Source organism: Onychomys torridus, chromosome 11 (assembly GCF_903995425.1).
Source record: "Onychomys torridus chromosome 11, mOncTor1.1, whole genome shotgun sequence".
In the NCBI taxonomy this organism is placed as follows: domain Eukaryota; kingdom Metazoa; phylum Chordata; class Mammalia; order Rodentia; family Cricetidae; genus Onychomys; species Onychomys torridus.
Window position 1 is genome coordinate 22,301,356 of NC_050453.1, and position 69,688 is coordinate 22,371,043.

The window sequence follows — 69,688 nt, forward strand, 5'->3', positions numbered from 1 at the left end:
CATCAGGACCAAAGCATCTTGGTGAGAAAAGAATTTATTTGTTTCACATGTCTATAGTCACAGTCCATTGCAGGGAGTCAAGACAGGAACTCAAGGCAGGGACCTGGAGGCAGGAACTGAAGCAGAGGCCATAGGGGAACACTGCTTACTGGCTTGCTGTCCATGGTTTGGTCAGTCTGCTTTCTGTTATCACCCAGGACCACTTTCCCACTGTGGGCTGCATCCCCACCCCCACATCAATCACTAATCAAGAAAATGCCTCCACAGACTCGCCTGCAGGCCAGTCTGATGGAGGAAACTCCTCACCAGAATTTCTCTTTCCAGATAACTCGTTTGTGTCAAGTTCACACACACACACACACACACACACACACACACACAACCCAACCAGGACAGAATTGAATGTCTACTGAGATGAAGAGATATTGAGATTCTTCTCCCAAGCTTGGCAATTAGAGCCAGAAGGGAAATGAGCATCTCTTGGACCCCACTGGTGTCTGCCTTAGAAATGTTACTCTAGAGAGTGAGATAGGGCCAGCTGAAGCTTTTTTGATCATATTCAGCAGTACTGTGGTGACGGGCTGTAGCACCAATGGGCATCAGCAACCTCCCAGTCCACTGTGCACACAAAGCCTACCTTTGATCCCATATTCCTTCATTTCTTAGGCCTTTACAAGCATTCACCATGCAAGTCCTTTCCATTCTGGGCTTGCACAATCTTCACAGGAGCCTCAGGAAAAATCGTCCTCTCTGGTTTACAGAATGAGGAACAGGATCCTATTACCCCATTTTACATTCATTCCCCAGGCCCTCTACACCCCCATTTGTGGCTGAGCTCGTAACAGCACAGGCTGAACTACATCTTCAGCCAGGTTGACGTAGGACTCAAATACTTGCTCCTTCATGTGTCTGCTAGGTGACCTTGGCTAAGCTTCTTGCCCTTTGTGAGACCCAGGGGGTAGAATGGGGGCAATAACAAGGTAATATCCACTTCCTGGACTTCTATAAAAATCTTCTGGGACCAGACAGTGTTAGTGCTGAGGCATATCACATCCCAGAAAACTGCAGTGTGTTGACAACAGTTTGTAGCTCTAAATAGTTAAATCAAGGAAGGATGTTTAAAAAAAAAAAAAAGAAAGAAAGAAAGAAAGAAAGAAAATCAGTGAATTCAGTATTTTCTCTGCAATGACATCACTCTCACAGGCTGGTAGTCCATAAAGCCTCTCTGAAGGAGAGATAAAGGAGTGTGTCTAACCCCCTGGAGATTTACACAGAGGCTGCAGCCTGTCTTATCTGTGGCACCGTCCCTGGGAGTGCAGCAAGCAAGAAAATGCTATCTCTTCCATAGTGAGGTGTCAGGATAAGGCCGAAAGCAAGCCATGGGGCCGACGGCTATAAACTATGGCATGGTGTCTGGCACACGGTAGGTGTTTCTAGGAAGAGACAGCCACAGTGAGGCAGGGAAGGAGGGGGAGACAAAAGCTCTTTGGTTACAAACTGCTGCATTATCTGAGTCTCAGGCACAATGTTGTGGCTTTCTGCTCTGAAAGAGATGGGTAGTATCAAAGCAGAAAAAGGGCGAGGGACATTGGAGACCATGGCCCTGAGACTGGCTAGTGAGGGTGGGTGAGGGTCAGGCATTAGCTGACCTAGAGTCCCTCAGGTTCTCCAAGGGAAGACCCGAAGTCAGCATAGGAAGCCTTGAAATGATGGGAGGCCTACAGGCTGCCAGCATTCATTCTTGGGTTGGGCTGGGGACAGAGTGACCCCAAGTTGATTCTTTTCCAAGGCCAAAATCTAGAGGAAAGCTGCCTCGAGGCTGTCCCTGGAATGCAGCTCACAGGTGCTTGGGGTCAGTGGATAAGGCATCTCCACAGCCACTAACTCATTCCTGCTCATTTCCCAGCCACTGTGACCCCCACCTTCAGCCCCCCATGCTGGAATAGCCTACCCCAAAATGGGCCACCTTGCCCGCCCCTGTCTGCCTCAAGGGCCTCCTGTTTGGTTAGACCTGTACTTGTCAAGACTCAGCCAGGAGCAGCAGGTCACCTGCCCAATTCACTGAGGAATAAAGTTCTTCCATCCTACAAACGCATCTTACATAAACTGCATTAAGGCTCCTACCCCAAGTGAGGTCCTGTCCCTTCTTCATCTCAACCTATCCTCCCCTAAACCAAATGACAGAGAGGATGGGGACGAAAATGAAAACAGGGCCCATCCCTGTAACCTTTCAACTCTGCCCACCTCCCTGCCTGGTATGACTCCCTCCCCCAAGGTGGGCACAGTGGCCCCAGACACAGCCTGACTCCATCCAAAAAAGAATGAGATTCTTTATTGAAAATCAGCCAACTCAGTGTTCCTCAAGCCCCAGACCATGGTGGGCGGCTCTTCTACCTCTGCCTCGGCTGCCCCACCTCCCCCACCCCCGTAGCCACAGTGAGGAATGGAAAATAAGAAGCCAAAAGGGCCTCTGTGGCAGAAAGCTGCCCAGATGTGTGCTAAGTACAGCCCAGCTGTGGCTGGAGCAACAGCCGCAGGCTCCTCCCTATAAATTAAATCCCTGCAGCCACAGCTGTAGGAGAGGCATACTTGGAGAAGGAAGGTCAGTGCGGCACAGGGCAGCATCTCTGACTCCTGGCCAAGGAATGGACTGAAAATACAGAGGTCAGAGAGAGAGAGGCACTCTGGAGGAAGGAGGCTTTGGTCCCAGGGGAAACGTTGGTCCAGTTTTGACGGCTCTGGGGAAGGAATGTATTAGTAAGCCCAGAAAGAAAGAGGCAATCATTGGGCACTGCCAGAGGTGACAAGATAGGTTGGACTCCACCCTGGCAGAGGGGAGCTTAGAGACCCAGGGGCTCTCCGGGAATGTCACTGCTAAAACGTATATATACATATATATTAACCATTCATGGAGGGCAGGGGCAGGGGCAGGGGGGATGTCTGATCAGAGGATCTGGCGTGGCATCCCATAACCGGTCATGCCTGCCTGAGATGCTCCACGGTTGGTGCCCATCTGAAGCCCAATCACATTCTTGCCCTCTTGCAACTGGTTGTCTGAGAAGTTCCGAGGGTTCTCCTTGGACTTCCTGGGTAGAAAGGAAGTACTAGTTAGGAAGCAGTCAGAGGCCAGCTACCCCAGTAAGTTCTTCTCTGAACATGTAAGCTGATGTGCATTCTGCCTTTAAGACCTCTGGGCTGTCTAGAAGCATCTCTTTGTCTCTCCAAAAGGCCAGTCATTGCTGCCGCCTCCCATCTCCTCCCACCTTCCAGCTCTAAAGGTGCTTTGTAACGACTGGTCCTATGGCGACATCATTTATTTTCTGCACACAGGAATGGGCAAGAATACTGTACCAGCAGGGTCCTGTGGCTATCCCACAGATACTTACTTAGGAAACCAGTTGGGATCCCCAGAGAACAGCCCATCATCCCTGGCTACTGCCAGCCCACCCAGGTTCATTAGTGTCCGCTGCACACAAGCCATGTTCTTTCCTGGAAGAAAACGATTATGTTGCCTGAGTGGAAGTAGGGTACCGGATGTCAAGATTCTACCTGTCTATGAGCTTGGCATCCAAACTCTTTAATTCCTTGTTCCCACCCTAAGCTGCAGTATGGCCCATCCTCCAACACATGCGCGCACGCACACACACACACACACACACACACACACACACACACACACACTTGTCCTTAGGAAACCCACCACTTATCCTTTCTCTTTGGTAAAGATGGCCCATCCTAACCCCTAGTCTCCTGGGTAACAGGCCTGGGCCCTGGCCCACCTTCCCAGAGATCCACAGTTTGAAAGATGTCAGTGGTGTTAATGCCGTAGCGCTCAGCAGCCTGCAAGAACTGAGAGATTTGCTCCATCTGCTTAAAGGCCATAGTGGAGGCCTGAATCTTCTTTACTGGGGCCTGCCCCTCAGGGTATAGAGAATTAATGAGCTCACACAGCACCTGGAAGAGATGACATGCCAACTGAAGATCAGAGCACCTAAGACAGTGAACCAGAGAGGTGCCTTCCCGTGGTGCGCCTCAAAGTCCCTCCTGCCTCTGAACCCAGAGGAAGAGGAAGTGTTTTTAGTCTTTCCTTGCTACTCCAGCATCACTGCGCGGAGTTTACCCTCTCACCCTCTTTCCAAACAGCTCCTCTTCCGACACCTAGGAGCTTCTGTTGACCTTTACTCTGGAGAGGTAGGAAAGCATGGGGGCTCTACCAGCCTCCAGGAAGATATTCGGGATGACGGCACACTTGGGTCTGTGCACGCCCTTCCTTCCCTTCTTTGGTGTAAGCCGTCTCTGATGCCCCGGCACCAGCCCCGTTCTCCCTGCGTCTCCCATTTAGCTCTCACCGTGCCATCCTTGAGCCAGTTCTGAAAGTTCTCCCGCCCGGGCTGGGGCCGGCCCACATCCTTGCGGCACTGGGTGGTAATCCATTGGATCAGGATCTGCTCCAGATCCGCATCGTACTGCTTCTCAATCTTCTGCTGCACCTCTCGGCTCAGGCCGTATGAAGGTCCCCGGTTGGCCATTCTGACAGCTGTGGTGACGGTAAAGAGCTGTGGAGAGGATGTAACCAGGCTCACGGTCAACATTTACAATACATGGGGTGCCTGTGAGGGCCGGAGCGGGGGATTCCTGCCCAGGAGCTAGCACAGCTGGGCTCTAAAGTCTAGCCGGTGTGAAGGCCTCACAGACACTAAACTTCACTTGAAGGAACGGTTCTCGGTCTAGAATGAAGCCTAGGACCCGCTGGAATAGAAGAGAGGGTAAATGCTTCGGTTCAGCTCTTCATTGGGAGTATGAAACTTGACAAAGTTAAATGGGTCAGTCTAGCCTCCAGCCCTGCTCTTTAGAGCCTTAGGAAACGATTCAGGAAACTAGACTACAGAGCATATGGGAGAGCTATGTCAAGAGAGGGAGTGAGTGGAACGACCTTCCACTAACCGCTAGGTTTTTAACTGAGCATCTACTATCTGCAGTAGGGATTGCAGAAGAGAACGAAGCCCTTGGTCCTGTACTACTCATAGTGTGCCATCAAGGGGACACGGGGAGAGGCGAGGTGACGGCGTACACCATGTACACACCGAGTACTAAGCTGCACTGTTCAGATCACGTGACAGGAATTAATAAGCGCAGAGGGACAGACGAAGTCTGGGTGGGCTTGCTGAAAAAGGTAGGCCCATAGTTTAGCAGGCAAAGGGAATTTCCTGTGAGAAACCTAGCAGTAAAAAAAAGAAAAAAAGAAAAAGAAAAAAAAGAAACAAATTCTTTCCTTTCCCTCCTAGGCATCGTGGTAGACAGACTAACCCCTTCCTCTCACCACCGAAGGTGTCCATATACTAATTCCCAGAACTGGGAGATAGATCACCTTACATAGTTGGAAGAAAAAAAAGGTGTGAAGCGGGTGTGGGGGAGCGTTTGGAGACGGAGTGATTACCAAGAAATCAGCCAGGCGGGCCCAGTATCGCCGAAAGAGTTCTCATTCTCAGTCAGTGAAAAAGGCAGGAGAGGGATGAAGGAAGCGTGTCTACCACGCAGGGTCATGAACCAAGCAAAGCCCCTAGAAGCCAGAGAAGAAAAGGAAATGGACTCTCCCCTAGCTCCCCAGCCCCAGTGGACGCAGCCCCAGCAGCACCTGGACCTCTGACAGGGAGACTCCCCACCACGCACCCCCCTCTAGAACCATTAGAGCGGCCTGTGTGTCACTAAGTTTATTGTCTGTTCCAGGAGAAAGGGGAAACCTGGAGAGAGAAAACTGTATACACAGCTGGGTTTAACTTTCCTTGAGGACCTTGGTTAGGAAGAACCGGTAGCTTCTGACCACAGGCCTGAGTTGGCAGCCTTTCACTGTGGGCAGCCTGCCCCACCCACCACTTTACTGACAGGTTCCCCACCCAGGAACCTGGGGAGTAAGTACTGGAGATGCTGCTAATGCACGGGGGAGCCAGGAACAGAGGAGGGGCACTGTCCGTCACTCGCTACGCCAGCCCCTGCTTTAGGGGTCCTTCTCTCTAGTTGGAAATAGAGCTGGCTGTCTCTGACATTTCAAAAACTGGTATCCCCAGGACAAGAGCCTCCATTCAGAGAGAAGCAGGGAGCCCACATCTGGCTGCAAGCCAGGTCAGACTTAAGGGATGAAGTCATTCTGGTTCCTTCTCTCATGCACCCCAGGTTAAACACTCCCACCACCCCCACAATGGGCTCTGGTGCTCTGCCAAAATACAAGAAGCCAGGCTGTCTCCAATAATGTCCTAAGTCTGGGCAGAGGTTGTGTGCTGGGTCAGGCCCTTCCCCCACCCTTCAACATGGCTGGCCCTTCCTACACTGGGTTATCCAGCTGCCACATTTCCGGGAGGAACCCCCCCCCCCATAAGTCAGCTATTTTTAAACTTCATTAGGAGACCTCCCCCCAGCCAGACCAGATAAATGTCAGGCTGTGTCCCGACCCACGTCACATCGCAGGCCACACACACACACACACACACACACACACCCCACACACACACACACACACACACCCCCCCACACACACCGTCGGCTTGATGAAGGCAGGTAGAAAAGTGGAGTGGCTGAGGCCTGGGCAGAAAGGGGGCCAGCATCCTCACCCACCCTAGTACAGCTGCAGCTACTCAGCTCCCAGTCTACACAAGCATAGTGTTGTAACTAGAAGACAGGACGGGAAAAGGAGGGAGCAAAGGCTCCTATCACAAGCCAGCCTCCTTTCCCTGCCCAATTTCTGGACTTCTCTTCTGGAAACAGCTTTACGCTTGTCACTTGGGCTGTTCCCAAGGCGCTGACGGGCCTGAAGCCCGGGCACAAGTTAAGAAAGGGCAAGGGAGTGATTAACCCATATGCCAGGGTTAAGAAAGAGTCCAAAGACAGACCCTTCCAGTGTCCCCCTGCCCCAGATCCACCTCTGGACAGGTGAATACTGAGGGTTCCTCCCCTGGCTCTGAAGCTTGCACACAGCTGGCGAGGTTGTCAGCCTCCAGCTGCAGTGTCTCTGTACCACTCTGAGGCCATGACCCTGGAACCCCAAAGTGGCAGAGCCACATGGCGGAGTTCTCAGACGAGGCTATCCCAGCCAGGCCCGGCTGGCCGGCAGCTGTGTCTCTCCCTACCCCCTCAGGCAGGCAGCTGATGGGTTGTGGCTGCTGCAGCTGGAGAGACCCACCCTAGTTACACCCAGGAGACCTACCCCCGGCCCTCCCTCAGAGAAAGAGAAAATAGCAAGTCTCCTTCTGGGGTGGCCTAAAGACATCTGTCCAGCTGGAACACAGGTGAGGGAGATGCCCAGAACTGGGTATCCCAAGGGAAGACAACAGCTGGGCAGGCCTACAGGGTGGGCTGGGCTGGGCTGGGCTGGCAGTGGCGAACTCCAGAGCCCACTGCAGCCCTGGGAACAATCCTCACTCAGGCCTACAAGGTTACAATAACTGGGAAAAGAGGAGGGACCACGAAAGGCCTTCCAACCCTGAAGGCTCCACCCAAACCACGGCTGGCAGCTTACCTCATCCCATTCGGCGTCAATGCTGAAGGCAAGGGGAACACCGAGTTGGGAAGGGTCGGACTTTAGAATTCTGGGGACTCTCCTCTCATCGTGCAGATAGAAGAACATAGGGAACTTCCCAACTCACACGTGAGTTGAGACTGTTCAGAAACAGAAAGGCCACATGGGTAGGCAGAAGGCCAGTGGTAGCACTGTGGTTAAGGGGATGCCTTAGAGAAGACCCTCCCCCCACACACATACCAGGGGGCAGCCCCCTCACCACCTAGAGTGCGGAGCCGCAGAGAAAGCTCCACAAACAGGAAGCCCGCAAGGCCTGCTCAGGAGGAGAGGAGGGGGTGGAGGCCGTTGCCATGACTTCTGTGTACCAAACATAAGAACAGAGGCAGGGTGGGGCCCCCCCCAGGCAGGAACACCCACTCCACATTGACTCGGGTGGAAGCTCCAGGCAAAGGAGCATGATCCTAACAGTTCTCTGGGTAGAGCCAGACTCGAAGAAGCAGCTTTGGAGGACCTGGAAGGCATATGCAGTTTGTGAGTAGAGAAACAGAATCAAAGTCTAGAAGACATATATCCTGGGTAGGAAGACGTTTCTGAGCTAGAAAGCCCACACCTGGCAGTCTTGAAGGGCAAGGCGATGTGTGAAGACAGACTAGGGGCCGATCCCCTGGGGGCTGGCAGAGACAGTAAAGGCATGGGTGCGCAAGGGGATTGCAAGGACAAAGATTATTTGCTGGCTCTGGAACCACAGCACCCTGCTCACCCCTCCCAACCATGCCCCGCAGTCTGAGGTGTACCCAGAACTGCGGGAAGGAGAAAGTGGGAGGAGCTTGGAGATGAGGAGCTGTCCCTGACTTCTGCTCTGAATTGGAGGACAAGGGGAGCCGGTCCAGCCACAGGTCTCCCACACTGCACCTCCACTTCCCATCGGCCGCTGCTTTTGCGCCGCTGCTACCAAGTGTCCCAGTACCTCTCTGGTATGAACATAGGGAGGTCTGCAGAGCCCAGCAAGGAGGCAATCTACTTCCGGTCTGCAGGTCCAGCCCCTTCAGCCGCCGCCCCCACCCCCACGGCCACACCCTGGGCCGTTATTGCGGATGAGTCACCCACCGCCCTCCCGCCACTGGGGGTGACGCAGGTCTGGGCAGCCCGCCCGCCCGCCCGCGGCCACCACCAGCTTTCCCAGCAGCAGGGGGCACGGGAGGGGGCAGCGGGGCTCAGGCTAGGGTAGGAGAGCTTGGACAGCAGCCAACCCCTCCAGACAGGACACATCCGAGTGCAGTCAGGACTGCAGCCCGGAGATGTACGAGGTCAAAGGCACTCCAGGAGAGGGATAGGGTTTCACAGAAGGCCAGGCCACTGTGCAAGTAACGCACCGAGACCCGTGACCTCCCCAGGTAGTGAACCCGAGTACCCAGAAAAGCAAACTAGCAAGAGAGGGAGCAAAAGGGCGATCTCCAGGGCCCACAAGGCAGGTAGTGCCCACACGTGCTCCTGGACCAGGAAGTGAAAGGGTCGCATGGTAAATTCAGGGATAGCAGACGCGCACTAGGGCGCGCGCCAGAATCCCATTCTCGCCGCCACTCAACGCCAGCCTGAGAACGTCGGACTCCCTCCTTCCTTCTCCCCCAAGAACTCGACGCAGGCACGGGCTGCTGGGGCTTGGGACTGGACCCCTTGGGTCGGGACGGACGCCCCGTCTATGCACCCGCAAAGCTCGCCTTACTTAATTGCCCAGCAATGCAGAGTCAAAGCTTGAGAAGCGGACCTGACAGCACGGGGCGGAGCACCCAGTTAGGACCCTGGCGGCGGCCAGTCTACAACCCCCACGCTCCCTGGAGCTACACTCAAGTGTTGGCTTCTAGCTCTCTCCAGACCACACACATACCCCCACCTTACCCCCTCTCCTTCCCTGGTCCCTCAGTCCTGCTCACCGTCCAAGCGGGCCGGGTAAGTGCACACGCACGTCAGGGGCTGCAGTGGCGAGTGAAGCTCAAGACCCGGCCGGGCTAGGAGTTTTCTGGAGGGTCCCGCCTCAGACGGGGCGGACCAAGGGCGGGGCAAGGGCCGAGAAGGTTTAAAGGCGCAGCCTTGTGGAATGCTGGAGTGCTTAAGGTAGGTGGTCAGTGGGCAGGAATGGGGGTTAAAGGACCTAATGAGTCAGTCCTTGGTGCTGCCGCAAAGGTCTCCATCCATGAGAACTCAACAGCCATAGACTTGTAATCCAGTAGGAAACTTTCTACCTAGGTTAGCTCACGATTACAGGCTTAAAAACTGGTGAGGTTAAATGGAGGTATAGGTAGAGCCTTCCCCCAGGATTGAGCAGGACATGACAGTACCGGGCCTGCAGGCTGGGACAGCACCCCCACGTGGTTCTGCTCGCCATTTAACTTCAAGCCTGGGCAAAAACTAACAGTGAGGTCACTCCTTGCCCAGGGCCCAAGGGGTGTGGTCGGGCTTGGGACCTGGGGTTCAGACCTGGCTTCTCTCTCCCTGCTTTTCATCTCCTGTTTAGTAACCTGACATTTCTCCTTAAATCTTGGAGAGATCAGGACGGGGAGGGCTTCATGGAGGAAGCTGTCAGGCATTTTTTCTGCCTCTTAGGGTGTCCAGAACACCTACTACTGTTTTTCAGGCTTCAATTAATGGAATCCCCACTTAAAAACCCACCAGTGTTATTTTTCTTCACATTATGGGGGAGTCCCCTGTTGAGCCTGATATTTAAAAACAACAGCAGCCAGTTCCACACTGACCTTTGCATTTTCTGTTCCAGAGTCCCCACTCAGACCTATAGAATGTGGTTTCGGGACCCTGTGCCTTCGGGCTGCTCCTCCGCCTGGAAGCTTTTCCCGTTCTTTACTGGTACCTCACCTGCTCTGCCTGTTACCTGCTGTGAGGCTTTCCGCTCAGCTATAAAAGGCGCCTTATGCTTTAGTTGCCCAGTCTACAAAATAAACTCAAAGCTGTGGAGACTTAAACAGCACTCAGAGAGAGTGTAGAGCAGGGCTGGGCACACAGGGAATGATGTCAGTCAGCTTCGAGGGTCCCAGGAAGTCCCACCTACACGTTGTAAGTACTTACTAAATGTTGACACAAACTGAACTCTTTGTGCCAAGGTGATAACCAGCTTACAGCTTTATCACGGAACTTAGTATGCTGTAAATGTTTGTCTGCCTCACTGACCAGAGAGAACTCCCCAAGGACAAAGTATAATCTCAGTGAATTCTGTATTTTCTCATGGCTTCTAGCCTAACAGCAAATCTCTGCTAGCAGGCCCTATTAGGCACTCAACCACTATTTTTTCAAATGACTGTTGAATGTGTCTCATTCCCAATCTTCTCTGTACAGGTCCAGGGAATTCTTCACCTCTCTTAGACACAAAGATAGATAACAGAGAAATGTTTTTCAGACTTTTATTCACCAGTTTAAAAAAAAAAAAAAAACCTGCACCCACACTATAAACAACACACACACACACACACACACACACACACACACACACACACACACACGGTTCAACCCCTAGACTCAACTAAAGAGTCAGTCCATTCGTTCTACATCAAGCTCACTCAAGCCTACCATCAGGCCATCAGGGTCTATGCCCGCACAGAGTGGTAGAGGCAGTGCCCAAGCCCGGAGCCAAAGTCTTGGCCTCCTTTGCAGATCCATATGCTTTTCCTAGCCTCCCAATGAGTGTGTTCACAGCAGAGTAGCCTGTTCGGGGTAGGAGATGGACTGTTGATAGGCTGGTAGCCGGGCCCTGGTAGCATCCCGGCGGCGGCGGAAGGCTAGAAATTCCTCCCGAAGGGCAGCACAGCGGGCCTCAGGGCCAGGGGCATGGGCTGTGTTCAGGAGACAGCTCTCCTCTTGAGTCTTCACTCCTTCAAAGGAAATGCAGGACAATGAGAGGAGAGACGTGGTTGGTGACTCACTGGGTGAAGGGCTCAGGCCTGAGGCTCCAAAGGGCCTTTGCATGCAGTGAGCCTAGGGAGCGAGAGAGACACTCCAGGGCAGGGAGCCTGAGACTTAGGAATTTGACTGGGAAACAGATGGACTCACCTCAGAACGTGGGAGGGTGAGTGTGGGGCCGCGCAGCCGGCTGGGAAGTTCACATACCTAACTCTGGCTCAAGTTCGGGTCGGGACCGAGAGCTGGCCAAGCCCAGGTGCCATGTCTCCTGCAGCTCCATGTCCCCAGGGAATTCTGAGTCCCATTCATAGTTCTCATCCACAGAAGTGTTCCTCCTGTTAGAAAGGACAGGTAGAAAGGGTGAGCAGAGGAACAGAGGGCATCCAGCGAAGTATGAACCTGGGGTCCTCTAAACCAGAGTGAGCTTCCTGGACCTCAGCAGAGCTCCTAACAGAAGGAATCTTCTGGTCTCGGAGTGGGAGTAGAACATGGAAGGTGAAGGTGAAGAAGAGCATTGGGGCGCAGGGGAGGGGGGAGGCGGTAGAGGGCATCTGGAATGATCGGGCAGGATGGAGGGCCAGGGCAAGAATGGGTAGGTATTGCCTTTACCTTTTGCTGACAGTCACTACGTGCTCTCTTCGGGGCCACCTCTCAGGGCCACTGGCCCAGCTGCTGGTGTCTCCTGGAGCTGGGCTGAGGTAGCTTCCCCCTGCAGAGGGGGCTGTGGAGGGGGGGCGCAGGAAGGAAGCACTTCCTCTCCCACTGCTCTGGCTGGTGAGGCTGCCACGAGGGGCAGCGGGGAGAAGCCCCGGCAGCACCCGCTCCCTCAGTGTCCAGTCAGCCAAAGCCGTGTAAGGGGGCTCTGAGGAGGCCCCAACCCCCATCAGTGTCCTAGGAAGCACTGCCCTGAGGTTTGCAGGAGGAGAGTCTGGTGGAGGGAGGAAAGATGAGAGGCCACAGGGCTGAGTATCCATGAAATCTGGAGGTGGAGCAGGTGCGGGTTCCTCAAGAGGTGGCCAGTCCCCATCTACATTCATCTCCCGGAAGAAGGGTAGGCTCAGGTACTGGAGCAGGGGTCCTGGACCTGGTAGAGGGGCTGCAGGAGGCGGTCCTACGGGGCTGATGTCTGCAATGCAGAGGGGCCGCGGGACCCCACTGGGGCTGCTACTGCTACAGTCAAAGGACTGGACCAGGCGTTTGGCTGAGTTCTGAGGTTCTGCCCGCTCCAGACATAAGCTTTCTTGTGGAGGGTCCACGGTGGGTCCCATCACAAAGCGGCCATCTGGACCCCGGCAAATGGGCTCCAGTGGTAAGTGTCCCCGACCAATTGGAGAATCCGGGTGGGGGCTAGGTGGTCGGGCAGGCTCCCCCCAGAGCAGACTCTGGCGTAGGCTGGGAACAGGGGAGCCCTGGAGCTTCAATTTGGTCACGCTGTCAGGGCTGTCTGAACCAGGAACAGAGCTGGGGAAGGACAGAAGACCAGGGTCTGGCCTTGCAAGGTCTGTTAAACAACTGAGCAGAGCTAGGGAGAGCAAGCAAGGGCAGGGCCAGGTGGTGGGGGCAGAAGGAAGAGAAACAGCATGGGACTAGTCCCCAAGCCAGGGACAGCACACGCCTGGTCTCACTTCCCTCTAATTTCAACTCCTTCTGACGGTACAATGGGAAGCAATAGGAAGCCGGAGAGGTAAAGGACTTACTGTGGGCCTGACTTCCTAGGCGAGGAGAAGATCAGAGGCAGATCTGTAAGGACATGAGAGCAGGAGGTGATCCAGGTAAATTTCTGCCCAAGCTCCGGGGATACAACCCCCAACCACATTCCCATCCTACTGGGAAAAGGGTAGGTAAGGGCCAGGTACCAGATTGGAAGGATGCCGCACCAAGACGGTGGATGGGCAACCCCTTCAAGTGGGCAAGCAGTACTTAGGACCCCGGTGATGAGGGCAGAGGGGAGAGGGCAGCCTCGGGAAGAGAGCGATGGCACCTACCCTGGTGCAGGCGTTTTCTGTGGCGACGGGCAGCCCTGCGCCGATTCATGAGGCAGGCTGCCAGGATGCTCACAAGGACTGCCACGCCCAAGAAGCAGACGCCACCCACAACACCAGCCAGTACGGGCTGGGGCAGGAGACCTGGTAGTTGTGTTCGGGAGGGGTACACCTCCAGGCCTGGGCCAGAGGGACAGGAAAGGGGGTCAGTGGACTGCGAATCCCCGGTATAACCTCCAGCGACTTTCCCTCCCACTGGGTTCTCACCGGAAGTGGAGATATTGGCGGTGTTGCTGGGATCACTGACATAGTTATCAGCAAAGGCCACGAGGCGGAACTCATAGAGCACGTCCTGAGGATTAGAGGTGGAGGGCCATGGAGCATACAGGGCCAGCACTGCCCACCACAGTCCCTTTTGTGAAGACTGCAGTTGGGAGGTAGGAATGAGGTAGGATGGGGTGAAAATGGCCAAGTCAGGATGAGAAGATGGGGTTAGGAAAGACGAGGACACCGTCAAAGTCCCAAGGGGGACCGCCCCTCTCTCTACTTACTGCTGCCGGCACGCGCACACACCTTGATGAGGCCAGGCACCAGCAGCTGGATTTCTGTGCCGGCCACAGCTTGGTCCAATATCTCCCAGCCTTGGGAGCCTTGCCTTCCTTCCAGGACATAGCCATCCAGTCTCTTAGGGATGAGCTCTGGGGGTTCCCAATGCAGGAGTACCCCTCGGGGTGTCCGTACTGCCACCAAACCTCTAGGAGGGGACAGGGCAGGTGGCATCTCTGTTGGAGGAAGCCTAGGGGCAGCTGGTGTGGTAGGAAGCCCTGGATGGGACAGACAGACAAATGAAGGGGTAAGAGTCTCGGAGTCCTTCATGCTGCCCCTCCCCTGGCCTTCCCCAACTCTTAAGTACCCACACATTCTGCCAGAGCCTTTCTGGACCCTCTCTGGACCCCAAGCTGCCCAGCATCTCTGCCCTATCCCTACTCCAGGTCTGGGACCTCTTACCTTCTGGTACAGACAGGACAATCTCGCTGAAAGGCCCACTGCCCAGCTTATTCTGAGCAAGGACACTGAACTGGTACTGAGTATGGGGTTGCAGCCCTGGCACTAGAAGGTGTGTCGCCCCCATAGGCACAGCCAGAGACACCCAGTCATGGTGGGCTCGGTCAGGACGCTTGGCCCTGGGGAATACAGGGAAATCTTATCAGCAAGGATGAGAGGGATGGTGTAGGGGTCCAGAGAGCTGACCTCACCCCTCTGCTCAACCACCAAAGTCTCAGGACCTCGGCCCCGAAGGTTAAGAATCTACGACAATAAGGCGGCAGAGCTAGCACGTGGCTAGACACAGAGGGATGGAAGGAAGGGCAGAGGGCCGGGTAGATCCAGGGTGAAGTCAGGGACAGGTCACTCACAGTGGGGTATACCAGACACTGAATCTCTGCAGATAACCACCATCAAAGCCAGGCTCCCAAGAGACATTGGCACCCTTGGGTAAAGGTACCACAGACACATTGGTGACGACATGGGGGCTGGTGCCTGGGTAGGGGGAATGGAGGGAGGGATGATGATCAGGACCCTGAAGTAGGGTAAATAAAGAGTACATCACAGGTTCTATCCTCTGCCCATTATCCTGGGGGATCCCATACCCGCAGATCCCTACCTATACCTCCCAACAGCAATACCCCCATCTCCTGTTTCACATTGGCTCCCCCAGCTCCAGCCCACTCCCAGGCCACTAACCTAGCACATAGATATTGGTGGAAGTGACCACTTGGGCTACAGCGTTGCTGGCACTGCATTCCCATCGTCCATGGGCCTCCTTGGTCAGGGGTCGAAGGATGAGGCTGCTGTTGCTGTCCACCTGGGCCTGGCCCTGCAGCCCCCGGCCCACCTACAGAACCACTGGTCAGCCCTGAGGATACATGCAGCCACCCCTCACCAAGGGGGCCACTCATCTCTCCAGGTCACTTGTTCCCTCCCCACATTACCTCTGTCAGCCTGTACCTTCACACATCCCCCCCCCCCCACCAAAAAAAAAAAACAACCCGAGGAACAGTGAGCATGGACTGTAGAGCAGAGTCAGGATTCAGGAGCCTTACCTTGGCCCAAGAGACAACAGGAGGAGGGTCTCCTCGAGCAGAGCAGGGGATGAGTAACTCTCGCCCTACTTCTTGGAAATACTCTTGCTTGGGTTGGTCTATAAAAGCCGGGGGAGCCTGCAGGCCAGATCTGGATTTGGAGGGGGCCTCTTTCACAGCCCCTCTTTCAGCTCTAGGCTTGGACGTCCCCCGTTCCCAGACCCTTGTCACACTGTCACATCTCTAACTCATTCTTCCTCTCTCAGTCCTGTGTCTTTGCTCCCAGCGGGTAGGTCTGCAGGGCAGTGGTGGGCTGGGGCCAGACTCTCTGAGACAGAGGAGTCTCTACAGATCATCCTCCTTGCCTTCTCTCTTCTCTCCCTCCTCCCCCCCCTCCCCCTCTCCTCCATTCCCTGTGGAACTCCGGCAAGGGAAGCAGAAGGTTTGAGATCAGACAGATATGTCTCATTTTCTGAATGTGTACGTGACTGATGTCCCACAGCCCAGTTTCATCTTTGCGTGTTCTGCTGGCTGTTGCTATGACCACCACAAGAAATAGACTTAGGAGCCCCTCCCATACCTGTCTGCCTGACCCCACCCTCTTAACACGGTTTAGAATGCATATCCAGCCACCCAGCCACACCACAGCAGGTTTGCTGTAGGCCTCACCTTGAGCAGCACTCGGGTCACAGAGGAGGGTCCAGCAGTTCCAAGACTGTTGTAGGGAGTACAGGAGTATTCCCCCAAGGCATCCTCATTCCCAAGAGCAATGATGAGTGAGCCCTCTGGGCCCTGTGACCAGCCAGGGAACTAGAGGGCAGAGGAAGTGACAAGTAGAGAGAGAACTCAACAGAGGCAAAGCTGGGGTGAAGACAGGCAACCCACGTGAGGAGGCGATACAGGAAGTTCTCTTGTAGAAAGTCAACCCATCAACTCTGGGTCTTGGCCTAACCCTCTCTCCGGACTGTAGTAGACCTCCACCTCTCTCTCTCCTGTCAAGGGGCTATCATCAATGGCTGTGAGACTGTCAGCATAGCTTCACGGTACCACTCACAGAGAATGGCGTGAATGGCATCCCTAGAGTTGAGCCACGTGGGGGTCCCTGCCTGCTGTCCTCTCAGCACTGCGTTGCTAAATTCTGAGTCTCCTACCCCCAAATACTCTTCTATAAGAAAGTTCCCCACCCCCATTCTCCTGGATAAAGTGTGGCCCCTCACTCTCCGTATCTAAATACTTGTCCGTCATTCTGGTTAGTACGATGGCCTGTCTGTCTTCCGGTTCCTCTCTCGCTCAGACTTCATAACCCCTCACCTGGACTACCCCAGCTGCTCCACAGCCTTCCGGCTGCCCTCCAAACTCCGACTCAGAGTCCTGAAACCACAACACCACCGCCAAAACCCACCGCTGCTATTGCCTTAAGATTTTTGTACACTTTTAACAAAAATTTACCGAACGCTACAACTGGAAAAGCCCCGAGGACGCTATGATGAAAAGACGCAATGCCTCCAGGAATTTATAGTCTCCTCAGACAAACAAAAGATCTCAATCAGCTTGGAATGAGGTCATATTAAGTTGGCACGCAGTTTTGCCTTTAGGACCCAACCTGTCTTTCCAGCCTTTTCTACAACCACTCAAGTCCCTACAGGTGCTCACAGCAGCTCCCACCTCACCGCACCATTCATCATTCCCTCAACACGCTATACCATACCCTGCCTCTGTGAAGTGGTTTCTGCGTCGAATGATGGCCCACTCTGCAAGATCTATCCCCAAAGTCCCAGGATTTGTTACTGATCTCTCCTCAACCAGACCTAAAAGCAAAGCCTTGATCCTTCTCTGGCCTGCCAGCAGAGTCTCTGCTGCAGTTCCATCCTCCAGGCCGCGCTCTAAGGATGGATACTTCTTGGTTACACCCCCACATCCACCACCCAACACAGTATCTGGTAAGAAGCGTGTTTCCTAACCATAGCACTGAATTACACTCAGCCACCCACTGCAGCTGGCTGTCTGACTATAACGACACCTGGCGAGACCTTCCTTCTCCTGTACCTTGTCCAGCTGCAAGGCCTGCCCATCTTTGGTCCAGGTGACAAAGAGCAGCGGGGGGTTGGCACGAACTGGACACTGGATCACCCCCCGCATGCCAATGGGCAGAGGTGTCTCAGGAGGCATGAATGTCACCTGTGCTGGGTCTGGAAGAATGCAGAGACAAGTTGGAAGACAAGGTCTTGGGTCTGTCTCCGGGGGTGGCAGGCTGCAGGGGTGGGGTGGGGTGGGGTGGGGTGGAGGGGTGGAAGTGGGAGCTCAGACTTACAGAGCACAGTGAGATAGGCAGAAGCAGAGGGTGGATGCGGAAAACCATTACTGGGCACACAGGTATAGTGGCCAGCGTCATCAGGCTGGGTGGCCTGTAGCCACAGGCTTCCATCTACCAGGATCCGCACGCGAGACTGTAGGCGGCTGCAATGTGGCATGTGTGAGGAGGAACCCAGGCCTCGCCCAGACGAGGAGTCCCTCAGATACTACTCATCAATTCCCTGACTCCGCTACCCAAGAGGTAGGTTACCCTACCTAATGTGGAAGACATTAATGCCATCCTGGAACCAGCTGTAGGTGAGGTTAGCGGGGTATGCCTCCGCCTGGCAGGCCAAAGAAACATCGTGGGAGGCATTGACTGTACTGTTGGTGGGGGGTACCACGATGACAGGAGGTCCTGTGGGAAGTACAGAGGCAGAAAGATGTCCCCAGCCCAAGATCTTCCCAGAACCCTCGGGGCACTTCTGGCTCTGCCCTTTGTAACCTACAGAGCCTTGAGGGCCTGAGGCGGAAGATGTGATAAAAACCATCCTATACCAGAGGCTGCTTTCTTTTCCAAGACTTCTTTGTTTCACAAGAAGTGACAGTAACCCTATTTACTCTATTTCCTTCTGCTTAGAAACCGTATGTGAAGGACGGTCAGTTTTAACTCTGTTCATTTACTCTTTCGGTCGCTGACACCTCCCTGTCTCCCACACAGATCCCATATGTCACCAAAGATACTGTAACAATGCCAGGATCTAGATTCCCCTGGCACCTCAACACTAATGACCATTTATGCAGAAAGGACCTCACTGGCTCACAGAAAACTTTCACCCCAGTGCCTACCCATAGACCCCACCTGGCCACCCATTCTTCTATGTGTCAACTTCATCAGGCCAGTCTGGGCAGCTGGCTGTCCCCACGGCAGGCTGCTTCCTTGTCCCTAGTGAATCCCAGGTCCAGAGTACCCATTTCCTAGACTCTAACCCAGCGACACACCTTCTGCAAACCTGTCTCTAGCTACCATACCCCCACTGCCTTCTCCATCCCTGGACCCCAATGCACAGCCAGTTAGGGTTAGTAACAAGTAGGACATGACCTAAGTACACCCAGGGAGCACCTGCCACAGGCTACACTGAGCGCCTAGCACTCTGCTTGCTTATCTCTCGAGCCCTCATAAGAACCAGTGTGGTTAGAATTATCTCTCTGCTTTGGCAGAGGAAGAAGTGATGTTTCAGAGGCAGACACATGATGAGGTAACTCGCCCGAGGTCAAAAAGGGAGGCAAGACTTCTGCTTGGGCCTTCCTGATGCCAGGGTCTCTGTCCTTTAACTGCACTGCTCTTGTCAAGTACCAAGACAATGACACTCCAGTGCATCACAAATTAATCTGTTTCCCCTCCAGGAAACCGGGCGCTATGAAGTCAGAGTCCAGCCTCACACAGCTCCTTAGCCTCTCCTTCCCAAAGGACCAGCTAAGCCCGAGCGACTACGTGCCGCTTTCTGTGCTTGTCCAAGTCCTGAGAGGTAGGCATGGAGCTCTTTTTTGAGATGATACAACCAGGACCTAGGAGAGTCCCATGGTTCATGGCCTAGCACGAGCACCCATGCCCTTCCCGCTGTAATACACTGCCAGGCACTATAACACCCTTGCTTCATCCTCACTCTACCCTACAGGGGCCCCTTCCTCAGATATGAGCCTCCTCCCCACATTCTGTGTGCTTCCCCAACACAGGTCCTGTCTTCTCACATGGGTGGCCCGGGGGGCCCAGCCCTCCCACCTAGCACCAGCAGTTGTGTGGTATGGGTGACGCTGCCCTCAGTGCTGGAGGCTTGGCAGGTGTAGTCTCCAGCGCTGCCTCGCTCCACCCGGCGGATCCAGAGTGTCCCGTTCTGCACCTAAGTAAGGAAGGAGTCTTTAAGAAAAGGCCCTTCCTGTTTGGGCAGCCTCAGACCCTGCACTTCCGGGACTGGCCAGCAGAGGGAGGCAGCACCCCAGGCTAGAAGAAGCCAATGGAAAGGCCCTCCCAGCTGAGCTTCCGCCCCTCTTCCTGCTCTCTCAAGTCTGCCCGCCCACTCCAGGGGGCCCACTCACTTGCACCTGACCCTGACCCTTGCCAAGGTCCTGTCCTCGGAATTTCCAAGTCACATAAGGCTGGGGGCTGCCCCGGGCCACACAGCGCAAGGTAACAGCCTCCAGTTCCTTCACTTCCAGAACCAAGGGAGGCGTCTCCAGGAGCTGAGGGGGCGCTGGGAGGGAAAGAGGCGTCAGGGGCTGCCAGAAAGGCTATCAGCCCACAAAGCAGAGATCCAAAGCCAGGGAGACCTCATCTCAGGGCTGCAGCCTGCTCAGGTACGTGGGTCCCCTGCCTGCTGTACACGGGGCCACCCCAACACTGGCTGCATGTCCAGAGCTAGGCGGAGAGCCAATTGCCCAAGGAAATCTGGGAATCAGGAGGTGTGGGTCTTAGACTCATCTCTGCCACTCACGGGTGGCACAAACTGCCTCTCTAACCTGATTCTCCGTCTCGATCTCCCCTATGAAGTGGGAATGGTTACAACTGTCTCCCTTCTAGTGACGAGGAAGAAACAAGGTCCCGGATGGAAAGTGCTCCGCACGGGTGAGCTGCACCGCTCAGGGCCCAATACACCGGGAGTGGAAGTTCCTGACTCGGAGCCTAGAGGCAGGCCGATTGGATTTTATTTGAAGAACTCAGAGGGTGGGAGGGAGGGCAAACACTAGATGAGCAAACCCAGTGAGCAGATGCCGGGATGGGTAGGGCATCGGCGCTGCACTGGGATACAAGCTCCCTTCTCTCCTTCACTACCTGGGCTCCCATCATTCTCCCCCCCCCCCCCGCGCACCACCTGCCCCCCCTCCCTGCTTCATACAATTGACTGTCAGGTGCACCCAGGAGCCGTTGGCAAAATCCTGTTCAGGGCTGTGTTGGTCCAGGAAGAGCACTCGGCACTCGTACCAACCCTGATCTTCCACCCGGAGCCCCTCAATCTGGAGAGATGCTCCTGATGTCTTCAGTCGGACCCGTCCTGTGAGGAGGGGAGTCCCGAATCAAGGGGGGCTGAATGAAGGAACTCTGCAGGTGCCCCCCCCCAGGCCTGGTCACACGGGCCATTCCCAGAGGTGGAGCATAGATAGCCTAAGCCTGTTTATCTGTGAGTGTGGGTCTGCAGAGGGACCGATGGGATCGAGGTCACTGAGGGCAGATTACTACGTTCAATCCTTCCGACTGCTCCTGCCTTTCGATAGCTGAGATCCAGAGCAGAAAAAGTCAAGGCATTCGAAGTAGACAGAGTGTTCCCCTCAAATACGCCAGACTCCCCAGACTGTTAGGGGAAGGGGTGAAGAGCCAGCATTTGGTGGCCCCTCTGGACTCCTACAAGATTTACCATCCCTGGCGTCCTTTATAAGACCAAGACAGAAGTCCTCTGGGGGTACTCCTGCTTTTAGAGGACTCTGTCCCTGGAATCCCCAGCAGTCTTTGGGGCCCTCCCAGGGACCCAGACCTCGCCTGCCAAAGCCCGTAATCCCTCAGAGCTATTATCAGCGGCCTAAGCGCCTTATAGTGGCCAGAGTCCAGCCCGGCCAGGCCGCAGTGTCAGCAGCCTTCCCAACTCATCCCATCCCCTCTGTGCCCCAGCTGACTGACTGACCACATGCAGCCCCACAAAGCCCCACACCCCAGCACCAAAGGACACCTCATTCCCGCCAGGTCAGCATCCACAGCACACCGCCCGGCCGACTGAGATGCCCACCCAATCCCTCAGCACCCTCCTCTGAGGGAACCCTGCACCCTGACAGCATTACAAGTCCCCTGGCATGTGAGAAAGGCACATGTTTGGCAGCCCAAAACACCCAGGCACAAGTCCAGCTCAGCTGGATGCTCCTTTGGGCAGGTTATGTCTCGACCTGTTCATTTCAGTTTCCTCATCAGTAAAAAAAATGAGAAAGGGAAAAACTGGCATGAGGCGGAAGGCCAGAGATAAAGCAGGGGAGGTGTACAGCACCTGGCATCACTGGATGCTCAAATAAAGGCTGTTAAACAAATGAATAAGATGCACATTTGAAATCAGAAGTCTACACTCAATCCTGGGCCCATCCCTCATCTGATAATCACCTCCCTTTCCTCTTCCACATCAGTGAACTGTACCACCATGCACCAGGTTGCCCTCTGGGGAAGCCTGGCATAACCTGGATTCCTCTATCACCCCCTGCCATATAGTTATTCATTCCATCTTCCAAACCCTACCTCCTAAGTATTAGTATTTCCCGTCTCTCACTGGGTTGTCCAGCTGCTCCATCCCCCCTACACTTAGCACTTGCCCATCCTCACTTGACCTTTGCTGTGAACAGATGGAATTTTCTAAAATTCACAGGGCAGACAAATGTAGCTCCCAGGTGGTGCTTCCAGAGTCCTGCCTAACCCAATCCCCCCCCGCCCCCTGACAGAAGCAATCCTGAAGCTGCTGGGGGTACCCACTCCCTCCAAGCTGCTTCCACTCAGCTCCTAGGGTAGCCTCTCTGAAGTCGAAACTCAGCCTGATTGCCCTCGGTGCTGCTGGAGAGATGACAGCCACAGGATCGAGGGTGGCTAGTGGACCTTTTTTTTCTTCCAACAGTTGGCCCCTGAGTGTGTGGATTCTTTACACCCAGAAGACAAAAATGGACCTAGCAGGTAAATATTTAACGTAAGAATACAGTACCCTTCCTCACACCTGCAAGGTTCCCGTCACTCTAATCTGACAGGCCACTGAGCCCAGCAGACCCCAGACTGCAGCTTCCTACACACACACACACACACACACACACACACACACACACACACACACACCCCGCATGACAGAACTTCTCATTATGGTAATCGCTGAGCTCCTGAGCAAAGGAAGAAAAACTAAGCAGTGAATATGAGCCGTGTAATATTAGACAGTCACCATATTTAATCCTCCCCCCAAATCCCTTATTGATGAAGGAACTAATGTTAAACTTCTTCCCAAAATTGCATATCTATTAGGAGATCAAGCCGGGAGGTCTCCCAAAGTCAGTGCACTTTCCAGTGAACACCGACAGCAGAATCAAATAATGTTCAGGGCACTGAGCATAATCTCTGACTTCACTTAAGAAATGTTATCAGCTAATGGTTAACAGTCCTGATGCCAGTTAACAACAATATTCAGTGCAGCATGTTGTACCGACTAACCTCCCTAGGGGGGTCCAGACTGCTGGGCTGCAGTGTTTCAGAACAAGGTGACCAGAGTGGCAGTCCTACAACTTCCTGTCCCCTGGGCCCACTTCCTCCTAGAGGCCTGCCCTCCGCCTGCATGGCCAGACCTAATGGACTTCAGATCTGCCTACATACAGAGTCTGAGAAGGTCAGAGTCTGCTCTCTCAGGCTCTGCAAAGGCAAGAAACCCACACTAAATTTAACCGTGAACATGGACAAGTGTATGTTCACATGGAAGTTCGGAGCACAGCAGTAACGGTGCCCACATACTGCACTATGAAGCCGGAGGCCTAAGGAAGCATTCTGAGAAGATGTGTCGAGGCTGATAGCTTGGAAGGATCAAAGGCAGGAAGGGGGGATTATTAGAGTGAGCTTGGGCCTTCTAGATGGACAGTCGGGAGTTGATTTATCAAGCAATCCAGTATAGTCATAAAACACGAGTCCCTTCCTCTCTGCTGGGCATCCCTGAAACACAGCCCAAAAGTCAACGGATCAGGGCCAGTCTCACTAATCCAGACTTAGTCTAGCATCCATCCCAGGATGCCTAAGTCCAGATCACCTTTCCCCAATTCCTGGTCAGTTTCACACCACCCAGGTGCTATGCTAAATACTTTAAACACAGTAGCTAACTTAATTAGTCCTAGATCACTTTATACTGCCTTTTACTACTTCTGTGCTAGTTTATACATCTGGGTTCCTCTACTCCACAGCTTCTAGAGCCCTCCAAAACCAGCTTTCCCTTCAGGGGTTCCCAGAGCTTCTCTCTTTCTCTCTCTCACGATTGTTCCCACACTGGAGGCCACCAGCCTCATGCAGTCCCAGGCCATCTCCCCTCCACTTGCCCACAGGGTTTATGACAGAACAGCATTGTCCTCAGCAACCTCCACCTCCCGTTGCTTAGCAACTGCAATTGTGAGTCCCCAGCACAAAGGCGGTGAGGCCCCCTTTCTGAACTGTGAAGCAATAAAGGGTTAATGGGCTCAGAGGCCTCCCTCTGGAGTCTTCACCAAAGAAGGACCCATGTGGCTGGTCAGGAGCTCCAGGCCACTCAGGGGCAAGAGTGGGAACAAAGGGAAGAGGGAAACGCAAAGGCTTGTAACTCCCAGTCCTTAGAGCTGGAGAAAACCCACAGGTAGCCTTCTCCTGGCTTCTCTGCCTAGGGGCCCAAAGACAATACAAGACTAATGCTGTTGCAAAGGCAGGTGGAGTCCCAGGGAAAGCTCTGCCCACCTCGCCCCCACTTCCCCCTGCCTTGCCTCTGCCTGGCAATAATTTGAATTTGTCCAGCCTCAGCCCTGCAGCCAAAGCCCCCCAGGCAGAGACAGGCACAGACAGGGAGGCCACCTGTGCCTGCTGTTTCTCTCTACTTGTGCTAATTGAGGCCCACTTTCACCGAGTCCCCAAGGCTTGTGTAGACACACACACGCATTCCCAACTAGGCTGTTTGCCAATAACTGCCCCCAGTTTGAAAATAAACTCTCTGCTGGCACCTCCTCCCCTCAGCTCAGCCAGCCAGTGACAAGAGCTCAGCCAATCCCAGGATTTCCCTCAGGATTCAAACCAAAGACAGAAAAGGTACCCCATCAGCATCTCTCCAGGTGGCCTTTTCTGGGTTTCACTCCTGAAAAGGAAACACCAAGGCTCTTTCTTGCCCAGCAGCCCAGATCCATCCTTAGGGTCTCCTACAGATTCTGAGACCTTACTCAGATTAAGGCTCCATCCAGGATCAGGAACATGCTGGGGTGCAGGAAAGAGGTATTCTTCTGGGAGGTCTACACAGTACACCTCCACAGGAGCCTCCAGAAGCAGCAACCCAGCCAATCCCATCTATGCCTAGACTTTTGGGGAACTGAACTGGATCCTCCTCCAGCAACCCCCATCTGTGTTCATGTTCTCTGCTACTCAGAATCAGACGACACTCCTCATACCCTATCCATTCTGCGGACCCTTCAACCCACTCCCTAAAAGCCTGGAGCCTCCACACTGGCATTTTGGACAGTAGGGAAGGGGAAGACATAGAGCAGCAGATAGTAGATCCAGAGACCAGCAGAGGGTTAAGTGGGGAAACTACAGAAGATCAAGATGGAGTCTGGAAGGTTGCATGAAATGAGGATAGAACAATTAGCAAGTCAGGATGGAAACCTAGAACAGGGCTGCAGAATCTCCCGTGCAAGATGCCACACATAGCCGAAGGAGCAGAGCTCTAATGTGTGCATGCATCATGTATAAATAAATGAATCCCACTATGAATGAGCACTACTGGGGAGCAGGGCCATGCTTGCTAAGCAGTTAGGGCAGCAGAGCGGGAGATGCGATTGGAGAGGGCACAGAGCAGCCTACTCAGCCCACCTTTCTTGGTGACACTCCCCCCTCCCACTTAAGGACAACTCTTACCCACGTAATCGGGGTCAATTCGGGGAGAGTAGAGGCCGAACTGGATGAAGATGGGAAGCAGGAATCCAAAGCGCAGCCACTCGATGACATGCAGAGGGGGGCGGCCAGCTGGAGGCAGCAAGTCACAGCCCAGAACTGCACTCTCCCCAGCCCGGCCCACCACAGAGACCACCTCAGGCTTCTTTCGACCTACGTGGTGGGTAGCACGAGGGAACAGCAAGGGATCAAAATGAGATATGGGAGGGGAGGCTCCATCACCATCTCTCTATGGTTTCCTTAAGACTTTGCATGACAGGAGGGACCCCCCAACCTCTCTGAGCCAGCCCTAGCTAGGCAATCTCCTACTCTCTCTCACAGATAACCCCTTAGTGAAGAGTCACATCCCAGGGTAAACAGAGGTGATGATCCCCGGGGGTCTGGCTCACCGTCAGCCCCCTGGCTGATGACCAGGCTAAGGATGGTCAGACTGAGATAGCAAATCATAGCCCAGCTGGCCTGCTCACCCGGCCCCTCCTATCCACAGGAGCCCAGATGGAGGGGCCGGAAGGATGTCCACTGCCCAGCAATCCCAGAGAGCATCAGTCGTTCTGATCCGCCTCAGGCAACCGGTTTCAGCTCTCACTCTTCCAGTTATTGCCTAGCTCAGGCAACACCCGAGGGAGCTGTTCCAGTCTGGAGAGCCACCAGATCTAAATGCAAAATATAAGGCAACATACAGAGTTGGTCAGTGGAGGAGACCAGAAGAAAGCCCTGTTTGAGCAAGGTGTGGGGGAAGAAAGAAAGAAGAGGGTGTAGAGGAAAGGAAGGGACCAGCAGGAGACCAGAGATCTTTTGGGTAGTACAGGCTGGGGATCAACTCCGGGGCCTCATTCCTGCCAAATTCTACCACAGCTGTGCTCCTAGCTCCCAAACCAGAGATCCTGAAGCCCTGAGGTTAAAGCTAGGGTATGAACACTAGAGAACAAGAGAGTGCTGTAGGGCTGAAACTACACCGGTAAGGGAACAGATCCTAGGAAAAGCAAAGGAATTCTGGGAATGCCTGCCAAGTGATACAATGTTCTTAGCAAAGTGAGCAAAGAGAACTCACACAGGAGGAAAAGGATTTATCAGGGAAGTCCTGGAGATGAGGACCATCGTGCCTAGCCTCCTCATCCTTCTTGCCTTTCTCCTGATGCCAACAAAGTCACAGATAACATGATAAGACCATTATTCACCACCACCACCACCACCACCACCACCACCACCACCATCCCACGTGGCCAATAAGGATCCTAAGGATCTTGCCTAGAAGCAGACAGCTAGTCTAGAACACATCTCAGATAGAATCTAACCCCTTACCCTGTAGAGAGTGCCCCCACAGAGCACCCACATCCAATTCCTCCCCCTACCTCCCATCCTCTGCGTTAAGCCCTGGAGCCTGGCGACATTCCCTACCCAGTCAACACGGCTTGCCATCCCCACCCGCTGAAGAATGGGAGATGGGAGAGGGAGGCAGCATCCTCCAGGCCTGGACAGATCCAGAGAACCCTCCCTCTGCCAGACACCCGACTTAGAGCCTCACCCTAATTACTCCCACGCACTCCTCTCTAGTATCCTGGGGGTGCCAGGGTTTGCCAGGCCCTCCATTCCCAAACCCTAGAGGCATGATCTGAGAGAAACCAAAAATGCTTTTGAGTCCCTACCATACACAAAGTGAACCCTGGAGCATGGGAGGTAGGTACTGCTAACAGTACCAACTCCTCAGTGTCTACGGAAGTCACAAAGGACCAAAGGGCCCTGACCCGGGCCTGGCAAACCCAAGTGGACTCTGCTCCGAAGCCTCCACCCTCTTCTTGGCCTCACACAATTCAGCACTGTCTGTAAAATACCCTCCACGGGGCAGTATCATTCCTGCCTCTGCATAACACCCCTTTGCCTGACTCCTGGTAATGCATTCCCTTGCCTCCGGCTGCACCCAGCCAGCTCTCCTGGACTTCCCTGGAAAACCTTCGAATTGTACCATATAGAAGCCATTCTGGCTCTACCAAGAATCTTGGGACCAAGGCATCCTCAGAATGTATCCTACTTTTCCTGGAATCTTTCCAACTCCTGTTCCCCATCCATCCTCCGGCCATCCAGCACTCCCATCCCAGCCGTACACTTTTCAGTGTTTGCAAAATTCCAATTCCTCACACCTGATCTCCAATTACAGCAGGTCCTCGCTTCAAAGCACCTCTGACTGGCCTCCTCCAGAATTCCCACTTGCCCTCCCCCTTTTTCCCACCCTGCTCTCCCCGGAATGCCCCCCCCCCCAATCCTCCAGGACGCAGCCCACAATACACTTCTCATGGTCCATCACAACAACACTTCTTTTCCCTCGCATTCTCTGGCTCCTGGAACGCCTTTCTTGTGGAACCCGCCAAGAACTCCCCTATATTACCTCTTACACTCTTCCAGATCTCCGGGAACCCCCACTCACCCACCAGTAATTCCACTTCGCTCCCAGAACTACCCTGGGTCTGCTCCCCCAGATGATTTCACTTCTCTCTAAAGCTCTCCCGCTTCCCCCTGGTCCCCAGAACGCCCCACTGCTCCCCATGTCCCTGCCAGCGCCCCATTTCTACGCCCCAGGACACCCCCACCCTCACCTGCTCTGCACCGCACAGCTCTGCTCTCGCAGCTACACAATAGGGGGCGGACCCGCCTCCCCGCCTCAGATGCCCCGAGCGCCTCCCGTCGCCCTGGAGACCGCCAATCCCCCCCCCCCCCTCCCGCGGCGTCCAATTGGAGCCAACAGAGGCCGGGCAAGGCGAGCGGGACCCCCGAGCCTCCTGGGAGTTGTAGTTTAAGAGACAGAAGGACGCGGTCGCACGTGGGCTCCAGTCGCCCCCTCGTGGAGCTCTGTACTACTAAGCGTGGGCAGGCTGATCGCCGCTTCCCGCCTCGAGTCAGCTGGGCTACTGGGTCAGACAGACCGGTGCACCAAGAGCCGCAGGAACCTACCCCCTTTGCAGGATGCTTGCATGCCCTCCTTCCTTTGTAACTTACCTGTGGCCTTCTCCCCTTCCCGAACAAGCGTGCCACAAAGGAGGCATCGAAGGTTGAAATCTGAGCCAGGGGCAGGAGCACCTGGTGGAGAGCACGATTCCCCGCCCCCTCCCTGGGGATCCACCCAAGTCCCGGACCCATCTGATCGCCTATCTTCATCCCCACCCCCACCCATTTCCTCTCGCTGGACTGGAAATACCTGTCTGAATTGGCTAGCTCCCAGCTTTTGCCCAGGCGCCTCCCGTGTGTGTGTGTGTGTGTGTGTGTGTGTGTGTGTGTGTGTGTGTGTGTGTGTGTGTGTGTGTGTGTGTGGTGTGTGTGTGTGGTGTGTGTGCGTGTGTATGTGTGTGGTGTGTGTGTGTGTGTGTGTGTGTGTGTGTGTGTCTCTGCCGGAGCAGCCAACGACCTAGAGAAATAAACCCAGGGGGAAGAAATGACAGGCACCCTGACAACGGAGGTTGAAAGAGAAAGAATGGAATATCTGATCCTTCACTGAACCCCTTGCAGGGTGCCAAGCCCTGGGGTAGATGCCTGCTTTAGTTCATTGCTCCCGTAATCTGCACTGAAACCCCTGCGAAGAAGTGCAGCTCCTTTTGACTAGTGGGAAAACAGCCGCTGGACCAGACGGAGGAACTTGCCCAAGAGTTCCCACCAAGGCACATTCAGGGTCCAGCCTGGATCACGGAACCCACCCCCTGGGACATTTCACCCACAGGCAGAAATGTACCTGCCCTCAGAAAATTGTACCCCTGAGCTTGGCACTGCTGTGGAGGTGCAGGCTTACTATTTGCTCTCCCACTAGGCCCAGGCAACACGGTCCAGGTACTTCCCAGTGAGCTCCTCTGGAAGCAACACACTGTTCTCACCACACTCTGACTGGGGTTGAACTCCCACTCGGACAGGTAGTTAATGGAATCCGGGTGAGAACAGACCCTGGGGAAAGATTGTAAGCACACCTGAATCACTGCCACACCACCCCCTATAGTGGTCATCCAGATCTGATGCCATTGCTGTGGTTGGCCTTCCATCTTTAGTAAATCCTGAGAGTTGGAACAATCTTCCAGGTGTAAGTGCCCGAGGGTTTTGGGGCCACTGGGGGAGGGGGGAACAGGGCGAGGGAAGGAGGCTGCAGCCGAAACGTGGTTTTTCCCACCACCCCTAACAGTGACCCAGAACTAGTGCCTTTGCACCTCGTTTGCATAGTAGGCTACCCCAACAGTTGACCAGGTGACATCATGTCAGTGAAAAGAGCAAGAACATAACGGTAGACTGTACGATCAAAAGAGGAAGTCTTTGATTTCCTGGTTCCTCACCAATTGTAAGGCACTGACTGGTCCCAGCACTGGTCCAAGGGTTTCATTTCTGCAGTCTATGGTGGTTTCTGATACATAAGCTACTCACTCTCATGTGGATGTTAAAATAACTTTTTTGTACAAATGAGATTTTTTACACAGTTTTCAAATTTTAAAAGTTTATATATTCATGCTTTTCCCAAAAGCTTGTTATTTTTTAAATTATTATTGTCATTTTTGTCTGATTGATGTATCTTACGTGTTTGTTTTGTTTTGTTTTTGTAAGAAAGGGAACCTCGGCCTGTGACTTGTTCCCTCCTTACTCCAGAAGTGAAGTTGATTTTTTTTTTTTTTTTTAAGTAATTCCTAAAGGTCAAAATTAAAGCTTTCACCCCACTTGTGCTTGGGACATAGTAATTACTCCTCTGGAGAAACTGATTCAGCCAACCAGGGCTGCATCTAATGTATCAGCTAGCTTGTTTATTTCAATTTCTGGGTGAGAACATCAGAAAATGGTGAAGCTGGGGAGCCTGTTGACAGCGTATCCATGAGTTCTGGTCCCCTCACCTTTTAGAACATGCCTCTCCAGCCTGTTTTCTCACATACCCTTTTGTCATAGTGTGTAGCAGGAATCTTAACAGGTCTTATTAATAAAATCAAACCTGAAGCCAGGTATTGGGGTGAATGCTGGAAGATCAGAGAAGCGGAACAAGCCAGTTTCCTCACCTCACACTCCTCCAGAGCCCTAAAAGCTTAACCAGCCAAAACCACATTTCTTAAACAAAGTGCTTAACTAGCCAAATCTTCTAGTTTCTGGTCTTCACGCCTTATATATCTTTCTACTTTCTGCCGTCACTCCCTGGGATTAAAGGCTGGATTTCTGGGATTAAAGCCCTGTGTCACCAAGCCTAGCTGTTTCTAAAGTGGCCTTGAATTCAGAGATCTGGCTAGCTCTGCCTTTCCAAGTGCTGGGATTAAAGGCGTGCACCACCACCGCCCAACTTCTGCCATGACTTGCTCTGACCCATTTTCTAGCCACCATTTTTGGCTTTGTTCTAGTGGCTGTCTGTTCTCTGACCCCAGATAAATTTATTAGGGTGCACAATATTGTGGGGGAACACAATACCACCACAATAGTGTGTGGCATGGCAGTCCCTAGTTACTATGATCCTTCACATATGAGCATTTTGTGTGTATTTTCTGTCTGGCTTGAATGTCCATTCCCCAGTTTGCATGAGCCTGTTTCAAACAATGAATAAGATTATCTTAACGTGTCGCCAGGTTACTAGCCTGGATTATCTTAACGTGTCGCCAGGTTACTAGGCTGGCTTCCGAGGGTACACTCTCTGTGAAGTTTAAGTCTTCCTTCTCCAGGCTGTTTGGATTTTCTCTGTTCAGAGATTGGCTCTGAGAAGAAGGGACTCTGCCAAGGAGATCCCTGGACCCGCCACACAGGGACTGTTCACTTCTCTGTTTGCTTTCTGTATGCCAGCTCCAAAAGACAAGAGAAACGGGCTGTCCCTCTGTGAAAAAATGGACTCCAGGTGGTTCTCCCAGGCAGGCCCTCACCTTATGGCAGCACCTCCTATGACAGGCATGGAAAGTGTCAGGAGTTGGGGGCTACAGACCTTTTTTTGAAGACAGGACTATTTGGTACCTAAGGGAGGCCCAGTCTCTGTAAGAGCTCCAGGAGGTATACCTTTCGAGTATGTGTTCTTTGTGGAACTGAACTGAGGCTCATTGGATGTTGGGAAAACACAGGATCCCAGGCCAGGGGAAAGTGCCAGAGTAAAATCTAGGTCTCCTAAGATCTCACCCAATTCCCTCTTTGGCACATCCTATGTCTCCTCCACCAGGTCATTTATTACTTATACCTGTCCTACTGATTAAGTGGCTTCTCTTGCACCCCCTTCTCCCTGAATGTGCTGGTTACCTAAGTAAAACACGCTAGGTCGAATTTGGGGAAAACGGTATGATAGGCACATCAGACCTAGAGCTATGGAAAGAGCAAGAGGAAGGAGCCCTCCATGGGCCAAATATTCCAATCAAAATACCTAAAACAGAAATCTGTTTTTAAAAAACAAACAAACAGGAAGGTCAACAAAATCAGCTTCTTTGTGTAACCTCTGACTGTCCTGGAACTTGATTCGTAGACCGGGCTGGCCTCGAACTCAAAGATCCACCTGCCTCTACCTCCCAAGTGCTGGTATTAAAGGCATGTGCCACCACACCTAACTAAACAATGTCAACCTTAAACAAAAGTCAAGGGTACATGATCTTAGTAATTGATCCTATGAGGCAAGCAGCAGGACTCAGAGCAGGGTATCAGGGAGACGCAGAGGCCACTAATCTCAACTATAACCCAGGGAAGGACTGAGCAGGGGTCTCTGCCACCTCCTTGTGGGGCAGCTTCTATGTAGACTTGGTACACTGGGTAGAAGAGTTATGTAAAGTTATCTGTTAGAATAAGGACAGGGGTAGGAGAGCAAGGAGTCTTAGACATAACAGTTATGAACTAAATGAACTGCTGTCACAAATCTAGTTAGGTGAGAAAGCCTTTCGTGTAGTTTATTGTAAGACTTAGGTTGGTGCAGAATGGGATGCCTGTAGTAAAAACAAACACTTCACTCTAATGGGGTCTTCAGACTCATTTTCCTGCCCAAAGGCAAGCCTGAGAAGGGATGTGGGCTTCAGTGAAGACACCTGGACAGGTGGGGAAAGTGGGCAACAGGTTTTCCCTGGGCTGCCCTGCACCACCAGAAGTGTCCATCAAGCACAGCTCTTCCAGAAGGTGGGGACTGACTTCACGGCCAGACGGTGTCTCTCGGGGACTATGGCTCTTTCAGGTGTTCAACAGTGATCCTCCCACCTGTCCCCCAGATGACTTCCCTGGAGGCTAAGAGGAAACAAAGCTCAGAACAGGGGTCTCCAGGGGCCGATCAGACTGGACAAGGGCCAGGCTTCCCCTTCTTCCGCAGTTTGATTCTGTTTCTCTTTAGTTTCCTCACCCTCGCCATCTCATAGTTTCTCCGGGCTCGGAAGACACAGAGTCCCACAGCCAGAATTACCAAGAGTAAGAGAAGGAGCAAGCCCTTGGCCAGGAGGCAGAGCCCTGAAGACTTCTGAGAATAGCCGGGATATTCTGGGATAGGAAGAAAGGAAAAGAGTCCATTAAAAGAATGGCAAGTTTAGAGCCGGGCGGCGGCGGCGGCACACGCCTGTAATCCCAGCACTCGGGGGGCAGAGGCAGGCGTGTCTCTGTGAGTTTGAGGCCAGCCTGGGCTACAAAGTGAGTTCCAAGAAAGGCGCAAAGCTACACAGAGAAACCCTGTCTCGAAAATAAATAAATAAATAAACAAACAAACAAATAAATAAATAAACAAAAAAGACTGGTAAGTTTAGAGGGCAGTCATCTATCTAGTTTCATAGAAAGGCTCTCCAGTTAATAACCAGCCCATATCTTCTACCAAATGTCTCTAGAAATACCTATTCTGTGCACAGAACTGGTATCTGGCCCTCAGTCTCAAGCAAAGTACAGAAGAATCCTCTGGAAATCCAGAGCAATTGGCAAAGGCAGGCCCAATCCAGTGGCAAGCCTCTACAGAATAGGGTTATGTTCTAGGGTCCCTGGTATTCTCCTTAAGAGCCTCAGGCATGGGAGGAGGTGGTGTCCTGAGACACAGGACTTGCACAAGCTCAGGAATTGTTTCTTGGGTTCTGGTACCTGCACAGAAGGACCCAATGGGGATGAGACGGGAACTGGAGTAGCTGACCGGGTTGCTGACCCTACAAGTATAGGATAGGGCTTTGTCCCCAGGCCTCCAAGATGTACTGATGACAGAGCCTTCATGAGAAGTGTCAGTGCTGCCCTGTGATGAAAGCCAGCTGTAGGTCACATCCATGTCTGCTCTCTCTACAGAGCACATCAGGGATATGTTACAGGCACCTTCCTCAGAAATCTTAACAGTCACAGTGATGTGGGGCCTTGACAGCCGCCCTAAAAGAGAAAAAAACACAGAGACCCACTGAACAGTCTGAAGTTGGGTCTGTTTTCCTAAGTCTCTCAAGCCTTGGGTATTCTTGCCATACTTTACTCTAAACAAACAAACAAACAAATAAATAAATAAATAAATAAGCAAAACCAGATAAAACAACAATATAATTTGTGGTTGCAGGGCCGCAGAGTATCTGCTCAGACAGATGTACACCAGTGGTTCCTTGTTACTTCACCCTTAGTTTATACACCTCCTTCCCCTAGATCCTCTTCTGTCTCACTGATTGAACAAAACATTACCACCCTCCCAGACATTTACATTTTAATCGTCTCTCCAAGATCCTAAGCAGATTCAATGTGGCAGGTAGAGAGAAGAAATGTTGGTCCAGGTGGGGGAGGAAATGATTAGTAACCCTCAAATCACACAGGGGAATAAAGGGCTCAAGGGCTATTTATCTAGAGGATGCAGTCTCCTGGGTGAGAAAAGGGCCCTTGGATTCCCTATTCCCGGTCCTCATCTCTCCCACTGCTTTGGGAATTTCTGTGGAAGCAGCCTCAGTCCTAATGCCTCCTTGTTCTAGCCCCCTCTCCCTGGGGCTGAACCTCGGACACCGGAACAGAGCACACTAGAGGCAGCCTGGCTTCCAGTTCCTGCCTCTTAAAGCTTACCTCAGCTCCCGAGCATCCATGCCCACCTCAGGAAAACCAGAATAATAGGAGTCTAAACTCACGGTAGACACGGAGATCGTAAGACTTCATAATAGAGAGCTGGGATGTCTTCAAGCTGACTTTGGCTTGGTAAAGGCCAGAGTCCTCCCGGGTCAGATTGCAGATAGACAGAGAGTAGCTGGACTCTGGGATGCCCACCCGACCCTGGTAGCGAGGATCCATCACAGTGATGTTGGCTGGCTGTCCCTCTTCCCCTGGTGCCACTACAGCGAGGCTTTTTTGAGAGAACCAGATGATGTCCTTAACCTCTTCGTTGGATGGTATTTCCAGAGGGAGGTTGATAGACTCTTGAAGGACTGCAATCACTTCTTCAGGGTCCTCGTCATCTCCAGAAAACCCTTTGGCTGGAAAGAGATGTGTGTAGGCCAGCTGAGATCTCTGGAAGGCCAAGGCTAGTTAGCATGGTGACTATGGCTCCTCCTCATGGAAGCACCTTCTCTAGCTCTATGCTCAGTGTGATTTCCACTGTATCCCGAGTTGATCAGGGAGGGTCCCCATTTATCGCTTCACCATCCAACATTTTCCTTCTTCTTTGTCCTTCTGGGACTACAACCCCATCCATATCCTCCTCTCCTATCCTGCTCTGAGGCCATACTCCATGCCTTGGAGAGCAGAATGGAAGTTCCTCAAAACTAGCCTGGGAGCCAGGCTACATCACTCCTGGGTACATACTTGGCGCAACTCAGGTCAACATACTGCAGTGATATGGGCACATCCATGTTTATTGTAGAGCAAGTTACAATAGCCAAGCTGTAGAATCAGCCTCGGTGCCCATCAACAGAAGGGTTGACACATTCTCTCTAAAGAAAGGGTCTTGCTAGCCTAAGGCCAGATAGAACAGAGGCATACCAAGATAGTCTTATGCAGCACCAGACAGCCACTCACCTTCCCGAAGCAGCAGAAGGAATGACCAGAGAAGGACCCCCATGTCAGCAGCTCCTGTCTGGGGAAGAGTGACTTGGTCAGCTCCCCAGGTTGTGGAAACACAAGCCGATAAGGGGCTCCTATAAGAGGAATGACTGATTGATATTGACAGGAAGTCGAGAGGGAAATGCTTCTCACTCCAGCTTCCTCTGTCCCCATTAAGCTCCTCCCTGTGGCCCTGGTGGAAAGAAATTTCTCCCCAGCCTAACAGTCAGATGATGTATCCACTGACTCAGATTGCCCATCCCCCAAACTCAGTTCAAATCTCACTTCCTAATAAAGACATTCTACCTCCAACTCTCTGTATGTCCAGATCCCATAGAAATCATATATGCACATACTAGCCTGCTATTGGCCCTCAACAAGCTCTCCCTACCACCTTAGTATTTCCTGTGTTGCTATGATCTTTATCTTCCCTGAGAGTCTATATTTTATTCCCTCTGTATGTTTCGCTGTTCCTGGCCCCTGTTAAATGCACATTCTCGGCATTAGGATACATGAGTGAGGGAAGTCTTTCTGTTCAAAGCTATTTGTATTCCCATTTGTAATGCTATTTGGGGGTGAGGGGTTGATCTCTTTTTTTAAGAAACCGTCTTCCATCCACCTTTCTCTTCTGCTCAAGTGTCTGTAAAACAGTTTATGACCACTCAGTGCTGATTCCATCTGATTCAGCACCCTGCACAGTGAGGGATGCAGACAAGTCCCCAGTGGCCGTCTGGACATTCCAGTCTTCACTGAGGAACAGCTGGGTGGGTCCAGAGGCCACATGCACACCTGCAGGCCAGTCTGCCACCTCCCATCTGAGAGCAGTGGACTCAGGGGCAGGTACAGCCCATTCACTCTGAGTCCTTCTTGGTCACAGCCTGTTTAGCTCACTTGCTCTTCCTTCTCAATCTCTTAGGATCTTGATAGAAGCAGGGATCAGGCATGACCAGATGAGCATCATTGGTGCTCACCAGAGATGATGGTACCACACATGTGCAGAACTTCCCAAGTCAGCATCCACCAAATAGGATTCAGTGAGTGAGCAGCTTTGCTGCTTGGAATGACAATATCAACACTACAGAGGAGATTCTGGGTTACATAGAGCAATGGTAGGCAGGTTGACACAAGACACCCTTGTGAGGGGCTGGTGGTTAGCTCCTGGACTAGTCCCCACCAGAAGACATCCTGAAGTCCTCTTCGACCTGGCTGGTGAAAGTCCTAGGAGTGAGGTGCCAGCATCTGGAGTAGCTCCAGTGGCAGCAGCAACTTCAGCACAGCAGGCTGGCCCAGGGGTTCCTGGAGGAGACGACGCTGACATCTGCAGGGTTCTCAATGGCCGCAATGGCTGGAGCTGTCAACAACAGCTTCCCCCGGGTCCTCCTCACACTTCGGATGTAAATTCCATCACTGTGCCTTTTGCAGATGTACCGTTCCATCTGGAAGTCAAGGTTAGTGCCACCTGAGTGGGTTCCTACTGCAAGGAATTCGAGGACATCCTCCTCCTTCACTTACAGGATCCCAAGGACTCCAGACACTGTGTGAGTTTCCCTTTAAATTGTAATGTGAATTGAGAGAAACATCACATAGACCCCTCCCTAGGCAGCAGTGATAGGCTGATTCTCTTCCAAAATACTGTTTCAGGACAGGCATAATGGAGCACACCTTTTAATACCAACACTCAGAAGGCAGAGGCAGGTGGATTGCTCTGAGTTCCAAGCCACACTGGTCTACATAGTGAAATCCAGGCCAGCCGTAGCTACATACTGAGACCCTGACTCAAAAAGAAAATAACAATAACAGCAACAATAATTTTAAAAAGAGTTTCAGTTAGAATTGTTAATGTCATAGAAAGATTTAAAATCATTCAGTTATCAATGTTGATCAAAGATATAGAGAAAATCAGATTTGAGAAGAGATTGTAGAGAATCAAGGTAAAAAACAAAACAAAACAAAAACATACTCTGGAAAACCCCACACAGCACACTACACGGTGAGAGTGGGCAGAGCCCAGCCAACCACAGGTCAGGGGCAGTCTAACCCCTGGCCCCTCACCAGACTCCAGAGAAACCTCCATCCCACACCATGCGGCACTGGGTGGTTGGCACTATAATGATCTCTTTCTGATGAGAAAGCACGGCCCAGCCCAGCACTAGGGCGACCAGAGTGGGACAGGGAGACGTATACACAAGCCAGGGGCTATCTACTCCAGGCTACAAGAAGAAAACTCCGGCCCACTTGGTGCCTTGCTGCACCAGCCAGATGGACACATTAGGTGTGACCAGAAGTATGGTATGGCATACCTTGGTGGCATGGGCTGGGGAGAGATGCCCTCCCCTCCCCTGCCCCATCCCTACCCATCTACCCCTAAGGCAGGAGGGAGAGTTGACTCTGAGGTAACAAGAGTGGGAGAGCTGTCCCTACCCCAACAAGCTGGGACACTCAGGAGACCCTGCATGCACTTCGCCAAGCCAACTCTGTAAACACGGATGTGAGGGAGCCAGCCCCGAAGTTGTGAACATGGGAGAGCTCTCTCCATTTCGCATCTCTCTTGTGGTGACATGGGCAGGGGGAATGATGCCCTGCGCCTGTGGTCATAAGTGTGGGAGACCCATCCCTGACCCCACCAGCTGCAACGCTCTAGAGAGTAGGCCCTGCACCTTGCCAAGGCAGAACAATAGAGCCAACCTTGTTAGAGCAAGTGTGGGTGAGCCAGCCCCGAAATTGTGAGCGTGGGAGAGCTGTCCCCATGACACACCTGTCTGGTGGTGGCATGAGCAGAGGAGATTTGCCCTCCTCCACCCTGCTCATCAACATCTGGGGCAGCGGGGAGAGCTGGCTCTGTGGTCATAAGTGTGGGAGCGCCCAACCCTGTCAGTGCAGGTGTGGGTGAGCCAGCCCCAAAGTTGTAAGCATGGGAAAGCTGTCCCCATTCCACATCTGGCAGACCAACCCTACAGCTGCCCAGGCCCAGACCCAAGGTTATGACCTGGCCCGCCACATCATCCACCCCGTCTATGATCTGCTGGAGTACATGAAGGGACCTGACCTACAGACCCAAAGCTGCAGGATCCCCACAACACAGGACAACAACAGGATATCCAGGAGGAGCTCTATGATAGTGTAGCAGAAACCAGAGGCCTCGAACCAGACCAATGACTCTTAGCAACGAACACTTGCAAGTAAAGCTGTATGGACAAAGGGGTTCACGACATGACTCACAGTGCCACACTGCAGCTTCCATGATAAGGCTTCCCTCCCCCCGCTTTTTTTTTTTTTATCTTTTTTTACTTTTTCTTTTTCTCTTAAATTTTGTTTTATTTGAGGTATGAGCAGGGGCAGAGGGTGGATGCAAAGGGACAGGGAAATGAATAGGATTAAGATACATGATGTAAAAGACACATAGAATAAGTGAGTAAGTAAGTAAATTAATTAATTGAGAAAAGAAAAGAGAAAAACATAGGCTGGAAAAGGAGCCCCTACATGCACTCTTCGTCATGTGATGGATTAGCTTTACATGCCTACTTGACACAACTTAGAGGAGGGGTGGTCTACACTGAGTTGGCCTGTGGGTGTGTCTCTGAAGCTGATTGACGTGGGAAGATCCCGCCCACTGTAGGCGGCACTATTCCCTATGCAGGGGTTCCTGAGCTGCATAAGAGGTGGGCATAAGCAAAGAAGCAAGTGTGCATGTATTCGTTTCTCTCTGTTCTTGTTACTCTGAAGTGACTGACTGTCTCAGGCTCCTAATACTGTTTTCCCTGCTTTGATGGACTGTAACCTGGAATCATGAGCCAAAATAAACAGTTTTCCTCTAAGCTGCTTTTAGGGTATTTTATCACAATAATAGAAATGAAACTAGAAGTAGAAATGTAAACTAATTGGGTTACTATGGAAATCAGCATGAAGGTTCTTTTAAAATACTGAAAACAGAGCCATCATATGATATAGCTATCATGTGATATACCATTGCTGGGTAGTATACTCAAAGGAATCTAAGTCAGCATACTGCAGTGACCCTGCATGTTCAAGTTTACTGTGCCGGTAGTTACAGCAGCTGTTAATCCACTTAAGTGCCCATCAGCAGGTATGAATGGATAAAGCCGATGTGATGTGTATACACCATAAATATTATTCATCTATAAGCAGTGAAATTATGTCATTTGCAGGAAAGGAAACAGAACCAGACGCAATCATGCTAAACAAAATAATCCATGGGTTGTTGGGTTCTTTTCCCCCTCTCATATGCGGAATCTAGATTTCTGAAACATGACAGTGAAAGGTAGATGATTTAAGAACGGGAGAGGGACTTGAGTGGGGTGCGGAGACCCAGAAACAGTGACAGAGTAAGTACAAAGGGTGTTAGATGCACACGTGAACGCATTACAGGGAAACCCATATGCTGTACAATATACACTCGTTAAGAAGTTAAAAAAGAAAAGATTGGGGCTAGAGAGATGGCTCAGTGGTTAAGAGCACATACTGTTCTTGCAGAGGACCCGAGTTCGAGTCTCAGTGCTCACATCAGACAGGCAGTTCAGAACTGCCTGTAACTCCAGCCTCAAGTGATCTGATACTCCTCCCGCATACACACACACACACACACACACACACACACACACACACACACACACGCACACACACTATAATTTAAAATTTTAAAAATAGTTTAAAAGAAAGAAGAGAAGAAAAAAGAGATAAGCTTTGGCTGTAAGGAGTCAATGGGTTATGTCATATAGTTTCCGTTCCCTGTATTCAAGCTAAGACTGGACAGTCACTGGTTCAGATGGTCTACAGCATCTCTGACACCAGATGGATCATTTAACTGGATAACCTTTAAGTTTCTACCAGTGCTCAATTCAATAAGCCATGACAAGGAAGTAAAAAGGTATTTCACAGTTTTTATTGCTGTGAAGAGACACCATGTCTATGGCAACTCTAATAAAGAAAACATTTACTTAATAAATAAATAAAACATTGGCTCACTTACAGTTTCAGAAGTTTAGTCCTTTATCATCATGACAGGGAGCATGGCAGTGTGCAGATGTGGGGCTGGGTACATTTTGATCAGAAGGCAACAAGAAGTCGACTGATACACTGGGCAGTATCCTAAGCATAGGAAACCTCAAAGCCATCCCCCACAGTGACACACTTCCTCCAACAAGGCCACACCCCCTAATAGTGCCATTCCGTATGAGATTATGGGGGGCCAATTACAGTCAAATTACCACAATAACCAAAAAAATAGAAAGAAAGAAAGAAAGAAAGAAAGAAAGAAAGAAAGAAAGAAAGAAAGAAAGAAAGAAAGAAAGAAAGAAAGATCAAAAGAGCCTCCAACAAGCCAGGCTGAAGTCAGGAGGACTGATGAAAATCTCTCAAAGAGGAAAGATACCGAGGGTAAGACCTCAAGGATGAGGAAGGTCTGCTAAGTGAAGGAGAGAAAGCACTAGTCCTTGTGCTTCAGATTATGAGTGCCAAGCCTCTTTGATCTGGATTTTCCATAAATACGGTCAGGTTTTAACTTGAGTCTGGAATTTTTTTAAAACCAGACTTCCCATCTATTTAAAAAGAAACCAGATCCAGCAACCCTAACTGCTTGATCTGTATCCAAGGGAAATTAAATCAATTATGCTGATGATCTATCTGCAGTCCCATGTGTACTGGAGTATTAATCACAACAGCCAAGAGAAGGAAACAACCCAAGTATCCATCAGTGGATGGATGGATACGGCAAACATGGTACATACACATGATGGGATACTATTTGACCTTAAAAAAAAAAAAATCCATCTTGCTAAGTGGAGCGAGGCAGCCACAGAAAGTCAAATGCCGCATGATCTCACTTGTAGGAGATTGAACCATAGAAGTAGAGAGTAGAGTGGTTGTTTCTAGGGGTTGGTGATAAGGTCAGATTGGGAGACAGTGGTCATGGGACACAAAGTTTCAGATGGACAGAAGGAATAAATTCAACAGATCTCCTGTACAACATGATCTACTGTACATATACAGTTAATATATAGTATTAACTCAGAAATAGCTGATAATAGAGATTTTGTGTTCATGGCACAAAAAATCATTTGAGGCAATTAATACTGTGTTAATTAATTTGATTTAGTCACACACACACACACACACACACACACACACACACACATGCTTCAAAGCAACATGTCATACATTATAAACACATACAAAATTTTAACCAGATTTTTTAAAATGAACTACACAAAATTAAAAATAAAATTAAAGCAAAGATTGAAAAAAAGAAAACAAGGTCACGTGTACAATGCTCAGGGTTTAAAGAGTGCAGCAAGTGCTGGAGTCAAGAATAAAGGAGGCTTCCAGGAGAGAAAATGCCTGTGAAATGCCATGGAGGAGAAGGCAAGACCCAAGTTGGGAGAGTGTGGTACCAGGACGTAGGCATCTTGATCTGCTAACTCAACAGGTGCGCTGGCTCGGTGTTGCCCAGTAGAGGATGCCTCTCTTGGGCAGGGTGTCCCAAGAATTAGGTTTTGTGCAAGAGCGTCAGGTACCAATGCCCACCATGTGTGCAGTCCTTCGCTGGAGCTAGAAATGGTGGAGCCTGGAAGACAGAAACTGGAGCCTGGCAGCTCATAACACTCCTGGCAGATGAAGAAAAGTTTTCTCTTGAAGGGAGAGCAAAAGGCTATCTCCGTTGCTGCTACAGTGAGTGTGCTAATAGCCAGAGATGGCTGTCCTCACATTTATTGAACATGCCCCCATAAATATAAACAGTCCATTACATCTTTGGAAAGAGAAAAATGATTGCTATCTGCATTCCTCACTGAGCTCTTCCAGTCCACTGTGGAGAGAGTCACTCCTCTGCATGATTTTCTTTCTTTCTTTTCTTTTTTCTTTTGTTCTTGTTTTTTGTTTGTTTGTTTATTTTGTTTTGTTTGTTTTGTTTTGGTTTGGTTTGGTTTGGTTTTGGTTTTGGTTTTGGTTTTGGTTTTGGTTTTTTCAAGACAGGGTTTCTCTGTAGTTTTGAAGGCTGTCCTGGAACTCACTTTGTAAACCACGCTGGCCTCGAACTCACAGAGATCCACCTGCCTCTGCCTCCCAAGTGCTGGGATTACAGGTGTGCGCCACCACCGCCAGCTCTGCATGATTTTCAAGGGACTGTTGCTTCAGCTCATGGATTGTGATCCAAATGAAGCTTCCTTGCTTTCTCTCACTGCCCTTTTAGTCTTGTTCACATCTGCAGTCTACTCCTGCCCTGGGTGAGAACTTTGCCCTGGATCATTTCCTGGGTCTCAGCTCAGAAATAAGAAGTTCTTACCCCACGTGATAAATCAAAACTCCAAACCTAACGTGGAGTGAAAAAATCTCTACCATTATCATGGGTACACAATGGAGGAAGGAGGTCCCCATACCACTCACCCTCAGCTCACCACCACCCGCCTTTCCTCCTTTGTGCTCCCAACAATGTCTCCGAGGGCTCATGAGTCCCTCTCCAGACAGACGAGGGAGTGGGGTGACAAACTGTTCTCTGACTGAGTGACTTTGTACTCTGTTTTTCTGTTAAAGCGTTCTGATGGTTAAGGCATCTCTATTCTGGATGGTCCTTCATAATTCCTTCCTTCATCCCTAGGTATCTGGAACATACCTCCCTGCACAACACACACACACACACACACACACACACACACACACACACACACATACACACACACCTTCAAGTGCCCCTGTTATACTGCTCCCTGGGTAACCAAACAGGCTATGTCTCATTGGTTGACTACGGTAAATATTACTTCCATGATAGATTCTAAGATCTACAGTGTAGTATCATGCTTCTAGCTCCCTCGTTGGAGTAAGACCCTAGTCCATAATCAATTTTAATTTTCCTGGGCCTATCTTAGGCTACTGTCCCCTCAGACTATCTTCTACAGGGGACACTTTCCAAACTAACGATTATATCCAAAGATGTTGCTTTCTCAATTGTCCTCTCTCCATGGACGAGGGGTTCTAAGAGCAATGATGCAGGTTCTTCTTAACTTCCACTGTTATTTTGCAAGGGGAGATCTGATCTCTCTCACACTGCCTTTGATCTCCTGGCATCTGTCACATTATCAGCTCAGGGTAGCCAAGCAGGAAAAGATCCACTCCAACATCGTGTTTATACCACACACTTAAGGTTTTCTGTGCTGAGTCTCTTTGGCGCCGGATTTCTATCCTAGACAGTGTTATGACTAAGCCATCCTCCCTGCCTCTCTTGCTGAAGTGTTCATTCTGGGTATATTCTGCTTTTCTGTTGCTTTGATTTTACTGCAGCAAAGAGAGGTTAACTTAACCCAAGCATGCGAGAATCTTAGAAGCAGAGGGTGTGTGTAAACCAGTCAATGGAGTACTGACTGGGTGAGTGCCGCAGCCTCCTTGACCATCCATGAGACAATTCTGAGGCTTGTTCCCAATGATTCTTAAGAGTGATGGAGCCCTCATTGTCCACATCAGCTCACATCTTTGACACACCCTTGACTGGCTTTTCTTTATCTCATTTTTCTCTTTCCTTTTCGGATCACCGCCCCCAGAAACATTTCTTTCACTCAGGTTATTTTTGAAGGCTGTATTTTAGCGGGGAAACAGTACTTCCATAATTTTCTCATCAATATTGCCAAATACTGGACAAGAAGCAACCTTGGGAGGAAGATTTTATCTTGCCTTACAATTCAAGGAGATATAGTTCATCATGGCAAGGAAAACATGACAGTGAGTAGCTCCACAGTAGACCAGGAAGCAGAAAGAGATGAATAGCTTTCTCTTTTTCATTCAGACCAGGACCCCAAGTCAAGTAGGTGATACTGTCCATATGTAGGACAGCTCTTACCTCCTCAGTTAATCTTCTAAAAATGCTCAAAACAGACATGAGCAAAGGTATTCCTTACTATTGCCAATTTGACAATCAAAATCTGCCACCACAACACACTAAGATATTATTATACATGATAATGGACTCAGCCCAATAAAGTTTAGATAGCCTCTCTCTTCCATCTGGATCTTTACAAGCAAATAAGTCCACGAGGAATAAATCTCCCCATTCTAATTCTTATATAAAGCCTTGGGAGGAAGGATCAGTAAAAAGTTGATCTTTCCATCTAGAAAGTTCTTTTTGAGTCAGAAAAATAAGGAACCACATGGCAGAGCCATGGTTCTGGTGGAACTATTAGCAAGTTCCGAGTAACTCCTTCTCCTCTGAAGATGGGACATGTTGGCCCCCATTCATCCTCCATGGTGGGGCTGGCCTGTGCACCCGATAGATGTTGCATCCTTTTTCTTGCTCCATGTTAAAAGTGTCCGTGTTAAAAGGGCGATTTTCTAATTGAACCATGAAGGTGGCTGGAGCCAAACAAAATGATCTTCAGATTGCTGAAGTGCACCCGAAGGGGTCATTGTGAACCAGAGGAGAAGAGAACTTTCCTGCGGAGGGATTAGGATGAGCCATCACAGAGGTGCGGGAGAGGTCAGAGCACACTGAGACACAAAGACCTTCTAGAACAGGGATACCAAAAAGGCAGACAGAAAGGAGGTTAAGCTAAGGTTAAGAGTGGAGAAACAGCTCTACAAGAGAGCCTGAGGGATTCTCTTAAGTTTTCAAGGACTGGATGGATCCCATTGACACTGAAAAGAATTTCAGGACTAAGCAGCATGGTGAGGCTGGAAATGCTGTCAAAGATACTATGATATAGTGATATAGGCTTAGTCATGAAGGTTAAGAGGAAGAGAGGCCGAAAAAGGATGACATACTGAGAGTGAGTTTATGGGCATATGCTTCCTAAAGCAGTGACAGAAAGTTCATGCACGTGTGGTTATGGGTTTCTCCAAGAAGCCTTGTATAGACTTGACCGAGAGCTTATGAGTCATCCCTCTCTCAAACTTACCTTTGATGAGGAAAGGAAATAAGTGAAGAGAAAAGAGAAAGTGTAATGTACCAGGAACGCTTATCAGTGGCCATGGGAGAAAGTTAACTGTACACAAATATTGAGGAAGCAGCCAGGAGGGAGCCATATGAAGATAGAGACAAAGGGCAGCCAGGGAATGGAATAAGGCTTCTCTTCCACCCACTCTTCACCCAGAAGTTTGCAGGGAGATGACATCCAGAGCCCAGGAAAAAGGAACCCATCTCAGATCACAAGATGGCCCTCCCTTAAAATCAGAAAGAGCGGGCAGAGATGTGGAAAGGTTTGCATGTGTCACGAAAGCAAGGGGCCAACCACGGCCTTATTGAGTGGGCAGTGGAATGGACAATGGGGAAAACCATACAGCTGTAACTAAAATGCTCAGCTTCTTCCTTTGCAGAACAGGATTCTCACGTGTGCACTCTAAAGGTGAAAACCAAGTTGATATAACGCCTGAAAATCACTTGGCATCGAGCTTGGCCCATGGTGAGGTCTCAGTGAATGTGAGCTGTAGTGGTTAGTAAAGGCTGGCATTATGAAGACCAGGGGTTCTCATTAGTAAGCAAGTGTCTGTGATTATTGAAAAGAAGATGCTGGAATCTCCAAGATAAGGAAGACAAGCTCAAAGCACCCATCAGCCAGCTTATGGAGCACCGACCCTGGGTTACACAGCTCAGCGCCATGTTTCCTGTGCCAGCAACTTCCTGTTCACCAGACTGACCATTATGCAAACAGTCATGTCATGCCTGAGGCTGTTCCCCCAGCTACGCCTCTGAACAACGAAGTCCTTGTCTCATCCACATCACATATCCCAGAATCCCAAAGTGGCTCCCTCGACTTGTCTATGTCCTCTAATTCCCTTACATTAATTGCTCTTATTAATAAATGGCAGACTTTGTCCCACCTGCTTTGGAGTCACACAGAGAGATGGTTAAAATGCTGTTGGTGCCATTGGCCTTACTTCATACCCACTGAATCAGGATGAAGGTATGGAGGATGGAATTTAGGAACCGCCCCCACCCCACCCCCATCACGCAAGGTCACCAAGTGAGTCTGCTGTAAACTGAAAGGAAAGCTGCAGCCTGCTCTTCAGTTCTGTGAGAGCAGAGAGGAAGCTCCCTAGCCAAGTGATGTCTTTTGTCTCCAGTCACAAAAGGTTTGTTTCCCCTGAGCAAAGCCATGAAACAACACTGTCCGTTTTCTTCTTGGACTGGGCTCCAGGGAGCATGAGAGGGCTCTGCCAGCTTCTAACCTGTTCTCCTGGGCTCTCCATAGAACGGCCTCACATACTGCTGCAGGGCCTGGGTACCAGTCCTGAGAACCCTTCTTTTATCTCTTCACACATGGGGGCTCAGAGGCAGGGTTTGTTGGCAAGTAGGTTGCTTCAGAGAACATAAATGTATTTTTTTTTTAACCTACTTAGCTTGCCCAACCTCTTATCTTACAAATTAAAACCAAATCCATAAGTCCAGGATGGAGACAACTTCAAATCTACGAAATATAATGCAAAGCTGGGACTAAAATCAGGGTGGGCTTTTTTTAAAGTGATTTGTTGTATTATTTTTTTCTTTTTAAAAAATTGTTTTGCTTAGCATACAAAGTAACGGCTTTCTTCATATCATCTCACTACATATGAGCCATTATACTTTGTTCTCAGTGGTTTCTCCTTCTTAACTTCCTTCTCCCACTGGTTTCTCCCCTAAATAATCCCCCACTTCGCTTTCCAACTACCTAAATCCATTACTCTATTTCCCACCTCACTTAAAATCCCTTCCTCCTCTCTCATGACACCCTTTCCAGTTTTGTGGCGCACATGCACACACATGTGCGCGCACACACAGAAATTTTGAATTTAGGCTCTCCATATGAGAGAAAACATGAAGTGTTTTTTTTATCCTCCTGAGTTTGGCTTATTTTGCTTAACTGTCTCCAACTTTTGTCCACATTTTTGCAAGTGTCACGATTTCCCCTGTTCCTAGTTGTATAAAATTCCACTGCATATGTGTACCACACTCTCTATGCATCCATCTGTTGACGAACAGCTACGCTAGTTCCACTTCCTGGCTGGCCATTGTGAAGAGTGTGCCAGCAAGCATGTATGTGCAAGTATTTCAATGATTTGTAGACTCCAGCTCCTTTGAGTAGACACCTAAGAATGCCAGTATGGTGGTTCTATTTTTAGTTTTTTGAGGAATCATCATACTGATTTCCATAATGGCTGCAACAATTTACATTCTCGTCAGCAGGGAAAAGAGTTCCTCTTCCCCTACAACCTCACCAGCATCTGATGTCATTTGTTTTGATGATTGCCATTCTGATTTGTGTGAGACAAAAAGTCTTCTGGCATCTTGCTGGTGTGATCTTACTTGATTGAATGGTTTTGCTGTATAACAGGGCCAAATCTAGAGATGTTCTGGAACATAGAAAGTACTTAGTAACTGTCATTACTACACTGGTGTCATTATTAATTACTGTATGCAGTCATTTGTTACTATTGATTTGTATTTGAGACCGGAGGTACACACAGCAAGCGTTAGGAAACAGAGAGAGATGAGGAGAGCTGTCTGGCCACCCAGCTTTGCACATGCTGACAGTTTTCTTAGTTAACTCAGTACAGTTCAGGCTCCAAGTGTCTGCGGTAGACTCTGTCACTATCCCAAAATTGATCAGAATCTGTGATCATTCTTCATTTTATCAGAATCGTCATCAACTGACATGAAATCAGCTATTCATCCTGCCAATATTTATTAAGCTTCATTTAAAAGCTGGAAGGTGTAGGATATAGGGGTGAAGAGGAAAACATGGGCCCCTCATTATCACTGAGGTAGAGGTTCGTGAAAGATGAGCAACACTCAGTAAATACCTATCCTTGAACAATAAAGCATTGTGAGGGAAAACCAAGCAAAATTAAGGAGTGGAGAAAAGAGGCAAGACATGCCCTTTGGTTATGGTGTTCGGGTCAGATATGCCAGCTGCAGCTGCCCTAGCCTGACATTTTCTCCCTATACACAGTCAAAGTGGGAAGTTAACACAGAGGGCTGCCTGGGAGCAGGGTACCAAAGCAGCGGTTTTCAACCTGTGGGGCATGACCCCTTTGGGGGCCACATATGAAATATTTACATTATGGTTCATAACAGTAGCAAAATTACACTTATGAAGTAGCAACAAAAATAATTGTATAGTTGGGGGTTACAATATGAAGTATTAAAGGGTCACAGCGTTAAGATGTTTGAGAACCACTGGGCTAAAGAGAAGGAAACAAGCTAAGATTCAACAGCCCAGCAACAGTTGATCATGTTCTGCCCTGAGGTTTCTTCTGTCCTCCATGGCTCTTGAATACCATGGTTTGGCTGTCAGAGGACCCAAACACAACTCAGCTGGTGTGGCCAGGATGTGTCCTGTGATTCTCATTCTGCATATGACCACAGCCCCTGGTCTTAATTTCTTAATAAGCTATAAACCTTCATTTGGTTATTCATTTATTCACATATAATTTCTATGTCTCGTCTTGGATGACCTCAGTCGGGATTTCATACTTTGGTCTGAGAAGGCAACCCTCTCCCATCCCTGCAGCCCACTGCAGTCCTTCTGTTATTACACACAAAATGTCCCATCTCCCTGTCAAGTTCCCCAAAGAGCTTGTCACTTCTGATGGCTTCCTAACGCTCCAGGACAGTCTGTTCTCTGTACATCATTCTTTGGAGAGAGAAGCTGTGTGGGAGCCTGGCCTTGGCTTATTGAGGTGACTTGGAGTCTAGACCAACCATTGTGATTGTGAGGAGGGGTCTCAGAGGTTCCCCTCGTTTCTCTCACTCTATGGAAATATTTAGGAAGTCAGGAAAGCCTTGGGAATTCCCCACTCCACAAAATAGATAGACAAAAAAACAAACAAACAAACAAACAAACAATAAATAAAAATTTAAAGAATCCCCACTAGAACTGCTAGAGGAAGAAGTTAAGGGGCGAAAGGAAAAGTGGAAGGTTTGGGGCACTCAGTAAGCAGGGCAGGAAGGAGTGGAGAAGAGAGCTGTCTGAAGACCGGTGACCCCTGAAGTCCTCGTGAATAACTACACTGGGGTGGTGGAGGGGCAAGCACCTGCCTCCAACCACCTCATTTTTCAAAAGATCACATACATGTAGGCAAAGCACCCATACACATAAGAAATGATAGAAATAACTTAAAAATAAACAAAAGTGGCAAAAGCACATGCAGCCTTCCTTCAGTGGAAATATACATCCCAAGAACCCCAATACAATGAAAACTGGACTGGCCTCGCCCTTTCAGCAGCTCAATTAAATCCCATGGCAGTTACTCAGCCCTAAGGGTCCTATGGACACCCTTGGCTCAGGATTTGGCAGGTGGGACTCCCAGACTTCTACAGAGAATAGTGGATTGCCTTTTATGAAGCCCTCCCTAACTCCACTGAAAATCCTTTAAAATTGTGTTTATCACCCTCGCTATGACTTAGCCCCACAAAAATGCTATACGCCCTCACAGTAATCGGGCCTGCTTTGGCAGCGAGGATCCTCAGAGTTGGAGGAAGGAAGGAGGCCCCCACTGTGAATCATTAACCTGGGAGAGCTGGATGATAAAGAGTGATGAAACCTAAGCCATATCAGGGGAACTGTGCAGACTTGCCCACTAAGAGGTTTTGCTACAAAACTCAGAGCCTATATAAAAGTGTGATAAAGTGGCACTATTCTTTGGAGTCGTAAAAAAAGATATGACCAAGATGCTGTTTGTTAGCTTTAAATGTCCTCTTGAGGGGAAGAAATGTCTCCCACTGGAAGGAACAGCCTTTCTCTGGGCATTCCTGGGCTCTCATGTAGTTCGCCACTCTTTCTCAGTCACTGCTAGGAAGCTCGACCACCTCAGGCTCGGGCAGAGCACTAATGGACGCCGCTGAGACACTGACTTTCCTTCCTCAACTGCAACTGATTTTCCTACTCTTTCTTCAGACCTCACACTCCTAACTAGCTTGTAGTTTAGCTTGTCACGTTATGTAGACTTTGAACAGTGTGTGAGCTTTTGACCAAGTGTACAGTTAGAGGGAATTCAGCCCACAAAATGACTGCCCTCACTCTGACACCAGTTGCCAAGTCTGAGGGACTTTGAAATCCACCCACTGTGGCAGTAATTTGCTAGAAGGACTCACTGAACATACTTGAAACTGTTAGGCCCCTAGCTGTGATTTAGTATAGTGAAGAGGTTCAGATTAAAATCATCCTGGAGAAGAAGCACCTAGGAGTTCAGAGAAGCATGCATGATGTCTCTCATGAGTTAGGACAGCATTTCCCTGTGCATTATGAACATTCACCCAGGCCTTGGAATTTTTATTGGAGCTAGATCACATGCTGCCACCCTCATGGCTAACCTTGAGCCCTTAGCCCGTCCAAAGGTTGGGCCAACACCTTGAATCTGCAGTTCTCTGGAAAAAGAGAGTAGTATAGTTGGCTCTTAGCCTCCATGGCGAATTGCATTGTTTGATTGTCTGGTGACCAACACCCCTAGGCAAATAGACATTCTTATCATACCTGGCATGGAAGGTTCTAGAATTAAATTCCAGTAGCTCAGGGCAAAAGCTAGAACAATATTTAGGGAAGATTAATTTCTTACTATATCACATATAAAATTCATCTTCAGGGTAAGATAAAGATGGTGCAAATAGCTAATCAAACCAAATCAGTAGAGGTATGACCAAACTATCGATCTTCATTAGTAGTGGGATCAAGTCCCCTAAGAGAAATCAATGATAAGGAACTCCAGAAGGGATTCTATGACCAAAGCCAATGACCATCTTGTAAACCGATTTTACTGCTTGTGGTACCCTACGGTGGAGACAGGAACCAGGATGCCCATCACTTGAGTGAGGCGAGAAAGGCTGTCCTTCAGTGATCTCGGGGGCCAAAGAAAGCAAGGAGGCTCAAACTGTCTCAGGCTTATTTTATTGCCTCATTTATTTGGAGTAGGATGGACTCATGTGTGGTAGAATATGGGACTCCTGGAGATATACAGGACTGTTTGAGAAAGACACTGTCTTGTGGATGTAGTTGACCCTCAGACTCCAGAGCTCAAGAGATTCTCTGAAGAAACCTTCAGTAGCACCTGGGTGAAACAGCTGCTTTCCTTCCTCTCACACACTGAGAGTCTTGTTTCCCAACGTGTGCATGTCTGTGCACTCACGAACACACACACACACACACACACACACACACACACACACACACACACCTGACTAAAAGGCTGCAAACTCTCTATGTAGCATGGCATATAGACTCACGTCAGTGGCTCATCCAATCAGGAAAAAAACGAGATATACTGTTAGCTCTGGAAGACATTTGCCAACCTCGGAGAGCTCCTGAGCTCAACTGCACACAAGATTCCTGCACCTCTATGTCTCCCTATTTCCATGCTGTATGCCTGTCTCTCTGACCCAGCCAGGCAGATGCCTATGTCACATGCCAAGATACGCAGGACTTAGCATTGGTGAGATCTCAGGAATTCAGTTCTTAAGAGGGGGAAAAATCACAACTTCTGTGGTTACATGAAACTGTGATTCCTCTCCCCTCACCTGCCTGCCCACTCCAAGCTCTCCACATTCAACCAGGCTGTTGAGGTTGGAAGATAAGTGGCAATTCCAGGCTGAAAGCTGAGGTTCTACATGGAAAGCAAGATACACCACCAAGGAGAGCCTCTTTCTGGGGACAATGAACTTACCTCCTGGGAGGTGCTCCTGGTACCCTACTCTGACATCACTAGGAAGAAGAAGGAAGCCAGCTGTGCCAGGGGAGCCAGGCAGTTCCCCAAGATCACCCAGTCAAGGGAGAACATGGGAGGAAGAAGAGCTCTACTATGTTTCTTACAGCAGGGTGAGTGGTCCCTCGTCACAGAATGAGCAGAAAACAAGACTCAGGCACTAAATGACAGGCAAGGTAAGAAGACCACCCTTGCCTTTCAGGCTGCAGCTTCCTTCTCCGTGAACAACCAACCCTCCTCCACCCCAAGGGACCCCTGACCCCTGATGCCTAGATCTGTCTGGAGTGCCTCCCCTCTCTTTCCCACTTAGCCTATATTTCTATAAACAGGGGCTCTGTTCATGAACTTGGCCATCATGAGGGGCCACCTCACATCAGTAAAGCCCAGAGTTCCCCTCTTTGATTCCTGGGATGCAGAGTTCCGGGTGAAGACCACATTTTTCAAGGCATGTCCACCCTGCAGGTGGAGAAGAACAGCCATAAAGCTGACTTCTAGGGGTTCAGCTTCATCTGATACCTCAGAGTCAGATGGTTGCTCCCTTGAGATTCCAGAGATTGGATGGGGCCCAGCACAGGGGTCTGGAGTATCTCTGAGGGCTCAGCACAGGGGCCCAGGGCTCAGGAAAAGAGTCCTGGAGAGTGAAGCCCACAAGCCCATAAGCTTAAGCACAGCTCACAGACTTCAGTTATGAAACCCAGATGAGTTCATGCCCAGAGCCTGTCTTATTCTGATCCAGGGATTCTAAAACAACTTCTCCACAGCCAAACCCATCTGGCATCCCTGAGTCACAGCCAGAAAGCCTCAGTGGTCATCTGGTCCTCAAAGAGGAAGGGTAAGTGGTTGAGCTTGTCCAAGAATCCTCCTAATCTCTTGCTGCTCCTAGCTCCCGACACACCCCACAGGGATGAAGGAGCATTGGACATTGTCTTGGTTAGGGTTTCTATTACCATTTAGAGATAGTATGACCACGTCAACACTTATAGAGGAAAACATTAAATTAGGGCAGCTTACACTTTCAGAGGTTTAGTACATGGCGGGACATGGTGGCCTGCAGGCAGACATGGAGCTAGAGAGGTAGCTGAGAGTTCCTACATCTTGACTCACAGGCGATAGGAAGTGGTCTGTCTCACTGGGCATGGCTTGAGCATATATGAGACCTCAAAGCCCACCTCCACAGTGACACACTTCCTCTAATAAGCCCACACCCACTTCAATAAGGCCATAGAGCTACTGACCTCTAGAGGCTGGATCTCTGAGCAGCCTGGATCTCCCTGGAGGCTTAGGACCTCAACTGTCACTCTTCTGTTGCACCAGTACCCCCAGCTAGTAATTTACCATGGACTTGATCCACCATTACTGGTGTTAAGGTTTGTAGGGAGTACATCACCTGCCCACTGCAGCCATACCGGCCACTGTGTTCAATTGTTGCTATTTCTATGGATTGTTGCCTTAGAGAAATTAAGGTGTTCTCCATCTTCATAGAACTTCATTTGAGACAGTGTGCGCTCCATCCCTGACATTGCAGAGACAGTGTGTTTCCTTCCAACATGGAGTTCGGCAGAAGTTAGAGGTGGTACCACAACTGTGAGACATGGAAACAGGACCCACCATGGAGTCACAGATCCCATTGGTTTACTGTTCTCTCTACTCTAAGGCGAATGCCCGGGACAGCGTCTTTGTAGCTATCTGGGTCTCTAGTCCTGGACCTTCCTCTAGGATAGAGGAAGAACTCTGCTTCCGTTCATCCCTTTCCTTTTCCTTCTCCTCTCCTTCCTGTTCTTCTCTTACCTTCTGTGTTTCTTTCCCTTTCTTTTCCCTCGATGACCTTACTACACACTGGAGGTTTCTCCTCATTAACAAGTTTGGTTCTAGCAGGTTAATTCCAACTAGATAGTTGCCTTATTCCTCCTGAAGACAATCCCATTTGCCTACAGTTTACACCTGTCCCTATTTCAAGGGTCAGACCCAATATCCCCACTTTTAGTGTTAGATTAAGGTCTAGATTCTAAGAATCCCAAGATAAGCAAGCCTAATGTGGCTTCTCAACCCCCAGTTCCTTCTCAGAGGCTTTTCCAGGTTCAAACACCATCAATGGCACATGCCAGTACATATTCCCACCAGGATCCACACTCTACACCCAGACATGCAGCTGTTTTGATGGTTCTCATCCCAAACATCATCCTGATGCAATGAGAACAGGTCTCCCTCTGGGCTTTGAATCTCTCACAAATCAAACCCCACATATCCAAGCCATCCTTAAAAGTCAACACCACAGCTTGTATTCAGGTCTGAAGATGAAGAACTGTAGACATAAGATGCACAGAGGGGTTCTTATGTCATCCCTGTTATGAAGAAGATAAATACAGATGTGCTCAGCCTCCTTTCTGGACCACAGGGTATCTTGCATCACTCCTAAGACATAGAGGCCAGTAAGGTTATGAGCATACTCCCCATTTCCCAAGCCTGGTCTCTCAATCAGTACTAGCCACAGAGCTCTTGAGTTTCCAAGTTCTGCACTCTCTCCAACAAGAAATGACGTTCATAACTCACTGGAAGTCTGAGTACTCATATGTCTGTCACAGTGTCTCCTTCTTGACTGATTCACTGGGAAGCAGAGAAACAGGGTTTATTTATTATTAATTCATTGACTTATTCATCCATCAAACATTTATTAAATACATTCTACAGGCCATATGCTGAGGAAATGTGCTACTTCGAGGCTGGAGAGGCAGGCCATGGGGAGGATGGCACTGGAGACGTGAGTCTGGAGAGGTAGTGACCAGTGACGTTCACACCGTGCCAGAATGATGGAAAAAATTAAGGATTTGGAATAATACAATTAGATTTATACTTGAGATCTTATAGCTTCAGTGTGAAGAGGGAAGTGAATTAAAAAAAAAAAAAAAGACAGCGAGGCTACTGCAATTGCTTAGGCAAGAAAGGGGGCATGGCAATGAGGTGGAAATAAGGGAATGGTGCTAAAGAGGTCCCATCACTTGATGGTGGAGGAAGAGGGTATGGAGACAGTGGAGCTGGAGATGATAGAAAACTGAGAAGAGCTGATGCATGGGAAGTGATACATTAAATCAGGTGAGGTACTTTTGGCATTATCTGGTGGGGATGTCCATCAATTTAGAGTCTATGTAAATTAAATGTCTGTTCTGGGCTGAAAGACAGACTCAAGAATCATTGACATTTGGTGGTCTATGGTAACAATTGTGTGGGGAGAGTGCTTTCGTACTTAAGCATGGAGGGTTGAGTGGGGAATATGTGTGCTTTCGTTATATTTACTCCTTTGTTCGTATATGTAAATATGTACATCTCAGGTTTCTATTGCTATGATAAATGTCAAAAGCAACTTGGGAAAGAAAGGGTTTATTTTATCTTAATAGCTTGTAGTCCACATCCAGGGAAGTCAAGGCAGGAACTCAGGACAGGAACCCAGAGGCAGGAGCTGATGCAGAGGCCATGGAGGAGTGCTGCTTACTGGCTTGCTCCTCATGGTTTGCTCAGCCTGCTTTCTTATACAACCCAGGACCAGAGATCCACGAGTGGCACCACCCACAGTGAGCTGGGTCCTCCTACATCAGTCACTAGTTAAGAAAATGCCCTGCAGGCTTGCCTACAGGTCAATTTTCCAGATAATTCTAGCATGTGACAAGTTGACAAAAACTAATCAGAACTATCTATATATAAAATATAATGTGTGTAGTTTATAATAGCAAAAAGTTAAAAACAACAAAAAATATTAACTATAAAGGGTTAATTAAATTATGATCTAACTATATAATCAGATACAATAGAGCCACAAGAAAAAAAAGGAGATAAAGTCTTAAATACATACACAGAATGAGTCCTAAGATAAAGGATTATTGTGTGTGTGTGTGTGTGTGTGTGTGGCGGTGGGGGGGGGGATCAGCATGTGAAGTTATGTATATAATGTACCTGTACTTGTAAATTATATATAAAAAAGTGCACATACATGTTCACAAATTTCACAACCTGAGGACAGATTGTGCAGGTATACACAAAACTCTGAGCTTACAGAATGGAGCCGGTCTCCCTGACTGATGAGACCTTTGCCAGACAGTCGACCTCTCCTATATTCACAAACAGTGTGGGTGGTCGGAACGGGACATAAAAACAGGAACAATGCACAGAGACATGCAGAAACATGAAATTAAAGGCTCACCAAATGCTCCATCACAGGAACCTGTAATGGAGAAAAGTGGGGGGATTAGATTAAATAATAGGGGCTTCCTGGCAGAAGGAATAGTTAAGGATTGTCATGGTGCACACAGGAGATTTGTGGGCTCCTTTCTTTATATTTTCTGTGCGGATGTGGGGAGTGCCAGTCCCCAAGGTCCCCCTGCCCTACCCAGTCTCGGTTCCTAATACGTTCCCCAGGAGCATTTCTGCACGACCTCTGACCACCCCAGCTGCAGGATCTCCACCCCCAAATGTCTTTCCCATTTCCCCCTACTGCTCAAGAGGAACAATGAGCAGGGGCCAGATGGTACTTGAGCAACATTACCACATCCTCTAAGAAGCAGGGAAAGACGTGGACAGGTGGGAAACTTCGTAAGAGAGAACCGGATTCTTGTGCTAATTATTGGGGGAATGTAAATTTGCAGATAGGACACCGGATCTAATACGGTGGGTCTCAAGCAATTGGAAAAAAATCCCTCTTTCTTGGGGGCCTGCTCTAGCTTGAAGGAAACAGATGAATAAGATGGGATGACACCCAGACAGGCCAGCAACTGAGGCAATGCAGATAAAGATACACAGCCCTACATCTTACGAGACAGATTTGTGGTTCCTACCCACCTCCCCTTTTGCTTTTCTCTAGTCTATTATGAACAGGTCTCAAGTTCTCAGCTTCTCTCAGCTATATGTTAAAGGGATAGAAAGAAGCAAAGGGGCCTCACAGGCCTGCTCTGTATACACTAGCAGGGTAATTAGAGAGAGAGCCCCAGGAAAGGTAAACCTCAAAAGCACAGAGAACCTCAGGTCTACGTCTCCAGCCACCCCACTTCCCCAGGAGTTTCTTGTTTGGGTCTGTGGTGGTTTGAATGTCCCCATAGTGGTTCCCAGTTGATGATGCTGTTTGGGGACAGTTAGGAGGTATGATTTTACTGAAAGAAGTGTGTCACTCGAGATGGGTTCTGAGACTTTAAAGGAGCCTCACAAAGTTTCCAGTGCACATTCTCTGTTTTGTCCTTGTGGTTCAAGTTGTGAGCCCTCAGCTCTCTGTTCCGGCCACCATGCCTATGCTTGCTGCCATGTCTTCCTGCCATGATGGACTCTTCTCCCTCCGGGACCATAACCCCAAATAAACTGTTTTCTATAAGTTGCTTTGGTTACTGTGTTTTATTATAGCAACAGAAAAGTAGCTAATACAAGATCTAACTTCAGATCTTCTGGGTTTTGTTACTAGTTTAAAAAAAAAAAGACAGTGCTGGGGTTAGGTAAAAAGTTCAGTTGGTCAAGTATGTGCCATGAGTGTATGATGACCTGAGTTTGGACACCCAGTACCAATATAAAAAGTCAGGCATTGTGGCGTGTGTCTGTAATCCTAGGACTGGAGAAGCAAAAACAATAGGATCCCTGAAGCTTGCTGGCCAGCTAGCTACTCTTGCTGAATTAGTGAATGCCAGGTTCAGTGAGAGACTCCGTCCCAAAAAACAGGTGGATTGCAACAGATGAAGATACCCACAGTCCACCTCTAACCCAAACACACACATACACACAGAGGCAATGCTGTTAGCCCTGTTTATCTTCAGATTCTGTAACTGCAGATCCAACTAATCTTAATCAAAAATATTTTTCCCAGGCCAGGCATGGTGGACCAGGCAGATCTCTGTGAGTTCAAAGCCTGGTTTACACAGAGAGTTCTAGGACAGCCAGGACAACATAGCAAGACCCTATGCTGGCTAGTTTTATAACAACTTGACACAGACTAGACTCATTCAAGATGCAGGAACATCAACTGAGAAAATGCCCCCATTCTGATCTGTTAGGCAAGCCTGCAAAGCATTTTCTTAATTAGTGATGGATGTGTGAGGGCCCAACCCATTGTGGTCCATGCCACACCTGGGCCCCTGCTCCTGGATCTTATAAGAAAACAGGCTGAGCAAGCCATGAAGAGCAAGCCAGTAAGCAGCACTCCTCTATGGCTTCTGCTTCAGCTCCTGCCTCCAGGTTCCTGCCCTGTTTGAGTTCCTGCCCTGACTTCCCTCAGTGAGGAATTCTGTGGAAGTGTAAGCTAAGTAAAACCTTCCCTCCCCAAGCTGCTTTTGATTGTGGTGTTTTATCACAGCAACAGAAACCTTAATGAAAACAGAGCCTGTCTCAAAAAATTCCCACCCAAACATTCAAAAGCTTTTTTTTTTTTTTTGACAGAATAGGGCATGCACAAAGTTGTTCTTGTCATTTCCTAAACACAATGTAACAATCACATCCATCATTGTTATTGGTTGGTATAAGTAATCCAGAGAGCACTTAAAGTGTAGAGGGGAGGGTGTGTAGGTTATATGCAAATACCTTACATAAGGAACTTGAGCATCTGAGATATAAATGTACAATTCTTAGGCAATGGTGGCACACATCATTTAATCCCAGCCCTAGGGAGGCAGAGGCAAGTAGATCTCTGTGAGTTCAAGGTCAGCCTGGTCTACATAGCAAGTTCTAGGACAGCTAAGACTGTTACCCTATTATCCCCCCCCTCCCCCCCCACACACACACTCACGCCTGGAGCTGACCTCAGGACTATTAATCTGACTGTATGAAAACACAAGTTTCGTTTGGGGCAGAATAGGGACACCTCTGCTTACTTTTCATGAGGCATGACATCAGTCTTGTGTTTACTAAATAAGCCTCATTCTGCTTTCTATCTGGTTGCATTTTTACTTTCTGCCTTGCCATGTTCATTCTTCCAACTTTGTGATTCATCTTCTTTGCCAATTTGGAGCGAGCAAAGGGAAATTACAACCCTGGGTACAATCTGGGAGTCGCTGGGTTCAAGCTCCAGCACCAGGAGAGAGAAGCAAGGCCCGCCGGGGTGGTTTTCCAGGAGCCGCTCTCCCCTGCACAAAGTTTCTCCGGCTTTTTTTCTTGGTTGTTACTTCCTTCCTCCCAGTTCTTCTTTTAATATGCAAATGTTTCTAGGAATATCAGAAGAAACCATGCCATCTCTCTGTTTAGAAACTGTTCTAGAGGTTTATAAATGTTCAGGGAAAAAAAATGGAAATCTCCTCAGATAGGCAGGCTCAGAAGAAACCATGAGCTCATCTTTGTAAAAGTGCAAACTTAAGCATTGGGAGGGAAGTTCTTAAATCAAGCTGAGCTTCAAAAGGCAGAAGTTAGAGGTCAAGGCCCAGTGGGTGGAAAGGGGTTTTTGTTTTGTTTTTACTGAAAGAAACCTTCTGGACTCTTCACCGTAAGTGACCTAGAGAAAACAGCATAAAACAATATTTTTTTAAGTTCTAGTCAACTTGATGTCTGTAATGCGACACAAGATTGCATGAAACAGTTGCAAACCATGAAAGAATAAATTGATACGGAAACCCAGAACAAAGTCCCACCATCCAAGGCATGTGTCCCTGTAGTTAGAGTTTTCCTGCCTGGCCCACAGTCAGGACAAATCTCTCTTACCCGCCAGGGCCATAGATGCTCAGACCCAACCAAGGAAGCGCACAGAAACTTATATTGCTTATAAACTGTATGACCATGGCAGGCTTCTTGTTATCTACTTCTTCTATCTTAAATTAACCCATTTCTGTTAGTCTATAAGTTGCCATGTGGCTCGTGGCTTACCAGTACCTTACATCTTCCTTGTCATGGTGGTGGCTGGCAGCTCTCTCTCTCTACCCAGCCTTCCACTTCCCAGAATTCTCTTCTCTCTTGTCCCGCCTATACTTCCTGCCTGGCCACTGGCCAAACAGCATTTTATTTATACAGAGCAATATCCACAGCATGTCCCATCCAACTGGAAGTTTCTAGAATGGCTCAGGAAGGATTAGAAGGCTGCTGTAAGCGATGTAAGTTTTACTTGAAGGAACTGGCGTGGACAAGCCACAGGGATGGGGATCACATGGTGTGGGGGGTGAGTAGAAGGTAAGGGTGGGAGACAAGATTGTCTTGGTCCCTGGAACCAAGATAAGGCAGGGGAAGTTGAAGGGCAGTCGGAAACCTGTGTCTTCCACTCTGATCAGTTCCTTTCAGTGACTGGAGGACATCCATTACCACCTGAATGATTCCCAGGGACACTCAGGATGGACATATGGGCCACACACGCTTCTCTGCAATGAACTGAATCCATCATCCTCCTCAGATCAGGACTGAGCATTGGCTCAGCCTTCCTGATCTCACCACTTTTTTCCCTTTCCACATACTCCTAGCCCCCTCCACTGGTCTCAGCACATCCTCTCCCCTTGTCCCTCACCTCACAGCTCCCTCTGTTGTCCCTCAAAGGTGGCAGTGGTAGACACCCAGCATCGCTGCCCAAGTGCCTCCCCATCTTCTCCACTCATAGGCAACCAAGGGCCCTTCTGATTCCCTTTACCATGTCCAGGGTCAAAAGCAGAAAATCAGGCCAGTGGCCACCACATCCACCACAAGCCCTGGCCTCTTCATGTGTGAGGGAGCTGAAAAGGTAACATGTTGATTACCTTCTTTTATGGGTTCCAGAAATACATATTGTTGAAGCTCTGGCTCCTGGTACCTCATAATGTGACCGTATGTGAAATCCTTAAAGAGGTAACTGAGTTAAAAAGAGATTAGGATGGGCCCCATGCTGGCTAGTTTTATGTCAATTTGAAACAAACTAGAGTCATCAAAGAGGAGGGGACCTCAACCTCCATAAGATGAGGCTGTAATAGCCGGGCAGTGGTGGCACACGCCTTTAATCCCAGCACTCGGGAGGCAGAGCCAGGTGGATCTCTGTGAGTTCGAGGCCAACCTGGTTTACAGAGTGAGTTTCAGGAAAGCACCAAAGCTACACAGAGGAACCCTGTCTCGGAAAAAAACAAACAAACAAACAAACAAATAAATAAATTTTAAAAAAATGGGACTGTGAGCAAGCCTGTAGGGCGTTTTCTTAATTAATGATTGTTGAGAAAGTCCTAGCCCATTATGGATGGTGCCACCCCTGCACTGGTGGCCCTGGATTCTATAAGAAAGCAGGCTGAGCAAGCCATAAGGAGCAAGGCAGTAAGCAGCACTTCTCCATGGCCTCTGCATCAGCAACTGCCTCCACATTCCTATGCTGTTTGAGTCCCTGCCCTGACTTCCTGCAGTGATGGGCTACAATGTGAAAGTGTAGGACAACAAAACCTTTTCCTCCCCAACTTGCTTTTGGTCACGGTGTTTCATCACAACAATAATAAGCCTGACAGGTCCTAACCAATCTGACACATATAGGACACCTGGATACAGACACAGGAAGGCCATGTGACACCCATGGAGAAGATGGTCCTCTAGCTGGCCTCAAAGAAAAAGCCTTGCTGTGGTCTCGATTTTGGACTTCTAGGCTCTAGAACAATTGAAAAATAAAATCCTGGTTCTTTTTGATCTCCTCTTCCTCCTCCTTCTTCTTCCTTGTCTCATATAGTCCAAATTGGTTTCAAACTTCCTGTATAGCCAGAGATTGTTAAGGATCAATGTAGCAGGAATCTTAATAGGTCTTATTAATAAAATCAAACCTGAGGCCAGTTATTCAGGTGAATGCTGGAAGATCAGAGAAGCAGAACAAGCTACAGCTTCCTCATCTCACCAGTTCCTCAGCTGGTCTTGTTTCCTCAGACTGGAAGCTTCTGTGTCCTCATCCCAATGGATCTCAGCTGAACTGTGCTGCTCCAAAGCCTGAACGCTTAACCAGCCAAATGCTTCTCCAGCCAAATGCTTCTAGTTTCTGGTCTCCACGCCTTATATAATCTTTCTCTTTCTGCCGTCACTCCCTGGAATTGAAGGCTGGGTATCTGGGATTAAAGGCGTGGGTCACCATGCTTGGCTGTTTCTGATGTGGCCTTGAACTCAGAGATCCATAGGTATTTCTGTCTCTGGAATGCTAAGATTAAAGGTATGTGCTACCACTGCCTATGCTCATGTTTAATATTGTGGCTGTCCTGTTCTCTGACCCCAGATAAGTTTATTTCGGAGAACACACAATATTTCAGGGAACACAATACCACCACAGATCAAACTCAGGCTTTCATATGAGATAGCAAGCACTCTATCAATTGAGCTACACCCCCAGTCCTCCAATGTGTGGCTCTTTAGCCCTTGTGTCTGTGACATTCTGTTGCAGTGGTTTCAGCAAACTGACTCAGCCTCCTAAAACCACGATGGAGTGGACAGACTGCAGAGACATTGGTGATATTCTCAATGCCTGCCCAATCCGTGGGCCTCCTCATTTTTGAAACCTGTTTTGTGCTGATACCTGCAAAATCGGCCAGACCCAGAGTTTTATGATCAGGCTACCTTGAATATCACTGATTAGACCAAAGGTCAAAGGCCTGGCTAACCCAGTGGTTTCAGAGGAGAGCTCTGTTTTGTTCAGAGCCAAGTTCTCTTAGAGAACTTTGAACACCAGCTAGGAAGCAGTGAAGGGAGAGAGCAAAGTTGAGGAAGGAGACACATTATAACTAAAGCCCCTTCTGCAGTGACAGCAGGCTGCCTGGACAACCAGAGTGGCCACCATTTCCGAATGGTCATGGAGGGGTCCCCACTCTTCCACAAGGCCAGACAAGGGGACTGTTAACACAGGAGAATTTCCTTGTTAGTGCTGGCTTGAGCTCTCCTAAGCCTGAGCCTACTTCAGATCTCTTTTAGCAACCTGAAAGAACTGAACTAAAACAAGAAGCTGCTCTTCTGTGTTGTCATCCTGCCATACCAGCCAGGCTGCCCTTCGGGAGTGGTATTGAATGATCTTCCAGAAAATGATACTGATGTCTCCATCTATCTGCAACCCATTCTCAGGAGCTAATCAGCACAACAGGTCTGTGTACACCAATATCGAAAGAACTTGTCTCAAAGGGAACAAGTTATAAATCTATTCATTCATCATGAAAACATTTTTGCGTAGGAACAAATCTACATATTTTGCATATGTATATAAAATAAAACACACATACAGATGATAAGAAGACAGAAGAGAGGGTTGGGGTACAGCTCAGTGTAGCTCAGAGTACTTGTCCAGTATGCATGAAGCCCTGAGTTTGGACTCTAAGCAATGGATAAGCTGAATGTTGTGGTACACCTGTAATGCCAGCATTTGGGAGGCAGAGGCAGAGGGACCGCAATGAAACTATCCTGGGGTACATATACGTAGTGACAACCCGTCTGAAAAAACAAAAAGACTAAGCATTCCATATAAGGTAATGAAGGAGAAAGTTGAAAATAGCAAATTTGAAATAAAGTTTCTTTCAAATGAGTCCTGGAACTAAGTAGGGGAATGGAAGGTGATCAATAATTGGCCCTCGGGAAGGAGAAAAGAGTAAATTTGATCGCTCTCAACCATGTAAAAAGAATCTGGACAGCAGGAAAGTCCTGGGTAATAAGAAGCTGAGATGAAAAGACCCTGATAGAATAACACTAGTCTCAGCACAAATGAATCGATCACATGGACCGCCCTGTATACCCCTCCAAATCTGTATGCTGATATCCTGACCCTCAGGATCTCAAAAAACAACTGCGTTTACATACAGGGACTGTAAAGAGGTGATTAATTAGATATAAGGTCACTACATAGGACATAATCCATTCTGATGGATGTCCTTATAAGTAAAGGAAATCAAGCCACACAGAGAGACCCCAGGGATATGCATGCAAAGACCAGGTGAACACACAGGGGAAAGGTGGCCATCTGTAAGCCAAGGGGAGAGAACTCAGAAGATGCCAATCCTGCTGAGCCCTCAACTCTCCAGAACTATGAGGAGACAAGTCTGTTATTCAAGCTCCGGTCTGAGCTATTTGATATGGAAGGCTGAACTGTTTGTGAATCTGCTGAACCTGTGGTATTCCAAAATATAATGGGAGGGGGCATCCTGATCCAGCTGAAGAGGGGAAGAGGTAGCAGCAATCCCAGAGAAACAGCTGAAGCCCTTTGGAGAGGCCAGCAGAAAGCGGCTTCAGTGTCTGAACAGGGTGCCCCAGGACGAGGGCTGCAGATCAGGGAAGCCCCCTTTCATACTGCTCTACTCATCAATACTGCTATAGCTCAGACTGGGCTGCTGTGGCCCTCTGTGCAACACTGGCACTCAGGTCTCCTGCTGGAAATGTTGATCTGAAGAGCTCAGTTGAGTGACAGCCTCCAGCGCCTGCACCTTTGGATATGTCCCATGTGAACCCAGAATGACCGAGCACAGCTAGGTACTAGAGAAAGACTATTTTCTGTCTGACCAGGAACTTTGCTAGGACACAGTTCCTGTTCTGGGACACCCCCACCCTGAGCCAGCTTAGGCTTTCTTAGGCTGCTTCTCCCATCAACCCTCTATCCCTACCCAATCTCTCTATCGGTGTCTTATCTACACTGATACCCAAAGACTCTCCTGGCCCAGCCCTATACCAGCCTCCAGGTTTCGCAGAGGGTGGTGTTTCCCCCAGTGACACACTCCACGGGCTGGTTTTGTTTTACCCACCGTTTCTTTTGACTGATCGGGCTGACCCAGTCTGTCCCCTTAATCCCTTTCCACACCACTAAAGTCCTGCTAAAATTCAAAGCTGGTCTTGTTACATTCTGCTTTCAGGATACCTGGACATTTACAAGACAAAACTGAAAAACACAAGTCTCTTTGGATTCAGCCTGTGCTCAGCTGTCTGCTCTCCTATCTACCTCCCATCCCTACCCCATTCTGTCAGCCAGATGGAATGTTCTGTACTCTTATAAACCCGAGTACTATTTTATATCAAGGCATTTGGCTGAAAATTCCTTTATGGAACATCCTTTCCTGCTTCCCAACCTTTCTACATACACACACACACACACACACACACACACACACAAAAAAAAAAAAAAAAAAAAAAAAAAAAAAAAAAAACCACCCTTCTACCAATCTTTGGATTCTCACTAAGACCCACTTCAAATGTCTCCTCCATAAAAGGTTCCCAAGAGCAAAAGGCCTTCATCCTTGACCACATCACAGCCTCCTAACAGATAACCGAGACTAGGAGCCTGGACAACATTTCCCCCTCATAGTTCTGAAGGCTGGAAGGCTGAGATGAAGGGGTTTGGGGGTTGGTTCCTTCTGAGTCCTTGCTTCTTGACTTGTAATTGGCTGTCTTCTTCCCATGAGCTCACCTAATTTTTCCTCTGTCTCTGTGTATCCCTAAAGTCTCCCAATTTCTTCTTCTCACAAAGACATATGATACTAGATTAATGATCTACCTTAAGTTCCCTTAAGAGACCCGATATATAAATGTGTTCACATTCTGAGTCCCAGGCAGACACTCGCACCCAAAGAACTCGCCCACCCAAAGCCATGTCCATGTTGTGCTATTTTTGTACCCAACACTAACACCTAAGACATTCATCAAACTTCCCTGCAATTCTTTTTCTTTTAGAGAAACCTTTAGGGTAGAAATAAAATCATTTCTGTATTCTTTAGTACAATACACGTACATAGCAGATGTTCAAACTCCAAGAGAGAGTAGGTGTACCTACATGTGTTCTTTTGTGCACACACATGTCTTTGTGAAACATGACATTAAAGTTCCTAGCTTATATCACAATACTCTGCTCAGCCATTAGTGCCCTGCCCACCTCCTCTTATAGCACATCACCCCATGCCCAGCCTCCTTTTCCCTGGTCCCATCAGGATCTATGATTCTTCATCCCTGTGGTGGAGAAAGACACATAGGACTTGTGAGTGTCTCAGGAAGCCTGGCCTTGAACTTCATAATCAACATGTTCCAGTAGACTGAAGGGAACAAGGACAGTTCTCCTTTCCTGAAGAAGAGATCCTACAGCTTAGAAAAGGGATCCCGGAAAGCAAGAAACTGGGTCTCCTAAGGCAAGGTTCTCTGTCCACTATTTTTTGTTGTTAAGTTAATCCAAGTTAATTTCTATTATTAACAATCAGAAGACTTTAATGAGATAACTTGAAAGATCATTATAAAGAATAAACTGACTTCATTGAGAAAGCAAGCTTGGATTGAAGGTCAATGTTGGCCAGGACACTGTAGAACATAGTTAATATGGAAAGCCGGGCAAGGACGGATTGTTGAGTCTGGATACCTCTTAGGTCCCTCTACAAGGACATAGATACCTCTTCTGGTCAATGGCTCTGGCCATTCACCTCCATCTTCTCACCCAAAGTGAAAAGCAGACAAATGCTTCTTAAGAATCTCTAGGTCTGAAGGGGAAGGGTGGCAATCAGTTCCCAGAACAAACGCACCTGGAAATAAGGGACCTAGGATGGAAAGATGAGTGGGCCAAGGAGAAGAAAGACCTGTGCCTCTGCAACAAGCAGATGGGCTGGGATGAAGGAAAGCCTTTCCCAGAGGAGCAAGGTGAGTTGAGTTCTCCAAATTGGGATGAGGAAGCACAAAAACTGCAGGCTCAGCTCACAGCTTTCCTTCTATAGTTGTGAAAAAGTCGCTTCTACAGAAGTTGAATAATGGTCTCCAAAGACGTCCACATCCTAATCCCCAGAACATGTAAAGGTTACATTAAAAGGTAAGGAAGACATTACATATATAACTAAACCAAAGACCTTGAGACAGGGAGGTTATCCTGGACACCCACACAAGGCTGATGTACTTGTAAGAGTGCTGGGAAAGAAAAATAATTCACAACCAGGTGAGGCTGGAGTAGGAAGAAGCACCCAGAAATGAAAGATGCTTCTCAAACATGGGGGAAAGGAAGGCATGACAAACCATGAAATACCCTCATATTCTTTGATAGATAGCATCTGCCTTCAGTGTTCCTGTGAAAATAGAACTACTTGATATAGTCAATAAGTGTTCACTATTGATAAAGAAGAGAATTGACTCCATGAAGCTGTCCTCTGACCTCCACATGCATGCTGTGGTGTGTGTGGCCCCCCTCCACATCATGCATACATACACAGGGACACTTTGCTCAGCCTGGAAGGACCTGCCTGTACTGAATCCACCAGGTTGAATTGAATCCCCAGGGGAGTCTTGGCCCTGGAGGAGATAGGAATGGAGGTGAGGAGATGGGGGGAAGGTGGGGGTGGGGGCGGGAGGGGGAGGACAGGGGAACCCATGGCTGACGTGTAAAATTAAAACACAAATATAATAAATTAAAAAAGGAGGGAAAAAAAAGAGGAAGGGTTCCCATTGGCCCATGGTTTGAAAGGGTACAGGCCATCATGGCAGGGGAAGGCATGATGGCAGAGGAAGCTCCAGTCAGTGGCAGAGGTAAAAACCTAAGGGTATCTGCTCACATCTCTGCAGATCAGGAAAGAGAGGAGTCAATTGGAAGTGGGGCCCAGCTACACCTCTGAAGGCCCATCTCCAAGCCAATGTCTTCTCCCAGCTGTCAAAGGTCCCACAACCTCACAAAACAGGACCAACAGCTGGGAACCAAGGATGCAAACGTGAGACCCTGTAGGGGGCATGTCACAGTCAAACCCTAGCAGGAGCACGCCCACTGTTCTTCTCATTGTTGTAGTAAATAACAGGCCGAAGCACCCAAAGGAAGGAAGAGTTTATTTTGGCTTATGGTTTGAAGGGATACAGTCTATCACAGAGGAGAAAGTATAGCAGCAGAATCTGGAAGCTGCTAGTCACATTGAAGTAGAGAGAAGTCTTGCTCAGGTAGCTCCCAGGACCCATGCACTGGTGCCATCCACCATCTGGGTGGGTCAACCCACCTTGATTAACCAAATCTAAAAAATCCTTCACGGACGTTCCTAGAGGTTTGTGTTCATGGTCATTCTAAATCCTGTCAAGGTAACAAGACTAACAGCCACACCCCACAACGCTCAACTTTGGTTGAGCAGGTGCCGTTTTGCTCTTGCATTGTCCATGAGGGGACTGACTGTGGGGCTTTTCAGCTCTTGAAGGTACACTTGTGTCAGTAACTCAGCAGACGGTTCCCAGGCCTTCAGCCTCAGACTGGAGCTGTCGTGTTAGTCCCTTTGTTCTGAGGATTCCAGATTCTTGGGCTGAGCAGCTATTGGTTTATCTAAGCTTTCCAACTGACAGATTTTGTGGGGCCGTTTAGCCTCTGACCAGGAGAGCTAATTGGAGATTGGAGGAGACAGAGGAACAGGAGGCTTCCTATGAGAGTTCATTTCATGGAACTGTCAGAGAAGCTATACCCATGAAATCTCAACAACATGGTTGCCTAAACAAGGCCAATGACAGATGTACTAAGACAAAAAGGGAAAATCTCACAAGGCCTCAAACCCTTGACAAAGACAGACAGACAACTAAGGAGAAGACAAGAAGTAGTCGTTCCCAGGAAGAGCCCCCGTTGGTTCTCCAGTGGTCAGCACTGAAATACATTGTAAGAACCGAGAAGCTGTATTTATATATCTAGGAATATATACTAGGGGTATATCCTTTGTTGTTATGTACATATGTATATAATAGCAATGTGTATGTAACAACAATTATAGAAATAGAGACCACAAATCTGAGAAAGAGCAAAGCAATGCACAGGAAGGATTGGAGGGAGGAAAGAGGAGGAGGAAATATGTAATTACATTGTTTAAAAAATTAAAGCTAATTCATAAATGTCCTCATAATTTCATACATATCTTATTGATTCTGTTCTTCTGGGGATCCCAACTAGTGTACTTAGTGAAAACTAGAGAAGTGTGAAATAGCTCTAGAGTTTTAATATTTATTATATGCTAAAGTGATATTTGGGCAGAACAGATTAAATAAAATTTATTATTGATTTCATCCATTTCCTTTTACCATTAATAATATGCTCCTAGAACATTTTTAATTTCTTTCTTTCTTTTTTGAGACAGGTCATCATGTATCCCTGGATGACCCCAAACTTGTATCAAAGGATGGCTTTGAACTTCAGATCCTCCTGCCTCCACTCCCCGAGTTCTGGAGTTACAGGTGTGCACGGCCACACCCTGTTTATGGGGTGCACTGATTGAACCTGGGTTTTGTGCATGCCACACAAGCAGTTTGCCAACTGAGTTCAGCTCTGGCATAAACTCTGTACCTTTGCAGCACCTATAAACAGAGCCAGTCTGTGGCCAAATGGGTTCCCAGTTTGAAAAAACATATTTCTTACTGCTCACCTCCGCTCGGGAAACCCTCCAGGCCTCTCCCAGCTTCTCTGGACCAGGTTCCTTCATGGTTGGCTTCATTCAGATGGTTTCTTTGCCTCTCCTTGGAGCCTGGTGGCCACCTGAGAAATGGATTCTCCTTGGGTCTGTAGGCCTTGTCACAAGAAGTTTCAATAAGAGTATGTCAGCAAGGGTGGTCAGCTACACACTTGACACCAGAGACTGTAAACAAGCTGATTTTGTTGTTATTGTTGTTGTTGCTTGTTTTTAGGTTTGTTTTTTGGTTTTTTGGTTTGTTGGTTTTTTGAGATGGGGCTTCTCTGTGTAGCCCTGACTGTCTTGGAATGCAGTCTTTAGAACAGGATGGCCTTTAACTCAGAGATTCACCTGTCTCTGCCTCCTGCGTGCTGGGATTAAAGGCATGTGCCGGCACACCTGGCTTT

The 69,688-nt window shown here is 49.2% G+C and overlaps 3 protein-coding genes, 1 long non-coding RNA gene and 1 pseudogene across 6 annotated transcripts; 1 reads left to right on the forward strand and 4 right to left on the reverse strand.

Moving 5' to 3' along the window:
- Nucleotides 1–2,314: 2,314 nt before the first annotated feature.
- On the reverse strand, nt 2,315–9,527 carry Tagln2 (transgelin 2). 2 transcript variants are annotated; one of them, XM_036203072.1, is made up of 6 exons: nt 7,751–7,828; nt 7,511–7,650; nt 4,350–4,556; nt 3,780–3,954; nt 3,387–3,489; nt 2,315–3,086 (listed from the first exon to the last, which is right to left on the reverse strand). In XM_036203072.1, the coding sequence occupies exons 2-6, from the start codon at nt 7,616–7,618 to the stop codon at nt 2,945–2,947; spliced, it is 735 nt and encodes a 244-aa protein (XP_036058965.1). In that variant the 5' UTR covers nt 7,619–7,650; nt 7,751–7,828; the 3' UTR covers nt 2,315–2,944. The 2 variants fall into 2 exon arrangements, with proteins under 2 accessions (XP_036058965.1, XP_036058966.1); XM_036203073.1 differs by lacking the exons at nt 7,511–7,650; nt 7,751–7,828 and adding an exon at nt 9,442–9,527.
- Nucleotides 9,528–10,984: 1,457 nt separating this feature from the next.
- Igsf9 (immunoglobulin superfamily member 9) lies at nt 10,985–28,109 on the reverse strand. Of its 2 annotated transcripts, XM_036202861.1 has the most exons (21): nt 28,035–28,109; nt 25,833–26,096; nt 25,408–25,596; nt 20,666–20,821; nt 19,869–20,023; nt 19,555–19,672; nt 18,048–18,189; nt 17,791–17,936; nt 17,526–17,668; nt 16,149–16,289; nt 15,501–15,617; nt 15,142–15,292; nt 14,814–14,937; nt 14,407–14,582; nt 13,972–14,222; nt 13,666–13,750; nt 13,402–13,578; nt 13,114–13,156; nt 12,026–12,877; nt 11,624–11,751; nt 10,985–11,388 (listed from the first exon to the last, which is right to left on the reverse strand). In XM_036202861.1, exons 2-21 carry the CDS (start codon nt 25,888–25,890, stop codon nt 11,207–11,209), a joined length of 3,534 nt encoding a protein of 1,177 aa, XP_036058754.1. In that variant the 5' UTR covers nt 25,891–26,096; nt 28,035–28,109; the 3' UTR covers nt 10,985–11,206. The 2 variants fall into 2 exon arrangements, with proteins under 2 accessions (XP_036058754.1, XP_036058755.1); XM_036202862.1 differs by lacking the exon at nt 28,035–28,109 and having other exon boundaries at nt 25,833–26,103.
- LOC118593415 lies at nt 19,821–28,686 on the forward strand. Its single transcript, XR_004946219.1, has 4 exons — nt 19,821–20,126; nt 20,350–20,394; nt 22,412–22,467; nt 25,931–28,686. It is a non-coding gene; the product is annotated as an uncharacterized LOC118593415 (long non-coding RNA).
- Nucleotides 28,687–32,497: 3,811 nt separating this feature from the next.
- On the reverse strand, nt 32,498–35,377 carry Slamf9 (SLAM family member 9). Its single transcript, XM_036203092.1, has 4 exons — nt 35,335–35,377; nt 34,452–34,793; nt 33,451–33,723; nt 32,498–32,868 (listed from the first exon to the last, which is right to left on the reverse strand). The coding sequence occupies exons 1-4, from the start codon at nt 35,375–35,377 to the stop codon at nt 32,666–32,668; spliced, it is 861 nt and encodes a 286-aa protein (XP_036058985.1). The 3' UTR covers nt 32,498–32,665.
- A 633-nt stretch (nt 35,378–36,010) lies between these two features.
- On the reverse strand, nt 36,011–50,738 carry LOC118593294 (annotated as a pseudogene).
- Nucleotides 50,739–69,688: the final 18,950 nt, after the last annotated feature.

Excerpts from the sequence above, each read along its gene's own strand:
- Tagln2 (XM_036203072.1), bottom strand. The coding sequence starts at position 7,618 with ATGTTCTTCTATCTGCACGATGAGAGGAGAGTCCCCAGAATTCTAAAG. Across the intron at positions 3,490-3,779 it reads AACTGTGGATCTCTGGGAAG|GAAAGAACATGGCTTGTGTG; the intron begins GTGGGCCAGGGC and ends GTTTTCTTCCAG. Across the intron at positions 3,087-3,386 it reads GATCCCAACTGGTTTCCTAA|GAAGTCCAAGGAGAACCCTC; the intron begins GTAAGTATCTGT and ends CTTTCTACCCAG.
- Igsf9 (XM_036202861.1), bottom strand. The coding sequence starts at position 25,890 with ATGATTTGCTATCTCAGTCTGACCATCCTTAGCCTGGTCATCAGCCAG. Across the intron at positions 15,293-15,500 it reads CTGTTGTCTCTTGGGCCAAG|GTGGGCCGGGGGCTGCAGGG; the intron begins GTAAGGCTCCTG and ends GTGGTTCTGTAG. Across the intron at positions 14,223-14,406 it reads TGTCCTGTCTGTACCAGAAG|GGCTTCCTACCACACCAGCT; the intron begins GTAAGAGGTCCC and ends TGTCCCATCCAG.
- Slamf9 (XM_036203092.1), bottom strand. The coding sequence starts at position 35,377 with ATGGGGGTCCTTCTCTGGTCATTCCTTCTGCTGCTTCGGGAAG. Across the intron at positions 34,794-35,334 it reads CCTTCTGCTGCTTCGGGAAG|CCAAAGGGTTTTCTGGAGAT; the intron begins GTGAGTGGCTGT and ends ATCTCTTTCCAG. Across the intron at positions 32,869-33,450 it reads CATTGGGTCCTTCTGTGCAG|AATATCCCGGCTATTCTCAG; the intron begins GTACCAGAACCC and ends TTCCTATCCCAG.